Genomic DNA, 60,857 nt, shown 5'->3' with positions numbered 1-60,857 from the left:
CTGCGATAACCAACACCACCACTATGGTATCAAACCGAGAAGCTGGTGCACACATTTCTTGGTAGTAAATTCCTTATTTTTGCGAGTATCCTTAATAGTGCGAAAAGCAGGCTCGGCCCCAAGTTGTTCAAGAATAGTGTCGTTGAGTTTCTCGACTATTTGTCTTAGGATTAGTAAGTTCTATTTATCAATGTAACTCTGCGGTAGAGTGTCACCTTGAAGTGGTGGAAGCCATTAGTTCGAGCCTAATTATCCCTAAACCCAATGTGAGTTCTTAATTTTGATTTCCTACCCCACCGTGATGGAATGATAATGGATAAGAGGCTCATGAATTGACGTGCGGAGCAAGGATGGTTATATTTCTAGGAGCGAACTCCAGGAGAATATGAAGTGCATGATACAAGTTAGGCCTTGGAATGAAAGATAATTCCAAATATGCTTTGTCTACGAACAAGGAAGTTAATGGTTCCGTTTGCCATATTTTTTTTGTTTTTTTAGTGAAAATATACATTTTATTTTTCAATAGAAAAGTGGGGGTGGGGGGATTTGAGTCCGCTTATCTTCAACTCGTGAACTTAGCCGATACAAAGCAATAAGATAGCACCCAATTTTTCCGATTCGGCGATTCAATCTATGATTTATCATATATGGACGCTGATAAGATCCATCCATTTAGCAAGCTACAGGTCTTGTTTGCGCCTTTTCCATTTGGACCAACTTTATTCTTGCACAACCATTTCAAACCAGCTAAACTTTTTATCGGTTAAAGACTAACCAATTCCTAAGTCTCATTCTTTTCAATGGCCTTTAGTTCATCAACAATAGCCTCATGCCACTCTCTCATTATTGCAACTTCAATATAAGTAGTAGGATAGGCTATGTTAAGAGAAAATTGAAAAGTAGAATATTCATATCACGAAGAGATCTAACATTTTTGGCAACGATATGCACATTTGAAGTAATAGATAGACGTGATAATAGAGTAATTGGTAAATGATATTAGTGTTGTGTATTGTTCTTATCTTGTCTCTCCCACTTTGAATCTTCTTCAATCATGTAAACCTCATATCTTCTTGTTCCACTGGTCTCCGTGAATGACTAAATGGCTACGTAGGATCATTTGGCCATCCCATTGAACTATACTGGTCGACCTAATTAATAATTTAAGTTCGATAAGTTTCCTAACAATTAAATTAGCATGTAAATGGGTATATTTAATTTAATTATTTGTATTTAATTCAAGGTAAAAATGATTTTTGAAAGCAAGTTTCTTTTACTTCCCAGACTTTAAGAGACTTTGTCTTTGGCTAGAAGAGGTATCACGTTACCTTCTTCTCTTTGCTCGTCAGGTGGTTTATACCATGAACTGGCCGACCATTTTACTTATGAATTTTGGCATTGGTTCTGCGATGTGGTCCCAACTTATATTTTGTTGCAAGCTTCCTTTAACCTCCTTTACAACCCTTGGCAAATTCCTTCAACCGGCTACATCTCTATCATCATCTCCTAATAAATTGGATGGTGTTCACCATGCAATTCAACGGCCGGTCTCTCCTTGGTGTATATATATATATGGAGCACACAAGGCGATCTTATTCTAATGACACATATCAACCATAGAAAATGTTTTGGGCTATCTTTGGATCATCAACCATAGAAAATGAGGGTGGAATAAATGAGAGTGGGGTTTTCAACTTATCCACTTAGACTCTGTTTGCACATGTTTTGAAAAGAAAAACCTGAATCATGCATGAGTTGTCAGTTCTGCTAATCTCGAATAACAAAATTTTACACTTGAAAGATGACAACTTATATGGGGTTTTGGGTACCTTCCATATTTCCGGTGTATTATATATATATATATAGAGAGAGAGAGAGAGAGGATGAGTATCATTTAGGAGCTCATATTTTTATGAGAACTTTAAGAACCCATCTTAGCCATTAGATCACATAATCAATGGTTTATAGACATTATGGCACATTAGTAATAATCTGTAACTTCTAGGGTTAATCTTATTTGAACATAAGGGTAATTTAGGAACACCGTAAAACAAAAACTCAAAACCACCTCACCTAATTCCCTTCTTAATCGTTCCATGCTTCTGTATAAACCAATCAATTTGTTTCTTAAATATCAATATCAAAATTTCTCTCCATATCTCTCACCATAATTCTCTGACGTTGAGAATATCTTTTTTGGTTGTTGATTTCTTTTCCGGCGAGCATACAAGAACTAATGTAAAGTTCGTACTGTCGATACTCAAATCTTGCATTTTCCCCTTGAAAATTATGTTAGTTTTTGTATTACATTTATAACAAGTTATATGAATTTATGTTTATACTATTTCGATTATCTTTTAGAGAGGTTTAAGGTTTTTTTTATAATAATACGAACTAAGATACACATACGTAAACAGTTAATTTACACATATGCACATAGTTAACTTTTGCATATGTTAAACAGGGTTTCTGAACTAATTGCTCATTGTTTGAGTTTAATTTAAGGTTTTTTTTATTTTGATGTGTATTTGTATTCGTGATATTTTTGGTGATTGTTGTTTTAGGCTTTTGATCCATTTGAGTCACTCATATCACTTTCCAATTTACGATATTTTTGTGATTGTTGTTTCAGCATAAATCATATGGATTCGTAACCCGAAAGGCGTGTTAGTGTATTTATGCATGGACGTCACATTTCCAATTTATGCTATTTTTTTTAGTCTTCTGCAATTAAATACATGTGTTGTAGGGAAAATTTGTATTTGTTGAAACGAACAAAAATAAATTATCACCTCCTTAGGTGATTAATGAACCAACAGTTTAAGTATGATCGAAAAATTGAAGATTTCATATGTAAATCATTAAAATATGTGTAAATAAACCGTCATTGAAGATTTGCACATATGTAAGGGTAAATAGTACATATATGTAAATGTAAATAGTACACTTAAATGAACTTACATTTAAGTAAATACACAAAAATCGGGTTTTTAATTACAAACAGATGATTAAAATATAAGCATATATTATGTAGAAGATTTACATATGAAGACGATCATTTTTTTAAAATATATGATTAATATGAAGATTTACATGTATGTAAATAAGAAAAAAGACACATGATTAATATGAAGATTTAATTTGTGTAAACACACGTATGTAAATCTGTAAATAATAGAATGAGAAATAAATGATTAATATGAATATGGAAATCCGTAAGTATTAGAAAGACTAGAAGGAAAATATGATACAAAATAATAGTTAAATTAACAATAGAGAGAAATTATTGGTAGTTACAATTATACCCTTCCATTTTATTATTAAAGTTTAAAGCCTAAATAAAAATGAGTGGTTAATATTGGTTCTTAAAGTTCTTAGTAAAATTAGAGTTCTCAAAGGAAACCAACCATATATATATATATATATATATATATATATATATATATATATATAACGTACGTAATGTACGATAACAGATTATTGTATTGGATCACACACACACATATATATATATATATATATATATGTGATCCAATACAATAATCTGTTATCGTACATTACGTACGTGACACCCTTAACCCTTGATTTCAAAAACACGTTAACCATAAAATGACAATTACGCGATCTGTTTGTCGTCCACCACCTTTGCCATCCCGTCAAAGTCCACTGTCCGTCGTCGCGACCATCGTCTACTGTTGTGAGCGTCATCTGCTTCCGTCACGACTCACGACCATCAATCGGTTTTCACAGGTCAGTTGATCAAATTAACCAATTGAATTTGAAATTGTTGAACCTAATTGATCAATTAACATTGAAATTGATCCAATTAATCATAAATTTGAAGTTTCAATCGATCAATTTTTAACTTTGAGTGATGGGTTATAACCTTGAAAGTACAAGGATTTAAGCCTAAACGTTTTAGGTTTTAAGCCTAAACATTTTAAGGTTAAGCATTTGGCTTGAATGTTTTTGGTTTTTTAACCTTGAACTTATTTCGTGTTCCTAATGTACGTTAAGTAGTTATTGTACGTTAACGCACCCCTAATATATCTAAACAATAAAAATATTGTATTCATCATTATTTTTTAAAAATAAAAAAATTATTGGAGTTTGTTATATTATTTAAATTTATTTTTATATTACTTTATTTTTTTAATAAATTTACTTGAACTAAGAACTTTTAATTTTACTTGAACGTATGAACTTGAAACAAAATGTAAACTTTTTTAAAATTTGATACATATTTTTAAATTTATTTTTATAAATAAAAAAATATGCTTTTAGTAAACTTGTTTAAAAATTGTTACATATTTTCAAATAATATTTTTATAAGTTAAGCATATTATATTACTTTTACATATTTAAAAATTGTAAACATGGTTGGTAACACAATTAAGATACAATTGTTGTACTTTAGAATTAAAGTAAACCATCACATATTTGGTTAAAGAAGAAATTTTTAAAGTTAAGTAATTTTAATAGTAGTCAACTATAAGTTTTGTATTTATTAGATTTAGTAACAAATTAAAACGTTTTATTCTATATAAACTATAACAATTATTTGGAGATCGATGTCAGTAATAGTATTTATAATAATGTCCATATTCGGTCCACCGTCCACTGGACAAAATGGCAGGCAGAGTTCTTGTCATTTTTTGAGAGTATATATTCAAGTTTTGTCATGTATCTTTTTTTAAATATTTAGCCAAGTCAATGACAATATGACAAGAGTAATATATGCATGGAAAAAGGATGGTGGGTTAAGAATATAAAAAGACGTAGATGCCATTTTGCATTAAAAACATTTTAGTAGGTGGATGTATACATGTATACAGTCTACACACATATTAAAGTCTAATTGTTCAACTTGAGTTGACTGTTATCAATGGAGGACCAATCCACACATATATTCTACGTTATTGCTTTGATATTGCTTCTTTCAGATTGCACTGCACTAGATACCATATATGCAAATCAAGAAATCAAAGATGGTAAAGCCACTCTTGTTTCTCAAGATGAAATGTTCGAGTTGGGATTTTTTAGTCCCGGGAAGTCCAAGAACCGATACTTGGGGATATGGTACAAGAAGATATCATACGGTACTGTTGTATGGGTTGCCAACAGGGAGACACCGATTAAAGGTAGATCAGGTATGCTCAAACTCAGCGGACAGGGAAACCTGGTGATTCGCAGTGGCGGTAACACCACGGTCTGGTCATCCAGTTCAACCGTAACTTTGCCAAGTAATAATCCAGTGATGCAGCTTCTAGATACTGGAAATCTTGTTGTGTGGAATAAAAATAATATAATTTGGCAAAGTTTTGACTATCCTAGTGACACATTTCTACCAGGAATGAAGTTCGGGAAAGATCTGGTAACAGGGTTACAAAGGTTCTTCATATCTTGGAAGAGTCCCGATGACCCTTCTCCAGGTGGGTATAGTATTATACACGACACGAATGGATATCCGCAAATATTAGTGTGGCAGGGTGATGATATAGTAGCAAGACTTGGACCGTGGAATGGTCTCAGCTTTAGTGGCTTTCCTATTGAAATAGAAAATCTGATTTACTCCACTGAGTTTGTCATGAATGAGAAGGAAATCTATCATAGATATGCACTTATAAGTTCAGTTGTACAAAGGATAACTTTGACATGGGATGGCAAGACATAGATTTTGCAATGGGTTGAGCGAATCAAAGACTGGATTGTGTATGCAAACACAGAAGTAGATAGTTGTGATCGGTTTTCACTCTGCGGTCCTTATGGAATTTGTAGCATCAACAAGCATCCACCTTGTACTTGTATGCAAGGTTTTGAACCAAGAGATCCAGAAGCGTGGAAGGCATCTGATTGGGTGAGTGGGTGTATTGATGGTCGGGCAAAAGTCGTGTATATTATTATAGTTTTTGTTTACTTTTAGTTTAAATATTATGTGAACTTTGGTACTTCAAGCGTGTTTATGTGTTTCAGGATACTTGACGTTAAGGACGCTTATCGGGATGAATTACGGGCTTGGAACGAAGATATAGAAGACTCATGATGATTGGCACGCTTTCCTATGCAAAATAAATGAAGAAAATAAAGAAAATTCTGTCAAACGCCTTTAGCGCGGTGCTAAAAGGTCCTGATGGTGATGTCAGCGTATCTCTAAGATCATCAGAATTTTGAGTTTTTAGCGCGGCGCGAAAATCACACCCCTGGGATGTTAGAGACGCGCTAAGATCCTCCTGACTGGAAAAATAACCCTAACTTTGATATAATCAGTTTTTCAGCCCCCATTCGACCTATCCTTCATTCCTTCAACCAAGTACAAGCCCTGGGACGATTTTCCACCATCCCGAAGCCTCTGGTTCGTCCGTTCATCGCATGCTTTCATCCTCTCATCAGATAAGCGAATCCTTCGTGATGCCGATGTCAGGCTAAACCATTGTATTCACTTTAGGCTAGGGTTTTGTGTAAACTAACTTTGATCAGATTCTATGTTTTGAATGAGTATGAACTTGATTGATTGTTTTTATCTTGTTTTACATTACGAATTGATTGTTTAAACAGTTTATGATTTTGATTGTCAAACTTTGCATCACTTTTCTGGTTGTGTTCATCACATGTAGGGTTAGCTCTTATGTCATTGAACCAATAATCGTTAGTCATTGCTTATAACTGATTTTCATATTTTAAACTGGTAATTGGGTAAACCGGAGTTCAGTTGTGTCAACAATTCGGTTAGGGTATCGTTTGTCCTCACAACCCAACTGTTAGGTTTAGTAATTACTGGGCAATTAATCTTAAAGAATCTGTAATTAGTCGGTTATCACTTTACCTAAACCTGAAGTGAATCTTTCTCTCATAATTGTTTACAAACTTTTCCAAGTAATCGTGTGTTCTTATAATCATCTTTATAAACCGCTTGACATCGTCTGTCCACCTTAGAATAATATTTAATGATAATGAACTTTACTTGCACTTTCCACTGATTCCCTGTGGAGACGACCTTACTTACCCGTACTAGTTATAGGTATTTAAGCATCATAAATACTTGTTTTTGATTAGAGCACGACATCTACATCATGTATACACAAAAAGCCTTTGCATTGCGGAAATGGGAGTGGAGACGAAGATGGTTTTTGGAAAATTGCGGGAGTGAAGGTACCAGACACACGACGGTCATGGTATAATGTAACCATGACCCTCCAAGAATGTGAGATGACTTGCAAAAGGAACTGCTCTTGTACAGGTTATGCAAGTTTAGATATCAGAAATGGAGGAAGTGGATGTTTGCTATGGCTTGATGAGCTTTTGGACACTAGAGAATTTGATACATATCAAGATATTTACATAAGAATGGCAGCCTCTGAGTTAGAAGGTACACAAGTTTCTTATGAAAATGCACTAAATTTGAATTTTAGCTTATGTGCTAAACTGTTATAATTTCTCAATGAAAGGTCTTCTGGACTCTCAGTATCATTTCAACAAACAGAAAAGAATACTTTTAGTGATGCTTTTAACTTCATCAGTTGTGCCCCTTCTCTTTGCGGTAGTGTATGCTTATAGAAAGAAAAATAAAACGACTGACATGAAAAAACGAGGTAACAGAAAGGAGCTAGCTTGTAATGTTGACACTTTCGCATATTAAAAGGATAAGAAATCTTATTAAACCATGCCACGATATCATTTTGTAGGAAAGCGGAATGTGCATGATGAAAAGAATACAAATCTGCAGATGGAAGAGCTTGATGATTTACCATTCTTTAGCTTATATGAAGTAGCCAGGGCCACAGATAACTTCAGCGATTCCAATAAGATTGGAGAAGGAGGCTTTGGTCCTGTTTTCAAGGTAACCTTTTTATGCATCTGAATTAGAATGCACCACTTATTCCTATCATAAATTGAAAGTTAAAAATATACAGACTCATAAGTCATCATAAGGTCTTAATAATCATAGCCATAACCGTAATCTTTTAGGGTGTGTTGGGAGATGGGAGAGAAATAGCTGTGAAGCGGTTCTCAGAAACATCCCAACAAGGGCCTGATGAATTCAAGAATGAGGTCATTTGTATTGCAAAACTTCAGCATCGGAATCTTGTGAAGCTTCTTGGATATTGTGTTCATCATAATGAATTGATTTTGATTTATGAATACATGACTAACAGAAGCTTGGACTGGTTTCTTTTTGGTTCGCTCACTCTATGATTTCACTTAGTATCTTACTTCAAAACTTTATATATAACACATGACATATTAGTCGCTTTTTGGCAGATGAAACAAGAAGCATCTTGCTTAACTGGCCTCACCTATTCAATATAATATGTGGGATAGCTCGAGGTATTCTTTATCTTCATCAAGATTCGTGCCTTTAGATCATCCATAGAGATCTAAAGACAGGGAATATTCTGCTGGATGGAGACATGAATCCAAAAATATCTGACTTTGGCCTTGCTAGAAAGTTTGTAGGAAATGATACGACTGCTATGACAAAGAAAGTGGTAGGAACATAGTAAGAATCGACCTTTACTTTTATTCCTTTTCTGCATAAAAGAAGGAAGATGAGATGACAAATTTTTAACCATAACCCGTAAAACTATTATCTTAACATGTTTGTAGCGGTTACATTTCTCCGGAGTATGCTGTACACTGGCGTTTCTCTATAAAATCTGATGTGTTTAGTTTTGGTGTTCTCGTGTTAGAGATAATTTGTGGGAAGAAGAATAGAGAGTTCTCTCATGAAGACCAAAGTGACAACCTTCTTGGACATGTAAGTCAAGTTGTAAGGCCAAATCCCAATATCTTGACCAGAAACTAGTTTTTTTATATATGTTTTTTGGTTTGATGTAGGCTTGGAGACTCTATAAAGAAGGAAGGCCCATTGAACTAATGAGTGGATCTTTACATGCCTCATGTGTGGTCTCTGAAGTATTAAGATCAATACATGTTGCACTGTTTTGTGTGCAACACAATGCAGAAGATAGACCAACTATGTTGTCGGTGGTTTTGATGCTGGTTAGTGATGGAGCATTGCCTGAACCTAAACAGCCAGCTTTTTTCAATATAGAGAGCAGCCATAAACATGACTCTCTTCTATCAGCTGATGAGTTCACGATAACACTACTGAATGCTCGATAGAAAGTACATGTAATGCCTGGAAGATTTTCAAATACCTGTAATATCTTCATCATTTTCTCCATTCGATTGTTTGTGGTTAAGGAATCACCCTTCACTAACCATGTATATCTTTTGGCGTTAAACTGAAGGCTAGGACCTGCTGCTTCTCGGAAGTGAACTACTTCCGTTTATTAATATCATGTATATATTTTGGCGTTAAACTTGTAAAAGAAATAATATATATGTCAAAAATGCGTACCAAGTGTCGTGTGATATATTTTTGCGGAAGACTTATCTGATTGTTTTAAGTTTCTCGTTAAGAAAATTTCTTGCTGTATATGACAGACTCTTTTGTACTTCTGTTGCTAATCTAATCAAACTCAGATCCAGATATACTGATATATAATCACAAAAATAATCATTGTTAATTTAACACAGCTTAGGATACAGCTTGTTACAATTAGATCAAAAGGAATAATTTCAAAAAGATGGAAATTAAAAAAAAAAAAAAAGAGAAGTTAATGAGTTTTCATGGTAATACATAGATATAATATGACCAGAAACTAGAAACTAGCGATATGTTTAATTTTAAAATCAATTGCAAAGTTGAGATGCAACCCTTCGGTTGACTTTTTCACCATGTATATTTTTGTTGGTGTTAAACTAACACCGTACCAGCTTTACAGAAATCTCGTTGACCAGACTTGTATACGAGTTACTATACGACTTGTTTAGTTGTTTATACAAGTAATATGGAGTCATATGAGGGTAATTATTTGATACGTACTGACATTTTCACAGATTCACGCGGTAGAAATTATTTGACAAGATATAAGATTCCGTAAATTATTTGACACGAAACAACATTCTATGGCTAATTATTTGACATGATATAATATTCTAACGAAGCAAATACATATATAGGACTATAAATTTGTTTATTTTATTCATAAAATTGTATTTTCTCTGGTTAACTAAAGTATTTATAGCATTAAATTAAAATTTAATAAAAAAAATGCGAGTTACAAATGTCGCTCTTTGACGATGACTACCACAACTGTGTTGGTGAAATGGATCTCGTATGGACCCATACTACCAGTATATATGACCTAATCTCTTGAAAAAACAAATTCAGTGGCCCAATATACTACCAGTATCGACTCGGCTCATATAATTTAAATAAATCCCGTATGGCCCAATACTACTCGAACTAGATCGAGTCGTATAGCGAATGTTGTACCTAATACAACTTTTCACAAGCTATTATCTATACGAGTTGTATGAACCTATACTAGTCGTATAATCGTATAAGGCAAAGCCTAACGAAAACAGAACTCCTCTTTCCTCTTGAGCATTACCTATTCTTTACATCATACAAATACAAATCCGAATTGAGTTTTCGAGAGAATTGGGGGACGGTGAATGTGACCTAGTCTTCATCTTTAGCTCGATTACCTGTTTTGCAACGTTGGTTGTTAATTTTGCCATCATTATAATTTCGGTTCGCAAGTCATTTGAAAATTTTGCCACCTTTTTATTTCGGTCGCAATCGCATAGTTTTCTAGTATGTTCAGTTCACCTAACTTCAGATGGATACCTGACTCTAGATTGTCAATAAGTAGTAATAACGAGCTTTGTTTTTCAAAAAAGGTGTTCTGGAGGCATTTTAGAGTCACATACGTAAAGAAGACCTCATTCAGTTGACTTGACTTTTGATGGCTGAAAATATTAAACCATTTGATGACTAAAAAAAATATTTGCCATTAATCCTTTGATGATTTTAGATCATCAATGGAGAACCATACATTATTATTTATTGCTATTGCATTCGTCTTGCTAGCATCAGATTGTGTTGCACTAGATACCATGCCTGCAAACCAAGAGATCAAAGATGGTAAAGACACTCTTGTTTCTGAAGGAGAAATGTTCGAGTTGGGCTTCTTTAGTCCCGGGAAGTCCAAGAACCGGTACGTGGGAATATGGTACAAGAAGATATCATATTGTACTGTTGTATGGGTTGCTAACAGGGAGACGCCAATTACAGATAAGTCCGGTATGCTCAAACTTACCAGACAGGGAAACCTCGTGATTCGCAGTGGCAGAAATCGCATGGTTTGGTCATCAAATTCAACGGTTTCAGTGAGGAGTAATAATCCGGTGGTAGGGCTGCAGCTTCTAGATACAGGAAATCTTGTTGTGTGGAATAATAATAATAATATAATTTGGCAAAGTTTTGACTATCCTGGTGACACATTTCTACCAGGAATGAAATTCGGGAAGGATCTGGTAACAGGGTTACAAAGGTCCTTCGTATCTTGGAAGAGTCCCGATGATCCTTCTATAGGTGAGTATAGTTTTGTACACGACACGAATGGATATCCACAAAGTTTCAGGTTGCAGGGTGATGTTTTAGTAGGAAGACTTGGACCATGGAATGGTCTCAGATTTAGCGGTTTTTCTATTGAAAAGGAAAATCAGATTTACTCTACTGAAGCTGTCATCAATGAGAAGGAAATATATCTAACACATGCACTTCAGGTTCAGTTGTTCAACGGGTGGTTTTGACATGGGATGGCATGACACTGATTTTGCAATGGATTGAGCGAATCAAAGACTGGATTGTGTATGCAAATACAGAAGTAGATAGTTGTGATCGGTTTTCACTCTGCGGTCCTTATGGAATCTGTAGCATTAACAGGCATCCACCTTACTTGTATGAAAGGTTTTGAACCAAGAAATCCAGAAGAATGGGAGACCTCTGATTGGGTGAGCGGGTGTATACACAAAAAGCCTATGCATTGTGGGAATGGGGATGGCTTTTTGAAAGTTGAAGGAGTGAAGGTACCAGACACACGACGGTCATGGTATAATGTAAGCATGACCCTCGGAGAATGTGAGATGACCTGCAAACGGAACTTCTCTTGTACAGGTTATGCAAGTTTAGATATCAGAAATGGAGGGAGTGGATGTTTGCTATGGCTTGATGAGCTTTTGGACACTAGAGAATTTGATGTAAATCAAGATATTTACATAAGAATGGCAGCCTCTGAGTTAGAAGATACACAAGTTTCTTCTAAAAATACAATAATGTTGTTTATAGCTTAATTATGTGCTAAACTGCTAAACGGTTATTATTAATGAAAGGTCTTCTAGACTCACAGTCTCATTTCAACAAAATGAAAAGAATACTTTCAGTGGTGCTTTTAACTTCACCAGTTGTTCCCCTTCTCTTTGCGTTAGTGTATGCATGTAGAAAGAAAAACAAAACGAAAACACCTCACATGAAAAAACGAGGTAATAGAAAGGAGCTAGCTAGTAATGTTGACACTTTTGCATGTTTGAAGGATATGCAATCTAATAAAACCATGTTGTGATATCATTTTGTAGGAAAGTGGAATGCGCATGCTGAAAAGAATACAAATCTGCAAATGGAACAGCTTGATGATTTACAATTCTTCACCCTATATGAAGTAGCCACGGCTACAGGTAACTTTAGTGGCTCCAATAAGATTGGAGAAGGCGGCTTTGGTCCCGTTTACAAGGTAACCTTTTTATGCTTCTTCAAAAGAATGCATTCCTTATTCCTGTCATGAATCGAAAGATTTATAAGTCATCATCATAATCATAACCTTTTAGGGTGTGTTGGGAGATGGAAGAGAAATAGCTGTGAAGAGGCTCTCAGAAACATCACAACAAGGGCTTGATGAGTTCAAGAATGAGGTCATTTGTATTGCAAAACTTCAGCATCGGAATCTTGTGAAGCTTCTTGGATGTTGTGTTCATCAAAATGAATTGATTTTGATTTATGAATACATGACTAACAAAAGCTTGGACTGGTTTCTCTTCGGTTTGCTCACTCTCCATGATTTCACTTAGTTTCTTACTTTAAAACTTTATTTTGTAACACATGGCATTGTATTGCTTTTTTTGTCAGATGAAACAAGAAGTTTGTTGCTTAACTGGCCTCACTGATTCAATATAATACGTGGGATAGCTCGAGGTATACTCTATCTTCATCAAGATTCCCGCCTTCAGATCATCCATAGAGATCTAAAGGCAGGGAATATTCTGCTGGATGGAGACATGAATCCAAAAATATCTGACTTCGGCCTTGCTAGAAAGTTTGTAGGACATGATACGACTGCTAAGACAAAGAAAGTGGTAGGAACATAGTAAGAATCGACCTTTACTTTTATTCCTTTTCTGAATATATAAAAGAAGGAAGATGAGATGACAAACTCTTAACACTAATTTGTAAAAAAAATTACCATGTCTAGTGGTTACATTTCTCCGGAGTATGCTGTACACGGGCGTTTCTCTATAAAATCTGATGTATTTAGTTTTGGTGTTCTCGTGTTGGAGATAATTTGTGGGAAGAAAATCAGAGAGGTCTCTCAGGAAGACCACAGTGACAACCTTCTTGGACATGTAAGTTAAGTTGTGAGACCAAATCTCAATATGTTTGACCAAAAACAACTTATATGTTTGCGTATGTTTTTTGATTTGATGTAGGCATGGAGACTCTATAAAGAAGGAAGGTCCATCGAACTAATGAGTGGATCTTTACACGCCTCATGTGTTGTCTCTGAAGTACTAAGATCAATACATGTTGAACTGTTATGTGTGCAGCATAATGCAGAAGATAGACCAACTATGTTGTCAGTGGTTTTGATGCTGGTTAGTGAGGGAGCATTGCCTGAACCTAAACAGCCAGCCTTTTTCAATGGAGACAACAGCCATGAACATGAATCTCTTCCATCAGTTGATGAATGCACGATAACACTGCCATATGCTCGGTAGAAAGCACATGGTTATTCCACAGATATATCTTAATATATACCTGAAGAGGTATGTACCCGCCGCAACACCGAGCAAGGCGGGTCAACCCACAAGATAAAGACATTATGAAGGCACAAAGCCAAAACCTATGCGCATGGCGCATACAAAACATGCTCAGGCATCATATGCCCAGGCACACATATGCTCGCGCATCGCATATGCGCGCGGCGCATATCACATGCCCGTGCATATCACATCTGCCCAGGCACACATATGCTCGCGCATCACATATGCGCGCAACGCATCAGCGCGCGGCGCATATCACATGCTCGTGCATATCACATCTGCGCATGAAATATCTGCGCGTGAGAATATAGAGAAGACCTCGCGCATCCTCAGGGTGGGCGCATATCATACGTGCACATAATCAACCTCGTCCTTATCCAAATCAGGATTAGGGCAACCTTGATTGTGCACATCAGACAACCTTCCAGAAGGCATCTTTTTAAGGAGAAAGAATATGCTGATGTTGACAGCTGCCAAATGAAAGGTCGACAACTCAGCATGACACATGTGTTACCACGTGATTACAACCAACGAGAAAGCGCCAGGTGTCCCAGGGGACACGTGGCGCAGTGCGATTGGAGGAGGCCAACGAGGTTGAGCCCAATCAGTGGAAACCCTAGCATTATAAATACAGCATCAACTCCACTTTGATGACACATTCATACTCAATCATTGACAGTTACAAGCAGTGATATCACATTCAATCATATTGAATTACATTCACTCACAATCAGTTACATACAAACACACAGTCTCACAATCAGAGGGTATTGAGCTATTCAGCAATACTCTTGAGATTCTTTGACACTCATTATCATCTTCTCCACAATATACTGATTCTCACGCCGGAGGGTTACCCCAAAGAGGACCCCTCTGTCCCTTTCTGAGGGGTAAGTAACGGCGCTGTTCATTTTGTAGGTGGAAGAACACAGACCCAGAAGAACCATCGGTGAAATAGTATAATCACACCCGAGGAAAGTAGATCTGCTACCAGTGAGTAGATCCACGTTTCTTCATTGGCGCCATCCGCTATTACAACAAACGGCAATCAGATCTCATCAGATCTATAAAAAAATCAATCACCATGGTTTCTGGCGTTCGTAACGTTGATCAAGCTCTGGAGGATATTGAACGTGAGGGTGTTAACGACGGACAGCAGGTTCTGAGGGTTCCGCGTGATTCTACGCGCACCACCAGCAATCGTCCCTTCGTCACAACCCCTCACGGCCAGACTGAAACTCCTCCAGACGATCTCACATTACAAAATATGGCCGGCGCGAAACTGAAAGGACCATTGCCGTAGTATCTTCAAATCTTCATCATTTTCTCCTTTCGACGATTTTGTGTTTAAGTAATCACCCTTTAGTAATTATCAAATAGTTTGTCAAATTGAGATGCAACCCTTTAGTTGGTTAAACCATGTATATCTTATGGCTTTAAACTGGTAAAAGAAATAATATATATAGCAGAAATGCATACCAAGTGTTGTGTGATAAAATTTTACAGAAGACTTCTCTGATTGTTTTAAGTTACTCTTTTAAGATAACTCCTTGCTGTGTATAGACAGAGACTGTTCTGTTTGCTAATCTAGCTGGTCAAAACTTAGGTCCAGATATATAATCACAAAAATAATCTATCATTAGAGGTGGCAATGGGAGTGGGTTGGGTTGGGTTGGATTTGGGTGATGGGTCAGGATGGATATGGGGTTATGATGGATTTTTAAAATAAAGGGTTAGGATGGATATGGGTCAAGATAGGTAAAACTAACCCATTTTGACCCAAGTGAAGGTTGACATACAAAGGGTTTTAAAAACCCCTCAAAAAAATATTCAAAAACACTATTTAAAAAATAATAACTCAAAGGGTTCTATTTCGGTTCAGTTTCGTTTTGTTTTTTTTTGTTTTGTTTCGGTCGATTCGGTGTTTTTGTTTCGTTTTGGTCTGTTCGGTGTTTTTGTTTTGGTTCGCTTTTCAGTTGCATTTCGCTTTTTTTTGTTGCGTTTTGGTCAACTTTTCGGTTTCATATTGGTTTTTTTTGTTTCGTTTTGGTCGTTTTTCTATTTCGATTCAGTTTTGTTTTGGTTTGGTCGATTCAGTGTTTTTGTTTAGTTTTGGTTAGCTTTTCGGTTGCATTTCGCTTTTTTGTTTCGTTTTGGTCAATTTTTCGGTTTCATTCCCGTTTTTTTTGTTTCATTTTGGTCGTTTTTCTATTTCGGTTTTTGTTTCATTTTGATCGTTTTTTTGGGTTTCGGATGAGTTTTGTTTCGCACGTGATAGTTGGGGTATTTTGAATTAGATAAATTTTGGATAACTTGGGTATTTTGTTTTGACCCATTTTAATCTATAAATAAAACTCACTTATATATTTTCAACCCCCTGACCCACTTAAAGAATTTTTATGATTCATCCTAACCCATTTAACTTTTAAAGTTTATCCATCTTGACCCAAAACAATCAATTTAAGTTGAGTTTGCCACCCTTAATCATTGTAAATTTAACAGAGCTAGGAATATAGCCTCCCAACTTGGAAGATCGATAAAAAGACATAATTTAAAAAAAGAGAGAAATTATTTAAAAAATATATAAATTAATGGTTTTTTTTTTTGGTAATACATGGATATCAATATGACCATTTTGGTTCTATAATATTTTAAATTTCACATGAAAAGTCCTAAATTTAGATATAAGTTTGATCCTCTATTAAAAAAGTCAAAGAGTATTTTGGTCATTTTATCAAAAGTTAACGGAAGATAGTCTTGGGCCCCATTCATGCTTCAATATTTAAACCGCAAATCTCAAACTCGAAACTTTTAAACATTAAACCCTTGAAGTGTTACTTTGCCCAAATCACATGGACCATCACATGTAATTAACTTAATCAATGAAATTTCTTGTTAATATACCTTCATTATTAAACTAGTTAATGTAAATGCACTTTCAGCCAAATAATTACCTGAATGTCTGATTAATTTGCGATTACGAAAAAGGATAAAAGCATATCCTTTTAAAAAGGGTTATTCAATTATGAAAGGTCCTGCTAATAAGACGCTCTCTTCAAATTTTCAGACACTCTTTATGCTACTCATATAGCATGTACTAGTTGTATATGTATTCCGCACACGGACACCGTATCATCTTTTCATAACTCTCGTTGACCAGACTTGTATACGAGTAATATAGTACGAGTTTTTTACACGAGTAGTATGCAGTCATACGACTCATACAGACATGGCAACTATTTGATCTGTACCGATATTTCATGGGTTCACGTGGCGGAAATTATTTGACACGATACAATATTCCGTCAGTTAGTTGATACGATATAAGATTAGTAAATTATTTGACACAAAAGAAAATTTCGTCTCTAATTATGTGACACGATAAATTATTATAACGAAACATATATATGTAGGACTATAGTTAATTCATTTTATTCATTAACTAAAGTATTTATAGCGTTAAATTGAAACTTAATAATAATGATTAAAAAAAGTACTAGTTAGAGATGATTTTTATGATGACAACCATCAAGAATGTGTTTGTGAAATAGATCTCGTATGAACCCATACAACTAGGATGACCTAATCTCTTAAAAAACAAATTTAAATAGATATCAAATGACCTAATATTATCAGTATCAACCCGACTCGTATAACTTACGAATAGATCTTGTATTGCCCAATACCACTAATATGGGCCCGACTCGTATAATTTAAATAGATCTCGTATGACCAATACTACTCGTATTGGGCCGAGTCGTATAGTACGAGTAGTATGAACCTATACAAGTTGTATGATCTTAAAAAAAACACACACAACTCATGTTTCCTCTGGAACATTACCTACTCTTTACATCATACAAATATAATTATAATTGGGCCCACTCCATATTCTAGAGACACACAGACAGACAGCTAGTCCACTTTATTAATACCTTTTTCTGTGTCACCATCTTCCGTTACGCAGCTGATCATCTCAACAGTTACTTAAATCTCTCTAGTAACACATTACAATTAAAACACTGAATTTAATGGCGATTGAGGTCTGTGCCAAAGCTGCTACTGGTGCCCCTGATGTTCTTGGCGACTGTAATACACCAAAGCTTCCACCTTTATCAAGATTCACCTTTTTTCTTTAACATTTCTTGATTTTTTTTAATAATTTTTAGGGCTTTTGTTTGATTTCAGGTCCATTTTCACAAAGGATTCTTTTGACTCTGGAAGAGAAGAAGATTCCTTACAAAACCCATCTTATTAATCTGGACAGCAAACCAGAATGGTGAGTTTTATTATTATTATTGATCAAGAATCTTGAATTTACATGTGTATAAACATTTATGTGTTTTTTTGGGTTTTTTTTATTAAAGTTTGGATTTTTATGTTTGTTTAGGTTTCTTGAAGTGAACCCAGAAGGGAAAGTGCCTTCTATTAAGTTTGATGATAAATGGGTTTCTGATTCTGATGTTATTGTGGGTATTATTGAAGACAAGTACCCTGACCCTTCACTTACTACTCCCCCTGAATTTGCCTCTGTGTATGCTCTCTGTCTATATATATATACATCTGCATATCTATAGTTCTGTACACACACATGCTCTGTCTCTATATGAATATTGGGGTGTGCATTTTTGACATGAAAATGTGACATGGATCTAATATGAAATTGGTGTGTTTGAGACTTGAGTTTAAGTTTATATGGTTGGGTTAGTTTTGGTTTAAATACACGAACACGTTTAGCTAAAAGGGTCGTGTTTGGATTGTTATGTATGTTCTTGAGTTTGCCCGTTTAGCTATTTTATTTTTATGATTTTTTTTAAAATCTGTTTTATGTAATAACTGATTGTGTATTTTATGCCAAAATTTGACAGATTAAAGAAAAATGAACACACGCATATAGTTTAAATTTGATTATTTTATCTATATTTTTTTATTGTAATTTGTAATTGCGCTGCCCACACAAATTCATGATACGGATGACAGATTTTAAATGGACCTGGGTCAGTTTCAGGTCAGAGGCACGGGCACGTTTAGCTGAACGGGTCGTGTTTGGATTATTATGTCTGTTCACGGGTTGATCCATTTAATTCTTAAATTTCATGATTTTTTAAAAAAAAATCATGTATGCTTTATTTTGTAACTGATCATGTATTTTATTACAAAATTTGACAGATAAAAGAAAAATGAACACAGGCTTATAGTTTAACTTTGATTATTTTATCTATCTATATATATATATGGTTCTAAATTTGTAATTCCGCTGCCAACACAAAATCATGTTACATTTCTCACATGAAATTTGTGAGTTTGAGACTGAGTTTAAGTTTAAATGGGCCTGGTTTAGTTTCAGGTCAGACCTGTGAACACGTTTAGCCAAACGGGCCATGTTTGGGTCGTATGTTAGTTCAATGGTTGACCTGTTTAACTTGTTTGTTTTTATAAATTGTTAAAAAATATGTATTATTTTGTTTTATGTCATAACAGATCAGGTGTTTTATGCCAAAGTGTTAGAGATGAAAGAAATATGAATATACGTTTATAGTTTAAACGTAATTATTTTATCTGTATTTGTATGTTGGGTTGCAATTTTTAATTCCAGGTAGTAGTGTGCAAAAATATAAAATAAACAAAATCAGAAGTTTAGATTTTTCCAACTTGCTGATTTCATTTGATAGTTTCATTATATTTAATTGTGAAATTGCAGGGGGTCAAAGATTTTCCCAAAGTTTGTAGCATTTCTAAAGAGCAAGGATGCTAATGATGGGACCGAACAAGCTTTGCTTGATGAATTGAAGGCATTAGATGAACACCTCAAGAGTCATGTAAGCTTTTTGACTTTTATCAAAATGAATATTTTACGCTCTTTTTGAATAATATTAACTAATCTGTATGTTAACATATCAGGGGCCTTATGTTAATGGAGAAACGATTTCAGCCGTTGATTTGAGTTTGGCACCGAAGCTGTACCATGTTAAGGTGGCTCTTGGTCATTTTAAGAAGTGGACTGTTCCCGAAAGTCTGACTCATGTTCATAACTACATGAAGGTACTCTGCATTATTGTCCTTGGTTACTACAATTATAACATGTGTTTTAAGTTATTATAATATTTATTTTATGTCGACGCAGTTGCTTTTTTCAAGGGAGTCGTTTGAGAAAACCAAACCTGTGAAAGAAGAATATGTGATTGCTGGATGGGCGCCAAAGATTAACAATGCATGAATTCGTCCCAATCTATAATTTATCGTTATGACATGCCTCCATATGTTTTTAGAATGCTTAATAACTGGGGCTGCAGGTTGTTAAATAATATGTTATCGGTCTAGTGTGCATAAACATTGTGATGGTACAAATGTTTGAAGGATTGGGAGTCTTTTTGGTTGCTTTATTTTCTAGTCAAAACTTTATGACCATATTTTATTGGCACATGTTTCGTTTTAGTCGTGGTTTTAAGTTCTCTTCTCTAGAGACTAAACTTAAGGTCAAAGAAGACATGAGAAAAAGTTAGAGATAGAAGGTGGGTTCAGAATCATAACTTTGGATCGGATAAGAAATGAAGTTTTCCGTGTAAAGTTGTGGAGGGTGAGATGGTTTGGTCATGTGAAGAGAAACAAATGACAACTTAGACCAAGCATTTTGGATGGGGTGTTCATAACCGCCATGTCATTGTTGAAGGGGCATTAACTAAGTCATTAATGATTAAACACACGTAATGGTTTAGTTAACAACACAATTACTATTTATCGTTTTTATAATATATAAAAATAGGTGGGTTAATGTGATTGATTGGAAAACATGTGGCTCATCTCTCTATGCTCCTCCATCTAGCCATTGCACTGGCGCCCAAAGGGGTTGATGAACCTTTGGGGGCCTCCTTTTCAATAGGCGTGGTTTGGCGTGTAAATGACTAAAAGGTGATGATGTGTAGTGGGGCTACACCTATAGCACTCGGCCTGAGTAAGAATAGTATAGATCGTAATAGTGGTAGTTGGAGAGAGAGAGAGAGAAAGAAAAGATGTTCATAGATATGAGTTCTTAAAAACGTAGGATAAAAGTTATGAACTTTTAGTATAGTGCTTTTTTTTTTGGTTGTGTATTTGTCTTTATACCTTAGTTGCACCTTAGTTTGCCTTGAAATCTTAGTGTTACCTTACTTTGCATTCAAACCTTAGTTGCACCTAGCCAATAGCTTTAGCATTGCCTTAGCTTGGTATGACGTAAATCTTGAATGAGAGTGTATGACATCTTCAAGAGGTTTCGTGTTACTTTGCTAATTAGATTACAGCTTTTCTTTATTTATATAAGTTTTTTAATTTCTATCTTAAATTAACTTCTTCTATGATTTTTAATCGGTCATAACATTTTTATACATTAACCCGTCACATCATATCTTACTATTATATTAAAGCAAAATAATATAGACACCTCGCATATTTTTAAAGTGTCCACATAAGATGACACATAAGCTATTTTCAAAATTAAACATAATTTAAATCTATTAAATTAATTTGCTACATGTATTATTATTTTTAAAATTCCAAAATTAAATTTTCATTAACTCTCATTTAATGTGATTTCCAGAAATATAATAACGTTTAATGTTTATTTATTTATTACGTCTTTTAAGTTACTTTTTAAAATACTTTATTTCAAATTGTTATTATTATTATTATTATTATTATTATCCTTTTGATGTGCGTAAAACAACTAACATATGTCTAAGCTATTACAAGTCACTTTTCAAGAGTGTGTACATTTAAATAACCAGAATTTCCCTTATTTGAAAATTTAGTTAAACTTGGCTTGACTCCTGATTTACTTTATACCGTTTTAAAACCTTAAAGTTATGATTTCGTACCATTGAATAATTAATATGAGATATTTAAAGGTTTATGAATAATTTTTATAGTTAATCTTTTTTTCAAATTTATATATAATGTAATATTTAATTTCATATATGATAATTTTTTATACTTTCCTAAATTATACCACGTATCTATACTATATAATAAATAAAGGTTTTTAATGTCACATGGCATCACATAAGATGGTTTATTACAAAATTTTCCCACCTCCCTCTCTAATTAAATACATTTCCATTTTTATTAATAATTTTATATTTAACTTTTTTTTTCTTCTTAATCAATTACTTTCTCTTTTTAATAATTATTTTTTAGTTTAAAATTTTAATACAAACATATATATATTATTTAGTTTTATATAAATATGTTGCATTAGTTATTAATATTAAGCTTTTATAAGTAACGAGTTTTCACGTTGATTTAGATAAATAACTAATTTCAAATAAAGAAATTTTAACTTTATGTTTCTTTTGCAATAAAGATTAATAAAAGCTAAAGTCAATCACTATAGATGGTTTGATTTGTTTTCGAGACAACATGTTTTAACGCATGGTAAGTTATGTGTTTCATTATCTAAAGTTGAAATACAAAACAAAACAAAACAAAACAAAACGAAACTACTAATTTTGATATGTAGTTTAAAATTACAAATATTTTATACAATAAAATATTTAGAGATTTATAAATTTTCAACAACTTTTTATTTCTATATTGCGTAATATGTAATTCATTTTACCATATATTATATCTTTATATCATTTGAACATATTTGCATTGTGTTATTATCTAAACAAATCTATTTATTCTAACTCGTGTTCTACACGGGTCTTAATGCCATATGCCATTATACATGAGTGATCCTTACAAAATTTTCTCATTTCTCTCTTTTAAATATATATTTCTTTTTCTTATTAATAGTTTTATATTTTATTCTTTTTTTTCTTTTCAATATATTATTATTGAGTGAACAGCGGTTTTCGTCTCTATGGTTTGTCGAAATATACGGTTTTAGTCCAATGGTTTTCCTTCATCTCTCTCATATTAACTATGTTGATCCTTACAAAATTTTTCCTCACCTCTCATATTAACTACATTTCGCTTTTTAATATTTCATTTTCAATTTTTAATAATTCCATCATAATTTAAAAGAGTTAATACCATCATAAATATGTTTATTTGTTTAATATAAAATGCATTGAATTAGTTATTAATATTAGATTTTTATAAGTAACCAATACGAAACGAGTGGGTTTCTTTAATCGATTAATGTATCAAAGATTGTTCATGTCAAAACAGTTTAAGATTAGAATGACTTTTGGTCTACGAGTTGGTTTAAAAAAGTTGTCATTTACAACTAAGTTTTGATATAGAAAATAACAAAGAAATAATTATGATTTATGAATTTTCTAACAACTTTTTATTTCCAAATTGTGTAATGTGTAATTTTTTTACTGTAAATATATCTTTATATATGTGATACATTTTTTTGTATTTCACATTATGCTATTATTTAAAAACAATTATTATTCTAACCCGTGTGCTACACGGGTAACTAACCTAGTATAATAATATAAACATTTTTTTATTGATGTTATATATTTTATTCAGCCTGTGTATTACACGGGTTATTAACCTGGTAACTTATTATTGTTATTGTTATTAATTATATCTTGTACGTAGTTCTAAATATGGGGCAGATTTATTCAAATCAAAAGAATCTTTTCAAAATTTAAAAAATCTAGTGGATATATATATTTCAACATAAGTTTGTTCATACAAATCTTGATTCGAAACACACCAATGGCTGCTGACTCGAAGGTGACTTTAACTTTGAAACTCTTAATCGACAAAAAGGATAAGCATTTATTGTTTGCAGAAGCTGGTAAGGATTTCGTTGATTTTCCATTTAGTCTTCTGGTTTTACCTGTTGGCACTGTGATGGGAATCCTAGACAAACGAGAAACCATAGGTGGTTTGTCTAAGGTTTACAAAAGCATCTCAAATCTCAACAATGACTACTTACAGTCTAATGAGACTAAGGATGTCCTCTTGAAACCAAAATCTATGCTTCCATTGTTTTCTGATAAAGTCCCATTGCCTAATGAAGCATTTGAATCAGAATCGACGTACCCAACCGTTCTCTATACTTGTATAAACGGTTGCAATATTGGAAGAACTATGCATACTCATTCCATCGCCTCCGGTAAATGTACATACTGTAGGACTGAATTAAGCGCTACTAAGAATCCCTATGATTTGAAGCCTATAGTGAATGCAAATGGAGGAGGATTCGTGAAGGGACCGGTGACGTACATGGTGATGGATGATCTTGTTGTGTCACCTATGCCTACCACTACATTCGCTGGCATGAATTTGTTCAATAAGTTCAACATCAAGGATTTGGATTCGCTAGAGGAGAAAATTGTTCGTATAGGCCCGAATGAGGTATTTCTATTTTGTTATTGTTTCAAGCAGTATTGTAAAAATCGTGTCTAGTAGGAATTAATTGTTGCCCCCCCCCCCCCCTTTAGGACGATGGATTCTTGGCTAATCGGTCACATATCGTAGTCGGCCCAAAAATTTAACCAAATCGGATTCCTTTATTTTATTTTTTTAACTTTTCTGAACTTTTTAAAAATTTTAATTTTCAAAGGCAATTAAACCTTGGTTTATATATGTGAACACGATATATATATAATTTTGAAAAATTACATATGAAAATTCCAATTTGATTAACCCCTGTTAATTTTGATTAATCGCTAGTTCATACCCTACCGTTCGACTAAAGCCTAGCGAGTTTTACAACCATGGTTTCAAGTATATATTATGCACACATGATTAGTACACTCTTTTAATTTGATGTTGGTAATTAGTCTCCAGTTCTTGAATTTGTCCATCCTTGCGTGAACATATGGTTTCAAATTTATTTCTCTATTGATATCTTTAAGTAAACCCAAAATGTGTTGAGGGACGATTTATTAAAACACATATATGTAATTAATTACTCACTCTTATCAAAATATTGTTATTCTAGACGATTATAGCTTTTTCCTAAGTGTTTGAACCGTCTTTAAATGATGTAGGGCTTGGAAATATTGAATCATTCATTGAGTTCTAAGACAGTGCTGACAGATGTCTTTCTTCGTGGTGGTGTCGCTGATAGAAATGAGAATCCTACAAAAAGGTGTAAAACTGAATGTTAAGTGATCATGGTTGTGAACTTGTTTAAAACCATGTCGATCTTATGAGTTTTGGTTTTGGTTGTTATGAGACAAACATATCTTTGTCATCAATGTTTTCTTTAATTAAATCTCAACTTTGGTCATGAATAGGACTATATGAGTTTGTTTTTATCTGAATCAAAAATTTGTCGTGAGTTTATATTAGCCTTTGTGATGAACAAATGTCAACTTTATTAGATGACCACCTCTATTACGATCGAACTCACTTTTATTAATATACCATCATATCATTATAATTTGCTTATTTATGTGGTGTTTTTGGCCGACGTGGCTTGTGCCAGGCCGCTCGCAGCTGGGGTGGCGGGCCACAACGGATAGTCTAATATCATGCTATGTTGTTTAGTTATATGACAATTCATACGCAATTGGTGTGGGATCGTCTCGGTTTTTGTCTTCAAGATTAGAGATATTCTCAAAGAACATTTGAATATAAAAGACCAAGTCCGTAAGATACAATCTATTATTATCAATTTATCACTACATATTGGTGTTTGTGAAAGGAAAAAGATGGCTAGTAGTGTGCAAGAAACCAAAAAACTGATCCAAAACCGGAAAAACCAAAATATTCAAACCTAAAAAACCGAAACTAAACAAAAACTGACAGTTTGGTTTTATGTTTTTGTAAAAACCGAACTAACAGTTCGGTTTTGGTTTTGCATGTAACAAAAACCGAAACAACCGAACCGAAACAAAAGCCGACGGTTTGGTTTTATGTTTTTGTAAAAATGAACTAACGGTTTGGTTTTGGTTTTGCATGTAACAGAAACCGAAAAAACCAAACCGAACCAAAATTCTAGATTTTTATTTTTTTAGTTTTTGTTTTAAGTATTTTATAAGTATTTAATATATATGTAACTCAAATACTTTTGGCCAAATGTACAATAGACTATTAGTTAAAAATTAAAAAAAATATTTCTACCTAGATTCATTGTTTTCGATTTTCGGCATAAAATTTTCAAGGCTAAAACGGAAAAAACCGAAACCAAACCGAAACCCAACTGAAAAACCAAAACCGAAAAATCGAAACCTAATGGTTTTAAAATTTCAAAAACCAAAGTTTTGGTTTTTAATTCGGTTTTAGCCCAAAACCTCATCGAACCGTACCACGCAGATGACACTTAGTTCAATTAAATGTTTTATTTATTTTGTATTATTTTTTTAAAATATTAAAAAATTCAATTAAGCAGACTCCCGCTGCGAATCCATCGCTGATTATTAAATGCCCCAACTCATCCTTCAAACCCCTCACCAGAACTCCGTCGCGGAGCCGCCGTTGCTACCACCGCCTTCTCCGGCGTCTTCTCTCGTTAGCAATTGAGGCTAGCTGGTGAGCGGCTTTCATCTTATTAACTCTATTAACTTATTCGTACGGTTTCTTTTGAATAAAACTTGCAATTGAGGATACAAATCCATTTCTATTTAATTTAGTTGTATCAATTGAATTTTGCTAACATCAAACCATAGAAGTAGGGAACGAACCGAGCGAACACGAATAAGGCTTTGTTGTTTATGTTCGTTTGTTAAGGAAATAATGTAACACAACTAATATCGGTGAGACAAGAGATTGAGATCGATGCATTTATCAGTGTGAATAATGAGAAAGGAAATGAGAACAAAAAATTAAAAAATATTAAATGTTTAGATAAAATAATTAAATGTACAAAACAAAAAAACTTATTGTTCATGTTTGTTCATTTATTAAACGAACGAACATAAAAGAACTTCCTGCCATACGGTTCATGAACTGTTTGCTGAACGTTTGGTTCGTTTACAGCCCTATCTAGAAGACTTGATACTTGTTCGCCTTTGGTTTTACTTTTGTATTACTTCTAGGTTTCTGGTTACTGATTGCAAATTCACAAATAAAGTTTAAACAGGAAACTTAGTGATTTTGTTTTAGATTGTTTAATTAAATTATTAACCGCATGTATACTACCTGTTGATTCACTTAAATTAAATGAACATGAACAAAATATCTTGTTCATTTCATTTAATTAAACGAACGAACATGAACTCGTATATGTAATCAATGAGTAAATCAAAGACTTCCAACTTCTTATTGTGTAAAATTTAAGCTACTTTTGTTTCTTTCTTCTCAAAATCTTTAGATATGATCAGATCATGTATTCATGTATGCTTGTTTAACTTTATGGGCGTTTCATGTCCTTTTCGTTTATTTCTCATAGGAAGTGGCCCAGCCCTGTATATCCCAGATGTTATAATTCATCATATCATGATTGTGTTGTGTTATGTAAAATGTTAATACTATATATTGATCAGTTAGCAACTAATTAGCATGAATCTTGTTTTATTAAATGGCCCATTACCATTCCAACCTGACTATACCCAACCCGAACTACCCGAAACTCGACCAACCTGAACAACACCCCTACGTAATACATAAATAAGTCAAACATATATACAGCTTAAACACTAAAGCTATATGGCTTTAACAGTATAACTTATTATTGTTATTACATATTGTGGTCATAGATAGATATGTGGCATATTTAATCTGTTTATAATTGACAGTCATGTGTCTTCATATATGTTTAAAGTTTTATTATTTATTTGGATATATTATATTTCTAATAAGTTTGTTAACCGGTCTCTAGGATATTATACACCATATATTGTCTTCTCCACGTCTTTCCATCACTAAAATCCTGTTTATATATACAGTACTTCAATGGCTGATTCGAAGGTAAACATAAAAATGGCTGATTCGAAGGTAACTCTGAAACTTTTAATCCACAAAAAGGATCAACGATTGTTGTTTGCAGAAGCTGGTAAGGATTTCGTTGATTTTCTATTTAGTCTTCTGGTTTTACCTGAAGTTTGGTGACCAGGATCGATAAACACAATACGAAAGTTTTAGATCATAAGCTCGATCTTGTAACTCTCATTAGCTCGAAATTACAATACATAAACTCTTCTCACTTTTTGATATAACCCACAAGCTCGGGTATATATACTAGTTTAAACATGAAAACCTAATTAGACTAGAATACAATCTCCTTATCATACTCAAACACTAATTAGTAAAAACATATTTAAACAATTAATTAATAAATAAATTCCTTGTTGTCCAAGTCATTTGCTCGACTTGTTCACCAAGTAATTTATTCCATGTAAACCAAGTCACGCGCTCAACTTGATAAACAAGACACGAACTCATCATAGGCTCGATGAGTCGGCCCAGCCCGCCTCATTGACTCGAGGACGGAAATTAAGTCCAACATTACCTGTTGGCACTGTGATGGGAATCCTAGACAAACGAGAAACCATAAGTGGTTTGTCTCAGCTTTACAAAAGCATCTCAGATTTCAACAATGACTACTTACAGTCTATCTAATCAGGTTAAGAATATCGTCTTACAACCTAGATCTTTGCTTCCACGCTTCCCCCCTCAAGTCCCTATACTGCCTTCTGAAGCATTTGCATCCCCTACCACGCCTTACCCAACTGGTGATCTCTACAAGTGTAAGCGTTGCAAGCAGGACACTTTTTATACTCGTTCTGATGTTTGTAAATTTTTGTTGCGGTCCAACGCGGTTTGTGGAGAATCCCAATGCTTTGAATCCTTTAGTGAATGCAAATGGAGGAGGATTCGTAAAGGCACCTGCGACGTACATGGTGATGGATGGCCTTGCTGTGTCACCTATGCCTGCGTCTACAGTCGCTAACATGAATTTGTTCAACAAGTTCAACATCAAGGATATGGATTCGGTAGAGGAGAAAACTGTTCATATCGGCATGAATGAGGTATTTCTATTCATTAATATTGGTTCAAATATGTTATATATGCACACAATACTATTAGTACACTGTCCTGAATTTGTCCATCCTTATTACAACTGTGAGTGAAAATGGATAAGGTGTAACAAAAGGGCTTGTAGCATGACTGTATAAAAGTGTGTACATAGTGTTTAGAACTTTAGATTTAGAAGTATAATTAATGTATGATGATTGTTCTCAAGCATGACCTGCCCATTTAGAATAAATTTCCCCTGTTTGCGCGTTTTCTTATGCTTATGTGTGTTGATTGGATGGCAATTCGGGTTTAGGATTAAAATTACTTTTATCATTTTACGGTAGGTTAACAAACTGTATGTTCTGGTCTTGTGGCGCTGGCATTTTAGGTTACCTGCATGGGTAAGAAAATAAAATTTCTTTAATATACAGAAAAGGTAATAGTATACATAATCATAATAGTACATAAAGAATAAAGATATGTGACCAAAGAGAAGTTTATTTACTAAAACAGATCATATTTAAAACACGTAGGATAAAGATTCAAGACTGTGTAGAGTTATAAATTCTGTAATCTCTCTTATTATAGATGCACCATGTCTTAATTACTCTTATCCGAATGTTGTTATTTTAGATTATAACTTTCCTGAGTGTTTGAAATGATCTTCAAATGATGCAGGCCTTGGAAGTACTGAAGCATTCATTGAGTTCTAAGACCGTGTTGACAGATGTCTTCCTTCGTGGTGTGGTCGTTAAGAATGAGAATCCTACAAAAAGGTGTAAAAAATGAAGGTAAGTGATGGTTGTAAAGTTGTTCAAAACCAAGTCTTATGAGTTTTGCTTTTGGTTGTTATGAGACAAAAATATCTTCAGAATTTAACTTCTGTCATCAGTGGATTTTTTCTTGGTTTATCTGAATCTCGACTTTGGTCATGAATATGAGTTTGTTTTATTGAATCTCAAGATTTGTCATGGATGTGAGTTTGTATCATCTAAATCTTAGCTTTTGTGATGAACAAATCTCAACTTTATTGGATGACTGCCTTTACCAGGTTGTTAATTTGATTTGTTTGTTAAAAATGATGAGTTTGATCCGTTTAATTAAACAGAATAGTGTGACCCGTTTGCAACTATTGGAATATGAGAAAACATAGAAAGTCTGTCGAATTCATAACACATGTGGTAAATTAGAAACAACAGTGTAAGTTTGAAGATGATGAAAGCAAAGCACGTTGAGTTGCATCGAATAGAGGTGCACAAACCGGGTATTTTTAGGAACCGGAACCGGGTAAGTTATGGTCAACAGAAGTCAAAACCGGTTCGGGTAGGAACTGGTTCCGGGTATAGTAAGGTATTTGACTGGGTTTTCCGGGGTTTTTTTCGGGTTTTTGGTAGCTTCAGGTCGGGTTTTGACTGGGTAAATGTGGGCCTGGTTTCAGCGGGTCGGGTACATGTAGAACGGATTTCAGGTCAAGTCTGGAACCGGGTATTTTGTGCACCTCTACCATCGAAGGGGTAAATTTAATGAGTGCAGCATGGATAAATCCTCAAATCCTGCTAACTCTTTCCAGGTTAGTTAAATCAGTAAAGATCTAGGTTTAACTTTCATGATTGTGCTCGTCACTTTTCTCACCGCCACTACCTTGTCGGTTCTGCTAACCGGGTATTTTTGTTTGTTTTTTCTTATAACAACTTTTTTTAAAGGCGACCCGTTTTGATAGGACACCATTTGAACAAAACTGGTAGGTTTTTCAAAAACTGGTATCTAACATGTGATCAATTGGGGTCATCTACCATTTCACAGCTTAACCATTATATGCTTTCAAGAGGGGTATTAGAAGGGGAGTTTGAGACTTTGAGCCCCAAAGGCCAAAGAGCGTTGGTGTGTTAATGGGCTCAATGACTCTTTGTGGGCCAACCTATTTTTCAACCAGTCATCTAATCTGAATTCAATATTTTATATAAGAAAAAAGTAAATAATATAATAAAAATTATTAAACCATTATACGTCTTTTATGGAAAAGCTGTACTAGACCAAAACCAGATGATGTCAAATTAAAAAAAAAAAAAAAAAACTCCAAACGAAACAGGTACAATTGTTGATATGACCGATAAGCTTGAAAGAAATAAAGGAGACTTTTTGGGATGTAAGGAAAAGTGAATAATACAAGATCAAAGAGAGAAAATCAAGTCCATCACATTAATCAGTCAAAAATCGTTTTGAGTGATTGTCTCCCACTTTATAGGCTTGCATTGTAATTAATTGATTATTTTCTTATATTGTATCAGACCTCTTATCTCTAACGAGAAGCTCACTCCCACAACCATCATTTTTTTGACCAACACTTTTAAACATGTCTACTATTAGGAATAGCTTCTCCTCCTCCATTCCCACTTCAACATCTAGGTCCTTCTTTGGTAAATGTCAATATTGCTTTACCAAATGTCACCATTCTAATAATATCCCTTACAAAATCTCCTATCTTCTTTCTCCATTCCAGTAATATCCATTACTCCTTCAAATACCACCACAACAATCAATTTTCCAGTCATATTCTTCTAAAACAAATAAAAATAAAAATAAATCTCCACCTACATCATCATTACACATGGTTATTTTTTCAAACGCAACTACTTCTCCATCTATATCAATTCAATTTTGTAAAACCAACAATCTTATCATCGCTGCAAACTATCATTTTTTCGGCGAACTCTACGTTTTATATTTTATCATATGCTTCATTCACCCTCTAAAAAAACACAACATATATCTTCTTTTGCTTCATCTCCGTTTACATCTTCAAATTCGTCAACTTCTTCTCTTTCTTAAATACCGCAATCATCCACTTTTATCCGTGAATATTGGATTTTTCATATGGTCGTCTAAAGTAAAAGTGAATAATTCGAGATAATCAAAGAGAAAAAATCAAGCCCATCACATTAATCAGTCAAAATCATTTGAGTGATTGTCTCCCACGTTATAGGATTCCATATATTTGTAATTAAATGTATTTCTTATAATTAACTTCTGAGTTCTTGTATTGATATGTCTTCTTGTGAAAGAATAAGTGCGTGGTTGATCATTTCCTTATGGACGAACTAAGAATGGAGAGAGGTTGGAGCAATTACGACTAAGATTAGTAAATATAATTTTGTAACTTCGAGAGATAACTGGTTATGGTTGAGGTACACTGAACCGTGTGACAGTGTCGATGGAACAATTGTGCACCATTTAAAGTGAATTATATTGTTTGGCGAGCGGATATAGATAGGATTGCCTCAAAAGAAGCCCTTGCTAGCCGAGGAGTAATTCTGGCCGATCAGTTATGTGATGGTTGTGGGTATCTACATGAATCAGCAAATCATTTGCTGATATCTTGAATTTTGTGTTTGGTTAAAAATCCTTGTTCCCTCAATTTTTTATTTGGTTAGGCTATGGGTATACATTCACGCTCCTTAACTACACCTAGGTACCACATCATATACTTTACCCCATTTCACACCACGTCACCTTAAGGAAATTGTTTGAACCTTCCTTCACCTCTCTTTATTTAATTTAAATTGATTCTTAAACTATTGTGATAGAGGATTTTAAACTCTGTTAACATTTTAACTTACCTTGCATTTAACACCCCTTAACCCATGAAGGGAGTGGTATACCCACAGACCTTAGAAATCGGGATGGGATTTTTTTCTGAATACTTGTACATGTACATGTTCAGTACTCGTATGTGTCTATTGGGTACGGGTACGGATACCCAAATTTACTGATTATAGGTACGGGTACAAGTACAAGTATATTGCGTACTAGTACCCGCTTAGAATATGTAGGGGTTTTATTATGTTTCCAACAGTCATGACTTAACTTTCAAGCGGTATTTTCAAAACCTAATATATATTTGTTAAATAAGTTCCTTCTCGATCTATATGTGTATATTCATATGTTGCGTATACGTATATTTTTATTTCATGTATGTGTAATTGTGTATATCATTAAATAACATGTATTAACTTTCTCTCTTATTTTTCTATAGAAATTGAGAAAGCAATAAACAAAGAAAATGAAAAGAGAAAATGGAAATATGACTAGCGAAGATTAAACAAATATTGACTTTCTTTGCATAAGTTAATTTTGTTTTAAGCATTTTGATAATCTTTTTTGTCTACTTTGTATGTTTTGACATTCATTACTTTATTTTGAATGGATTGTATATTATGGTTGATTTGTTTCATTCTAGTTTTGGTTGCGGGATTACAGTTTTGGTTGTGGTATTACGGTTTTGGTATTATAGATAATTGATTAGCGGTACCGTACCGTTACCGATACCGATACCTAGTTTAGTGGAGCTTTTTTTAAAAAAGAACAAAAGGGCACCAAAACGAGTAATGTACCCAAAGTACATGTATCCGTACTCGTACCATAAAATTCAGGTATGGGTACCAAGATTTACTGAATTTAGGTACGATCCCGATCTCACCCCTACTTAGAAATGTATTGGAAACTGGGTCCGTTATGAAGGAAACAAAGACAAAAAAAAGAAGGTGATTACATATGGTATATGGAAATAATATGGAATCTATGCAAAACAAGAAATATTCGATCAATCGATTGACAAGTTTAATTTATCTACCAATATGGACTAGGATGTTGTAGGAAAATTGGTTCACTTTTAGTTAAAATAATAATAAAAATATAATAACGATACTCTCGTTAATCCTGGGAAATTCACTTGGTACAATACCGTTTACAAAAGTACATAAAAAGAATATAAAATGTAATTTTATATACCGAAATGAATCAATCAATATCTTACTAAGAGAGCTTCCAAAAGCTTTCTTCTAGCGTCCATGTCACAAGTCTTCATCACTTGAGTCTCCAACAAATGTTTATTCAAAACAACAATTCGTTTATTGAAATTGGGTAACGGTTTTGGTTGAGGATCGTGTTAGACACGGGCCCTTAAAACAGATTTCGTGCACTCTCAAGCGCGTCTGTTTCCCAGGGTACAAGAACCGGAACATTATGTGTACTGCCCGAGATGGCCACGAACCCGAGGAATTCACCGGCTATATTGGTGTTTATCAAGATGTAGGAAAATTTGTTGAAGTGTTTGATATAAGTATAGAGAGTGCTCCTCTCTAAATTTTGTCATGAGTGTGTGTTAGTGACTCCAAAATAATTTAAGTGTTTTTTTCACAACATGAACCAACAAGTTCATTATATACTTACACAAAATGAGAAATACTCAACCCAAATTAATATGTCATAAACAATAAAATTAATTTAGTCATAAACAAGATAATTAATCTTGTAATAAACTTGAAATTAATTATTGTAATTAAAATGGTTAAATACTTTTAATTAGATTTAAGTGGTGAATCAAAACCATCATATTTATTCATGACATGAGTTGAAACAAACTATTTGACCAGGTCCAAACAACTGTTCGCAGCAGTCCGTTATGCAGGCGCGACACTCATGCGCTCCTACGTGGGACACGATGTCAAAGATAAATCCAATTTTCTCTTCTTTGGTTATGCCAACCATACAACTTCGAGCATTGATATTCATTCATCTACGCTCCGTTTTGGACACTCAAATCAATATTTATACAACACATATATAAATATATTATTCATGTCCAAAGTTAGTGAAAAACCCATTTTCACTAATAAATTTTTCCAACGATCCCCCACATGAATGGAGATCAATTAAAACACACAAAATTTCCAATGAAAACCTCGACAGTTGAGTATTGCAGGATAGGTAGGTGTTACCCTTTGAACCTTCCTTTGTGAAGCATACTTAGCCTCCTAGCGGTTGTAGACGCGATGTCTTTGAACAGACCCCCATTAAAAAATCTAACATATACCCAATAAATACCCCGAAAAAGAAAACTCCAAAAAACCCAAAAATTTGGTTTTTTTCAATACCCGAAAATAGGGTATTCAAAAACCCGGTTTTAGAATGCTTGGTAGCTAGAGATCCATGAGCAATCATCACATCATATTAAACTATTAACATATGATGTTGGTCGAGAATGCATGAGGTAGCTAGAGATCCATGAGCAATCATATACAAGGAACATGCTAAACGAAAAGATCAAGAAGGAAACGACAATTATATCTAAAGATAATCCAACTTGCGTAACTCGGATAAAAGAAGGCTACACTAGACGTGACTGAAAAAAAGCACCTCAACAAAGTTTTTCTCAATATATGGCACATAAAAAAAGGTGATTAATGTTAAATAGATCAAGCAATAGAAAGTCTAGTATATATGTTCATAAAATCTCTAAGCATAAGTAGTTTCAAGCAATTGCCGTACACGATCGGATTTCTTAGACATAAAATAATTAGAGCGAGACAGAGACATTATATACGGTGTACTTTTATTTCATTGGCAAAGTTTGACCACTTAGTTTTATTAAGTCAAATAACTGATGTACTAATTTTTGTTAACAGTGTAAAATTATGTGATAATATGTTTTAGAATAAGTGTTGTAAAAAGAGTAGTATTATTGGAAACCAATTTCCTCCTTGACTCCCCATTGGTTTCGTTTGATTAACCATGCATCTCATTGCAATTTCAGTTTGACTTAATAATTCCTATATTTTGTGAACATCTTGAGGATGAAAAGATGCTTGAGTTTTTTAGCCTTCCGCCATCTTTTTTTAACAAACTTCTGATCTATACATCTTAATTTATCAGAGTAAACTACGGCTTTAGTTCAAATGATTTGAGTATAATAACATTTATAATCTAAGTTTTTTATTTTGCTTTTTAATCATTCTGATTTCATTGATGTTGTGTCAATTAACTCCATGTTTTACATTGTCCAGCGGTACTTTTTATAAGTATGTGAAAAGACTTAAATATCCTTACTTTTAGCAAAACAAATAAATAGCGTTAAAAAAGGTAGATTTATACAAAACGACAATGACACAATAGCAACCCCAAAAATAAATCAAATTACAACATTTTGACTAGAAGCTAGAGGTACTACCTTAGAACAAAAATTACACTTCATTCATTTTGTTATTATATTGTATTGATGTGTTGACTATGCTTAATTTGTATCAGAAATAGTAAATCAAAATCATATTACCAAATCATGACTGTTTATCAAAAAAACGATGTTACAAGAAAGCAAATAATACAAACAGAAACAAGACGGGACAACAAGAACGGGCTTTTGATACAGAAAATTATAACCAGAATTACCAAGAACAAAACTAATTATTGATCCAACGAAACCCTAACATAGATAAAGATGAAAGATCTCGCAAGTAGACAACCAAAGAAGAATCAAAATATGAAACAGAGCACCTGAAGATTGATAATGACAGGCGGGATAAAAATCATCTGATGTAGAGAAGTATCTTGATGAGCAGAGGAGGTGAAGACTAGATGTGCTACAACTCCATTAATGCACATAAAGAACCACACTTAATTGAGATGACAACGACGATATATGCTTTTCAAGTCATTGGCCTTGAGCTCAATATGTCTCCACTCTGACACAAGCATTTAACCCACAATCATACACATCTTCAACGATTAGAGAAGATATTACTCCCTCAGTCCCTTTGAAAGTGTCTACATTTCCATTTTAGTTTGTCTCATAATCCCATTACAAATGTTCACTTTCAAACTTTATTAATTAATTTACAAGTTTACCTTTAAAATACAATCATTCAAAGTTTATTAAATTTTTCTTTTTATATATGCCAGATGCATTATAGTCATTTGTTAAGAAAAAAAATACAACCATTCAAACTTTCTTAAATTTTTTGTTTTTCAAATCATAACACTTGTAGAGGGACAGGGAAAATATAATATATGTTTGATATTGAATTGAGATATATACATATATTTCAATTGTGATATTGTTTTACGTCTAAGACGGGCACAAAAGCTGCGGTCTACCCAGGGGCGTCTCCAAGGATTTAAATGCCTCGGTCGAGTCGAAATAAAAAGGCTCACATCCTTTACCAATAATAAAAGTTATAACAATAAGCATAAAAAATATATAGTATTAATGTAATACCCCAAAACCCAAAAATTTAATGCTTATACGATTTATTAATACAAAGTTTATGAGAATTAGTGTAGTTATGTTAGTGTAAACTTACTTTTTTTAAACTGTTTAAAGGATTTTGTATGTTGTTGAAATAAAAGTTATTAAGGGCGAAATATAACTAAAGCAAAACTAAAAGGGATGAGTATGTAAATATTAATTATATTTATTCATGACATAAAGATAAGGGACTAATTTTGTCACTTTCTGAAACTGGAGTCATCACCTCCAAAATGAATGCCGGAAGTTTAAGCTTGATTTCCGGCTTATGCTTTCCGGTGAAGTATTTTCCGACGAGGTTTAAAACATCAAAAATTCAAAATTAATGACCAAATTGACCACATGATGATGTCGTTTGACTCGGGATCTTTTACCAAAAAAATATATGTATATATATAAATGTTTTGGCCACGAAAATTACGTGCTCGGCCGAAGGTGCGGCTCGCACACCCTCATGGCCGGCCCTGTGTCTACCCCCATTGGTGGATTGTAGAATTTGGTCGACCCGTGTGAATATTTTAATTTAGAGTTATATATATGTTAAAATCCTGACCGACCTCTATAAAATTTAGACACCTACCCTTTTTCAATTACTGTGAATTTTTTTGGATCCGTCACGGTGTATCCCTACTTACAATTGCCAATCACTTTTTTTTTGTTTTTGGTTTTTTGATTTTTTAATGTCTAGTTAAATCATACCACACGCGTTTGTTAAATGAAGGGTTAGTTTAAGTCATTGTCTACTTGGCGTTGATGCAACACTTTAACTAGCTAGGCTTGTTGGTTAAAGTTTCATACCATAACAAATAGCCTAGTAGATAATTCCAACATCTTTCTTTAACTATTCACATTTTTGCATAAAAATTTTTAATATCTGTTTTTTTTTGTTCTACAAAATTATGGTAATAAAAGACATATTTTTATCTTCTAATATCAACATATATTTTTAACACAATACTCTTAGTTTAAGTATTTATAAAATAAGATAGAGATTCAAGACTAGGTAAAGAGACGATATTGTAATCTCTTTTAAAATGGATGCCCCAAATATATCTTACTTCTAGTTCTATCGTAATTCTAAATTACATGAATATTTGAAATGATTGTCAAATGATGTAGGGCTTGGAACTATTGAAGCATTCATTGTATTCCAAGACCGTGCTGACAGATGTCTTTCTTCATAATGCAGTTGTTAAAGACGATAATTTGAAAAAGGTCTAGAAGTTGCGGTAAGTGATGGTTGTGAACTTGTTTAAAACCACATCTTATGAGTTTTGCTTTTGGTTGTTATGTGACAGACTCAAGTACTTTTGTCATCAATGTTTATTTTCTTGTTTAAGTCTTAACTTTGCTCATGAATCTGAGTTTATTTTAAATGTATCTCAATTATCGTCATGAGTGTAAATCTGTCATATCTAAATCTTAGCTTTGGTGATGATTATTTTTTTAATTAGATGACAACACTTAGACCACCTTTACAGGTTATTTTCATTTCGAATATTACATTTAGAATGCTTAGCATCAAGATTGCCTCAAACTTTACTATTGAAAAATAACAGTTAGTGACAACACCTGCGGTCGCTATATTGGTTGTCAATAAAGGTGAAAAATGTTGTCTATGTTGCTGACCATTCTGTATGTCAAAATGTGTGTGATTATACCGATATACAATGTCGTCTTTAGCCCTTTACCACCCGCTATCACTTCACTCTTCATTGCCATCTTCGATCACCCAGATAATGAGAACAGAAAAAGTCAAATCGAACCGAACGTATGGATTTGTATGTTACATGTTAAGTAATTTATAATTATAATAATTTAATAAAGAGTGCAACTGAAATATTTATGCACAAATGTACCATAAACAATTAATCATAAATTATAAAATATTTAAACGTTAAATTTTAGACGCAGATTCATATATTTTGGTCAGATTTTGTTTGCCAAGCCCATGCGGTAAAACCAAAAAAAAAGAAAAAAAAACGAATCAAAGTCAAACGTTTGTTTAAAACTCAAAATCGTATTTTTGATACGAGCCAAAACCCGATCCATGCACACCCCTAGTCGCTTTCACCTCTATTGCCGTAACCATCCACCATAAAAATCATAAAAGTTGAACCAGTTTTGGTACAATTTTTTTTGTATAATACACATTTCGGCCCAACTTTATTTGGTCAGACGTCGCTCTGACTTTGACCTAATTGATGTTTTTTTCAACATGACCTCATTTAATCGTACTCACTCCGCTCAAAAACCGTATTAACTCGAATGTGCCAACCCAACCAGTTTGTCAGTCTTAGGTATACCCGTGAATTTGTTAAAAGTTACATGTTAGATATTCTCATATTGTTTTCACCATGGAACAACTAATGTGATGTATCATCAACCAAGCACCATGTGTAGAGATGCACAAAAAACCCGAACCCAGAACCGTTTTTTGTATACCTAGGTTTTTAATACCCGAACCTGTACTCGACCCTACCCGTAGGGTACGGACAAAGTATGCATTTCAGTATTAAAACCCATACCTGAACCGGACCTGATTTGTACCCGGTACACCGGTTCCATACCCGGAACCAGGTTTTTCCAATACCCGATCTATACCCGAAAAATACCCCTAAAAGTGCTACCCCTAAAAAATCTAACATATACCCAATAAATACCCGGAAAAAAAAAACCTGAAAAACCCCAAAAATATGATTTTATCAAAACCCGAAAATAGGGTGTTTAAAAACCCAGTTTTAGAATACTCGGTTTTATACCCGACCCGACCCCGATACATAGGGTATGGTTTAGGGTATAGTTTTTAGAGGCAATACCCGGACCTAAACCCGACTTGGGTATTACCAATATCCGATTTTCTAATACCTAATCATACTCGAATCCGGTTTCATACCCGGAACCGGGTATTTGAAAAACCCGATTTGTAGGGCTGTGCAAACGAGAAAACCCGGACCGACCCGGGTTAAACCCGACCCGAGACACACAAAAAATCCATAACCGAGGAGAGGACCTTTGTATAATTTCGGGCTTCGGGTATATTATGGTTCGGTTCTTCGGGTTTAACTGTTGGAACCGAGACCGACAAAAAAACTTAAAATAGTATGAAATTAACTTTGAAAGTGCATGGGTTACTATGGAGAAGAAGAAGAGAGTGATAAAAAGAGAAGAAGATGAAGAAACAACAATTGATTTTGCAATTCAAAACGGTTTAAATCTTTTTTCCAGCGAAAACCATGTCCTTTGAAAAAAATAAAGAGTAAATAACGATTGTCTTCTCTTATAAATATTGTGTGATTACCTGCAACTTTACAACAATTATTAGTTGAAGAGAAATTTAACATATAGATAGAGATGAGAGAGACAATGAATTGAGAAAAAAGTTCTCTGGCTATTTTAACCTTGTTGAATAACAAACGGGAGTTTGAAACTGATCCTCATGACATACAAGACATGGCTACAGAGACGAAGATGATTACGAAAGCTAAGCAAAGTGGATGGTTGTATGGATGACGAAGACTAACAAAGAGCTACTCGGGTCGGGTTTTAATACACTGGTAAAGACCGAAAACCAAATCTTGAACCGATGAGGACCGAAAAACATAAAACGGGTCGAGTTTAGGGTGTTTTCGGGTCGGGTTTAGGGTTTTTAACGGGAATTTGCGTGCATCTTTAATCATGTGGATCGGAAAGGTATTCAAGTACTACCATTTAGGCCCAGTGTTGGCCCATAATATTTGGCCCGTCGAAATAATACTTGGTCTGACCCATCTTATATGTATCCCAATATCATAACTCGAAACCCTAGTTCAACTCGTCCTCATTTTTACATTACAGGGTACGCTTTATTTCCGTCTTCATCCTCTTAATTAATAATTAATTAGGGTTTCAAATTACACAAACAATCTTCATATCGAAACGATTACTGTATAACTTCAGATCTTTACTTTCAATTGCTTACTAATCGAACATATTTTGTGATTTTCAGTTAATCGATTGGAGTAGGTTTGGTTATCAATGGCGCCTAAAGGTGAGCATTTTATGCTTATTCTAACAGCTTATTATTCATTTGTAACCTTTATTATGCTCAATTTATGATACAGTTATGTTCTTCCGCCATTAATTTGATATTGTTGAGCTAGAAAATATTTATTTATTATGTTTGGATAATATTAGTCTAGGTTAAAATTGTATATTTTGATATTGTTGGGTTAGTTTTCATATTATGAATGTTTTACTCTCATTTTGTTAGTAATAACTAGAAATTAAGTTTTTTTTTAAATTGAATTTGACATCATTAGTAGAGTGATTAGCATATAACTGTTTGTGTTTTAGATTTTAATTATATTTTTTGTTTGCTGCTTTTTGATTCTTGTTACACATGATTTTACATTCAGCTAGCACAGCTTTAGTTATCATCATAGCTGTCAATAGCGGTGATAGTGGGCGCTATAGCACGCTATGTAGCGATGCGGCTATAGGCCGCTTGATACCAAATATCGGTCATTTAGCGTGACTATAGCGGTATTTTTTATTTTTACTTTATTTTTTAATATAAAAAATTGCAGAAACCTATTTTGTGTTTATCGACCAAACAGTTGCACCTTCCGCAAGTTCCACCGTAAAAGCTTATTTTGTAAATATAAACTCTAATTATTTGCTTAGAATTCGCTACATAGCATATAGGTGACCCATCGCTATTTACCGCTATTCGCTATTGACAACTATGGTTATCATTAATCTGATGCTTTTTAGTTGCAAAATATCACTTTTTGTTGGATAATGAATGTTTTGCTCTTGTTTGCTAGATATGTATGTTTTTGTATTGAATTCGAGACTTAATTGTTTGTGTTTTATATGCTATGATTTTGTTTTAATTTATTGTTGGTGTTTTTGATTCTTGTTACAGCTGATGTGGCAAAGAAAGGTGATGCGAAAGCACATGCTTTGAAGACAGCAAAGGCTGTGAAAACCGGTTCAACTTTTAAAAAGAAGGCGAAGAAGATCCGCACCAAGGTTACCTTTCACCGCCCAAAGACATTGAAGACTGATAGAAACCCCAAGTACCCGCGTATCAGTGCTCCACCAAGAAACAAGCTTGACCATTATCAGATTCTTAAGTACCCGTTGACCACAGAATCTGCAATGAAGAAGATTGAAGATAATAATACTTTGGTTTTCATTGTTGACATCCGTGCTGACAAGAAGAAGATCAAGGCTGCTGTTAAGAAGATGTATGATATTCAGACCAAGAAGGTCAACACTTTGATCAGGTATTGTTGTCATATTAAGTTGACCCTTTTTTACAAGTTAATCTGTTAAAAGTCATTTGTTAAGTATTGATCTTGTTTTTGGTTGATGTTTTTGTTATGCAGACCTGATGGAACAAAGAAGGCTTATGTTCGGTTAACACCAGACTATGATGCTTTGGATGTTGCAAACAAGATTGGTATAATCTAAGGTAAAATGTTATTTTGTTTTAAAGTGGAGATGTATGCTCATTGTTGCAGTTTTGTTTTCATCGGTAGTACTTCAAGTTTCATGCCATTATTTTCAACTTGGATGTGTTTTTGTTACTTTGGGTGTTTTTACTCTATCCTTTCTAGTTTTAATTACATTGGTTATTTAGAGACAGTATACACATGTCGTAACCATCGTTGAATGCGATTTTCTGTTCACATGGTTTGTTGCTTGCAACTTTGACATCCATAACACAGGACAGTCACTAAGCGTTATGGTTTGCATAGTAATAAAAATTTTAAGTAGTTTTATACCTATATAAAATTAAAGTCTTTTAAAAGATTTGGGGTGCTATATGAGTCTGTGGAACGTTTTGTTTTCAAAAAATTAATAACAATGCTCTTACAAAAGTAAAACTATTAGTAGGGAAATTTTGAGGTATAAAGTATCATCAACTAATCAATATACATATGTATGTGAGATCTAGGGGAGAGGTCTATTTTGCCTATGTACTTAAAAACCTGTGAGACCTCAAAGCGATAGCAATGCGCTTTATTTTATGACAATGCGAGACAATTAAGGTGCGATATAATTCACTTGTGCTAAAACAGGACCAAAAGTGTTCATTCATCGAGTCGTGCTGTTCAAGAGACTCTTGATACAATAATGTTTGACTAAATTGATTATTGTTATAGCTCATAGAGCTGCTATAATTGGAAATGTTGAAACAATGTTTGTATACGACTCACATTCACTCAAACTAGCTCGTATTCGATAAGTTTGCTCGCTTTTCTCAGCAATGATGATTTCACATGCTTCTTTTAGTAATAATTTCACATAATTAATTAACAACAATAACGCATTATACACAAAGTAATACAATATATATTACGGAGTACTAAGCTACCCATGTATAAAGAAACAGATAACTTAATTTGTTACCAAACTAATTACTCAAGCCATATTATTATAAATTCTTTTTGACACAAAATCATATTAAAAAAAATGATGTCATCACTTATAGTAATAATTAAAAGCATTTTATATCACCATACACGGTTCTTAATTATTTGACCCCATTGAGCCGCTTGTTAACCGGACTTACTAATTTATCGGCCACCTGTAATACCGGTTCTTCTACCGTTATGTCTGCATTTATAAACAAACACACTACTACTCACTCACCTATATATCAAAACTTATTATTTCCCAACACCAAATTAACCTCCCAACAACATGCCTCTTTACCGAATCACCATCGGATCTCTGGCTGAGGCCAACCACCCCGATACACTCAAAGCCGGCTTAGCCGAATTCATTTCAACCCTCATTTTCGTATTCGCGGGTCAAGGCTCCGGCATGGCTTACAGTATGATATTACTCATTGATCTGTTTTTAACCTTTTCAATTTTTTATAATATTTTTTTTTTTTGGTTTTGGAATAAGGTAAACTTACGTATGGTGCACCAAACAATCCGACGGGACTGGTGGCGGCGGCAATAAGCCATGCGTTTGCGTTGTTTGTGGCGGTGTCGGTCAGTGCTAATGTTTCGGGTGGCCATGTAAACCCGGCTGTCACGTTTGCCTCGTTTGTAGGTGGCAATATATCGTTCTTTAGCGCCGTTGTGTATTGGATCGGTCAGTTAACCGGGTCCCTTGTTGCATGCTTGCTCCTCCAGTATGCCACTGGTGGGATGGTAAGATCTGTCAGACACACTACTAAATAAATAAGTATCACTGACGGTCATATGTATCAGTAAAAGTGGTTACTGACACAAAAAGTTGTTGGCGATACTCTTTTGTTTAGTAGTGACACAATAATAATAATAATTTCGCGCCTTTGAAAAAAGAGAAAAACTAATATAGAACAACGAATACGAATTGTAGGAAACAACGGCGTTTGGGTTATCGACTGATGTTACCATTGGAAACGCACTCATATTCGAGATTGTGATGACGTTCGGCCTAGTATACACCGTGTATGCCACCGCAGTGGATCCAAAGAAGGGTAATATCGGAATTCTTGCACCTTTGGCAATCGGTTTGATTGTGGGTGCCAACATTTTAGTTGGTGGTGCATTCGATGGTGCGTCAATGAACCCAGCGGTCTGCTTTGGTCCAGCCGCGGTGAGCGGTACATGGGACCATCATTGGGTCTATTGGATCGGTCCGTTTCTCGGAGCCACCATTGCAGCCCTTATATATGACAATATCTTCATAGGTGAAACCGATACGATTCCTGTGACGGATTATTGATCCATTTGTTTTCATGTTTTATTTCTGATTATGAAGAACATGTAGTGAAATTGATTTTTGCTGTTTTTGGAGATTAGATTAAGGTTTTTTTTAATTGGCTATAGAGGATTAAATAAGATATCTTGTTTGTTTTGTTAATAATTTGTAGTGTGAACTTTGCTAATCATGTTTCATTAACTTGAGTTGTTTCAAAATAATTACGTAAGAAATTAAAATAAAAATTAACTAACCATGCACTAGGTATAACGCATTTTGAGTAAGGGGATGTTTGCCTCTTAATGGTCATTAATTTAGAGACGACCTATTAATGGTTCATATTCACTTAATTAAGGGTGGCAAACCCAACCTAAATGGGTTGTTTTTGGTCAAGATGGATAAATTTTAAAAGTAAAATGGGTTAGGATGGATCATAAAAATTCTACAAGTGGGTCAGGATGAGTTGAAAATATACAAGTGAGTTTCATTAATATGTTAAAATGGGTCAAAACAAAATATCCAAGTTATCCAAAATTTATCTATTTCAAAATGCCAAAACTATCATATGCAAAACAAAACTCATCCGAAACCCAAAAAACGATCAAAACGAAACAAAAACCCCGAACTGACTAAAACGAAACAAAAACGAGCTGAACCGAAATAGAAAAACGACCAAAACGAAAAAAAACTAAATGAAACCGAAAAACTGACCAAATTAAAACAAAAAAAGCAAAATGCAACCGAAAAGCTAACCAAAACTAAACAAAAACACTGAATCGACCAAACCGAAACAAAACTGAATCGAAATAGAAAACCGACCAAAACGAAACAAAAAACCGATATGAAACCGAAAATTTGACCAAAACGAAACAAAAAAAAAACGAAATGCAACTGAAACCTGACCAAAACAAAACAAAAACACTGAACCGACCAAAACGTAACAAAAACACCGAATCGACCGAAACAAAACAAAAAAACCAAAACGAAACTGAACCAAAATAGAAAAATGACTAAAACGAAACAAAAAAAAAGCGAAATGCAACTGAAACCTGACCAAAACAAAACAAAACAAAAACACTGAACTGACCAAAGCGAAACAAACAAACCGAAACGAAACTGAACAAGAATAGAAAAACGACCGAAACGAAACAAAAAATGCGAAATGCAATATAAAAACTTACCAAAACGAAACCAAAAAACTGAAACATAGCTTACCAAAATAAAACAAATGAATCGAAACGAAACAAAAAAAACGAAATGAAACCGAAAAAACTGACTAAAACAAAACAACACTGAAACCGAAAAAACCGAGAAAATCGAAACCGAAATCATTGAAACCGAGCAGATACCGAAACCTACCGAAATAAAAATAAACAAAACCGAACCGAAAAAAACCCCGAAAAACTTGAAATTGAACCGAAACAAAAAGTTTGAGGAAGATGGGGGAAACATTTTAGTTATTTGACATTTTGCGTTTTCTATTTATATTTTGAGTTATTATTTTTTAATTGTTTTTTTGAATATTTTTTTGAGGGGTTTTTAAAACCCTTTATATGTCAACATTTACTTGGATCAAGATGGGTTAGTTTTATCCATCTTGACCCATATCCATCCTAACCCTCTATTTTAAAAATCCATCCTGACCCATACCCATCATGACCCATCACCCAAATCCAACCCAACCCACTCCTATTGCCACCTCTACACTTAATGGTTAATAATATGTAACTTTTTCGTAGCCTTTTAGTGGCCATTAAGAGGATATCTCTCAATGGTTTATAATCTTAATGGTTAAGATAGTGTCTTAAGTCTGATTGAGTAAGAGGTAACCATTAAGTGGTAGTCTCTTGACCCTTCAGACTTAAGGCTACCTCTTAACCATTAAGAAATTATAAACCATTAAGAGACTACTAAACAACCCTTAACCTCTTAACCATTTAGACTTAATGTTACCTTTTAACAATTAAAATGTTATGAACTATTAAGAGGTAGCCTCTTAATGACCATTAAGAGGCTATCAAACAGCCCCTAAGTGTCTGATTTTTCTAAAACAAAACTCGGTATTAAGACGGATTCTTATGGCATATGAGGATGTATTAAGAATCAATAAACTCAAATACTCAAATTAATCTTAACAATGTTCATAGTTACATTTACAAATTTAATCAAATATAACATGTAAAAGAAGGATTCTTATGGCATATGAGGATGCTTAGAACATAAACCTGTGTTATCTTCAACTTCTTCCACAAACTTATAGCAAAACTTAAACTTATTTGTTTGTGTGTTTTTATTAATAGCTTGGCGTTTGGGGAATCTAAACAAATACCTGCCTTGCATCCCCTTTCTAACCTCTACGATTCGAGGTTCAACTTTAAAAACTTGCATCAAGTGCTCCTTGAACCAGATGATGTCTTCTTCCTTCTCAAATCCTTCCATTTTCACCACTTTGAGGTGGCGCAATCGCCCTTTTTGGACCTTGGCGGAGCTCAAATGTTCAGATGGACTCGAGTAGCTTCGCTTGTCAATCTGCATATACATAGTTCAAATATATACATGAGAAAGTTAACATACAAATTAAATTAGTGTGCTAACTGCGAGAATCAAGTAGTTTAATATACAAGTACTGTAATTATGTGATTACACTGTCGATGTTGTAATTAAACTACACTATAATTACACTATGTTGGATACATAATTACATTACTTGATTATCACAGTTAACACGTTGATTAATTTGTATTTGATCAAAACTCTATATGTATACACACAAAGTTAAAAGAAGCAAGTGCAAATGAGAATAAAAGGAATGAAACTTACACTAATGAACAACCTCTTAAGAGAAGTGCAAAAGTTTAAGAAACCAAATAAACAATTAATGTTATCATCTTCCATACAACTATCAATCCACCACAAATCCTCAAGCTGGCTAAAATTGAAATCTTGTTTTGATGACAACAATGGTGCAAAGATGTCCTACAAGAAAAATATTAAGCACATTGAATTGGTTTTAACAATTTACAAGTCTATGTTAAGCTTGGAATCCTTAATAATTTTACCTTAACCATCCATCCATGAAGTGTAAGCACGCTAACATCTCGAATGGCACGCAACAACGGATTATAGAGCGTATGGCTCAAGTGGTAATCGTTATTAATCCCTGGACCCTTGATATCCAACTTGACATCTCTCAAGTGCATTGTATTTTCCAAACAAAACCGACATAAAGGTCCGCTATACCAAAGAGAATCGAGCTCCCACGCTTTCAAAAACACTAACTCAATATCATCACAATCTAGAACTCTTAAACTCTTAAGCTTAGCAAGACCTTCAACTGACAAAGCCCACGGTCCCTCGCATTTCTCAATGATCAAGCTCTCAACGTACCGAAACTTGCTGATCAAAGAAGAAACAAAGTCGCAACTTAGATAGTTTACCGAAGTTAATTTAAGGGTCTTGACAGTTCGATAGTTTACCGAAGTTAATTTAAGGGTCTTGACAGACAATGAATATGACAAAGAAAGAGCGAAATCCATGGTGTTCAACAAAATATCCAACCAAAATGGTGTTGGTATTTCCTCCTGATCATGACCTTTGGAAAAATCAAGATGCAACTTTTGGTTCAACCCAAGTGACGCGGTCATGATCAAATCATCAGTGAGATGAAATTCAAAGTTTGTGGGATTTTTCATAGGTTTTTTTTCATCAAACTTAACAAGAATGTCACCAATCACAGATTCAATATAGTCGGTTTTGACTGTTATTATCGATGTTTCTTTCAATAACCTTCTAAGGAGAGCTACAGCTTTTGATCCGGAATTCAAAGGGTGAATCGAAAGAATTTGCCTAAGAACATCATTTGGTAATTTACTTATGTGGTCTTCATTAATCTCTTACCTGCAAATATAATTGTTACCAAATCAGGATCAAAAACCTAAAGCGGTTTCTTAGTGACCACTAAATAGGGGTGTTCTTCGAGTTCTTTTTTCGGGTTTCAGGTTTTTTGGATTCAAAGTTTTAAATCTTAACCCGAAACCCAACCCAAATCTCTCATGGGTAATTCGGGTTCGGGTTTTTTCGGGTTGGGTTAATCAGGTTTCAAGTATACTAGAAAACAAAAATAATTAAAAAACTTCAATGCTAAATTAAAACAACATATTATTCTTTGCTCGTAACGCAAATAATCAAATAATAAACCAATATAACTTGATAAAACAATTCAAAAGAAAAATAAAACTAAGCAACTAACTCGAACCATAATCTTCTCCAATCGCACGTGATTTGATTGTTCGATTACGGTTGCTATTAGTAATAAACTATGAACGGAAATTACCAATAAACAATCGATCCATAATAGTTGGAATGACAACAATCGATTAAGGTCAGATTCTGATAACTTTAATGGCTAAGACTAAACCTATTACACCTAAAAATATATTTGATTTCAAAACTAAAAATTTATTCAGGTTTTTCGGGTTGACCCGAAACTTATAAATCAAACCCGAAAACCAACCCGAATTGCTTCGGTCCGGGTTCGGGTTAGTATTTCCTCGGGTTCGGATACGGGTTTTTTCGGGTTGGGTTTTGGATAAAAGTGACAGCCCTACCACTAAAAAATTGGCAGCCTAGGGGCCTTTTTTTGTTTTTTGAACAACCAACACTCTGAATCATGTAAGGGCTGAGTTACTGGCAAAACTTGCAACCCGGGCCCTAATTACCACAAACTACCATTGAATTTCTAAGCGAAAAAGAAAAGCATACCTTATGATATTATCAGTGATACCAGCGGATTCTTGTTCCATGTCTTGGTTGAGGATTTTGAATAATGACATGATATTCGTGTTCATTAAGACAAGCTAAATGAGTTTCTTGGGATACAAATATACAATAAACCTTGGTGAACAAGAGTCCTACCAGGTTGTTTGTGTGTCTTGTTTAATAAGTTTCTAAATACTTTTATTTAAAATTCAAACCTTATTCTTTCCGACTTGCATGGAACTAGATTACCACAAATTTATAATCTTTGGCAACATATATTAAAATATATATATATATATATACACTAGTTTTTATCCCCTGTATTACGGGGGTGTTTTATATTGTTTGTTCTAATATTTATTTATTTTTTTAATTTATATTTTTATATTGTATTAAAGTTAATAATATACTTATTGTTTGATAATAAATTGTTTCAGAAATAAATGAGATGTTATAACCCGGTTTAAAAGCTATATGGTTTTGATAAGACCCAAGACCCGTTTATTTTTTTTTACTATGAAATTGGTTTTTTAATTATAAATAATATTTATGAAAGTTAATAATATACTTATGGTTTGATGAGACCCAAGACCCGTTTATTTTTTTTTACTATCAAATTGGTTTTTTAATTTAAATAATATATATATATTTTTTAAAATAAATAAGATATTATTTTTTATTATATTCTATTTTATAGGATTTTTACATAAACAATTTGGTGAGAATAATTTTTAATTTAACGAGATGTTATAACCCGTTTAAGGAATATCTGGGTTTGGTAAGACCCATACCCATGAATGCGGGTCAAATGCATAAGAGCCTCCATTTAAAAATCAAGCAAATCTGATGACTCCAAAAAAAGAGGGAACGACCACATCACGACACGTAGGATTTTTATGTCTTTATTTATATACTAGTTTTTAACCCCCGTATTACGGGGGTTGTTTTATATTGTTTGTTCTAATATTTATTTATTTTTTGAGTTTATATTTTTTTATTGTATGAAAGTTAATAATATACTTATGGTTTGATAATAAATTGTTTCAGAAATAAATGAAATGTTATAACCCGGTTTAAAAGGTATATGGTTTTTATGAGACCCAAGACCCGTTTATATTTTTTACTATAAAATTGGTTTTTTTAATTATATATAATATCTATGAAAGTTAATAATATACGTATGGTTTGATGAGACCCAAAACCTGTTTATTTTTTTTACTATCAAATTGGTTTTTTAATTTAAATAATATATATATCTTTTTTAAAATAAATCATATATTAATTTTTATTATATCCTATTTTATAGGATTTTTACATCAATAATTTGATGAGAATAATTTTTAATTTAATGAGATGTTATAACCCGTTTAAGGAATATCTGGGTTTGGTAAGACCCATACCCATGAATTTTGGTCAAATGCATGAGAAGCCTCCATTTAAAAATCAAGCAAATCTGGTGACTCCAAAAAAAGGGGGCGACCACATCGCGACACGTAGGATTTTTATATCTTCGTTTATATATATTACTAGTTTTTATCCCCCGTATTACGGGGTTGTTTAATATTGTTTGTTCTAATATTTATTTATTTTTTGAATTTATATTTTTCTATTGTATGAAAGGTAATAATATACTTATGGTTTGATGATAAATTGTATCACAAATAAATGAAATTTTATAACTCGGTTTAAAAGCTATATGGTTTTGATGAGACTCAAGACTCGTTCATTTTTTTAACTATAAAATTGGTTTTTAATTATAATAATATTTATGAAAGTTACTAATATACTTATGATTTGATGAGATCCAATACCCATTTATTTATTTTTTGCTATAAAATTGGTTTTTTAATTTAAATAATATATATATCTTTTTAAAATAAATAAGATATTAATTTTAGTATATCCTATTTTATAGGATTTTTACATCAATAATTTGATGAGAATAATTTTTAATTTAATGAGATGTTATAACCCGTTTAAGGAATATCTAGGTTTGGTAAGACCCATACCCATGAATTCGGGTCAAATGCATGAGAAACCTCCGTTTGAAAATCAAGCAAATCTGGTGACTCCAAAAGAAGAGGGAGCGACCACATCGCGACACGTAGGATTTTTATGTCTTCGTTTGATAGATATTATATATATAGATATAGATATAAATGTTTGATAAGATTCTTCGTACTATGTTACACGTACAAACTATTAAAAAACAAAAAATTAAAGAGCTAATATATATAACGTTATTATTTATGTACATTGAATTAAATAAATACATGGTATTTTATATGTAGTTATTATATAAAGAGAGAACGTAAAACTTATGGACAAAAATAGTTTAAATAAAATTTTAAAATACTCCGCTTTTAAACAAGACATACAAAATTTGGGCAAATTGAATCTTAATAATATCTAACTAAATTTCACTGACCAATAATATTCATAATTGAGTTTATTCTCATGGTGGTCTCAAATTTTTTAAAAAATCTACTCTCACTGGTTATCCGTCAAAAAAAACTTAACAACGTTAAATTTTTTCCGAATTTTAAATTAATGTTTAAGGGTTTTTGATCGGAAAAGGATACGAGTCATTGATGTAAAATTTATCTCGAAACTATTAAACCTTTTTTTTTCTTTTCTGATTAATTGGTTTAGTTTGAATTCATAAAAATGAAATAAAATACTGTATTAAACTAGTTTCGCATTGTGTAATTAAATTTTTGAGTCAGGTCTAATTTCAAAATGTACAATAATAAAAGAAGTAAGTTGTCATTTTCGTCCTTATGGTTTGACAAATAATGCGAATTTAATACAAAAGGTTTATTGTTTACATATGGACCCTCCACGTTTTACAGTTCTTGCCAATTACATCCAAATCACTAACTTCGTTAAATTTAATCATTAAGTCAGGGGTAGACATGTCTTTTCATTATTTCTTTATTATAATACTTATTTTAGTGAACTGCGGTTTTCGTCCTAGTGGTTTGTCCAAATCTGCGGTTTTATTCTAATAATTTCAAGTTTACAATTTTCGTATTTGTTTCATTTCACTTGCAATCAAACCCGAACTTATTAACCTCGTTAATTTGGTCATTAATCCATCTGTGTGCCCCTCACGTGACGACCAGTTTTGTCGTTTCTCTCCCTAAATAAAATTTAGTCCTAATTTGCAAGCCCCCTTACGTGAGGGGCTGAGGAGTATTTGGGGAAAAAGGAAAAAAAAAAACAAGGAACAAAACTGCTCCTCACATGAAGGGCACGCTGATGGGTTTATCGACCAGACTTAAAGATATTAGGGAATTCGGGTTTAATTGCAAGTGAAATGAAACCATAGGGAAGAAAATTGCAAATTTAAAACTACTGTACTAAAACTGCAGATTTGGACAAACTAGAGGGACGAAATCTGCAGTTCACTAAAATAAGTATTATAATAAAGAAATGATGAAAAGACATGTCTACCCCTGACTTAACGATTAAACTTAACGGGGTTAGTAATTTGGATGTAATTGGAAAGAACTGGGAAACGTGGAGGGTCCATATGCAAAAGATAATTTGTTTGGACTAAATTCGCATTATTACTCTAATGAAAAATAATGAAGTATAGTTTCAAAATAATTATCATGTATATCGACTTAGTTTTGCTATTAAAAAATGACTAACGGCGCACTTAGTTTTCCGTTTACCTTCCATTTCAATTTTTTTGTTATCGTAAAAAGAAAAGGTTACGTATATACGGAATTGATATAATACTAAGAGCATTCACAGCTCGTCCCCCATTCTCATATCTATAATTATACTACAAAACACTACATTTCTCTTTTCTATTTAATAAAATAATAATTTTTATACTTTTATCATTACAATTTTTTCTTTCCTCTACTCACAACCAATTCAATAAATATTAAAAAATAAATATGGGCAAACTTTGTTTTACCAAATTTGCAAAAAATCACCATATTTCTCTCTGCATTCTATAATTTACACTCACAACCATTCAAAACTTCACCCTATAACTTACCAATTCTTCTCACATAATTATGAGAGATGTGCTCTAATATACTTGTTCTTTGTTGGTACATTTAACAGTGCTCTTAATTTGAACCAGTAATTATATTGATTTTTTAAGCTACTTTGATAATTACAACGGAGTGAATCAATTAAATTACAAATATGAAACCATTTTTATTATATAATTGACGACGTACATAACGTGCGTTATTTAATAACTTCAGCTTAAGGGCGATTTTTTTTAGGTTTTATTATTGTTTATATTAAATATAACACAAACCGAGCTACATCTGGATAATGATATAATTATTAAAAACTTCAAATCAAAAGGCAGTAATTGTAAACTAAATTGAATTATATGTTAATTTCTAGATTAACGATCACACGCTTCATCATGATATTTGACTTATATTTTCCAGTAGTAGTAACTAGTAAGACCCGATTCAATAGTCTATATATGTACTATTATGGATACACCAGTCACACTGTCACACTTGTTTGTTTTGTTAACAATTTGTTGTGTGAACTTTAATAATCATGTTTCATTAACCTGAGTTGTTTCAAAATAATCATTTTTTTTAATCTCATATATTCAAATCTTGTAATTGATGTTTTCGAAAATAAAATCCAACAATGATGATCATGGAATTTGGTTTAATTTTTCAAATAAAATGAGTTATATGTTGTATGCCTCTTAGAGAAGATGACATAGGCTCAAATCTGGCTTTAAAAGTATGGAATGTATTGTTGGTGTGAAATAGGTTAGGAGTTTAGGCGTGTAACATTTGCCTAATGTAACAATAATGTAACAATTATGTATTATGTATTAGTGGATTTGTGCATCTAAATTATACACGCAATCTCTATATCTTTCTAAAAAATAGAAAAAAGTACATATAACTTGAATTTGGATATTCGGGTCATATATACTGAAAATCAACAAATTTGAATTTGGTTCTAAAACTGAATTCATAATTAAGATGATATGCTAGCCCTATTCGAAATTTCGATAGACAAATTGAGATTTGGTTTGAATTTTGAGTTTCCAAGTCATGTTCGAATATTAGACGCCCCGTTTGTCACTAAGACCATGCCAACATGAAAGACACTAATTTAAAAACTAATTAATTTCAAATTTACTAAATCCAACGTTAAGTTTACAGAACTAGTCAAAGTATAACATGTAAAAGAAGGAATTTTATGGCATATGAGGATGTTTGCTTCAACTTCTTCCACAAATTTGTAAGTAAACTTCAACTTTTCTGATTCCGATGTTGCTTTACCATGAGGGTGGTGTTTGCGGATTTTTAACAAGCACCTGTCTTGCATCCCCTTCCTCTTCACTACAAATCGAGTTTCAACTTTGAAAACATCCATCAAATGCTCGATGAACAATATGATGTCTACGTCGTTGTCAAAACCTTCGATTTTCACCATTTGAGCTTTTGTGGTTGCACTTTCCGGACCTTGATGGTGCTCTCGAGTTCACCAACATAGGGCTTTGAGTAGTGTCGAATGTCAATCTGTTAATATATATAGTAGTTTGTTATATATCTTTCTAAAAGAATCAAGTGTTAAGATGTGTGTGTTTTGTAAATGAGATTAGATAATTTAGATGGTATACTTTCATATTAATTTAAAATAAGAAAATCACGGAGAGAAAGTATAAGGAGGGTGTGTTTCAGAGGAAAATAGACGGTGAAAGCCGAAAATAGAGCGTGTGACAGAGAACATACAACCTGTTACACAGACGAGTTCAGAATGTAGAAAAATCTCTTTCTTCCGGACGTATAACTTTATAATCAAATTCCTCAATAATCCTAAATTACGTCATGATATTTAAATTCTTATGTAATTAAGTTAGAGAAATAATTTTAATATTTATGGACTAAAGGTACCATTAACCAACCACATTGCATAACAAAAGAAGGCTTATAATTGATTTGATATATAGAGGGAACTTACACTTATGAACAACCTCTCAAGAGAAGGGCAAAATCTCAAAAAATTACCAAACAATGAATTGATGTCATGCTCTTCCATACTATTATCAATCCACCAAAAATCCTGAAGCTGACTAAATTTGAAATATTGCTTTGATGACAACAATGGTCCAAAGTTTTCCTACAAGAACATAGAAACACCGAATCGATCTACATGTTACAAGTGTACAACAATATACAAGTCTAGATTAATATTGAAAAGAAAAAACAAAGTTTACCTTAAACATCCATCCATGAAATGTAAGTGTTTTAACACCTTGAATGTTTCGCAAGAGTGGATCATAGAGCGAATGGTTCAACTGGTTGAACCATGGACCCTTGAAATCCAACTTGACATCTTTCAAGCACTTCACATTTACCAAATAAAACGAGCATAATGGCCCGCTATATCGAAGAGATTTGAGCTCAAACGCTTTCACACACACCGACTCAAGATCAACACAATTTGAAACACTTAAGCTCTTAAGCTTAGCACAACATTCAATTTTCAAAGAACATAACCCATGACATTCCTCAATTATCAAGCTCTCGACATACCGGAAATTTTTTATCAAAGAAGAAACTAATTTACAACTTAAAAAGTTAAGTGAAGTTAGTTTAAGGGTCTTGACAAACATAGGACATGAGCAACAATGTGTCATCGGCATGGTATCGGTATTTATCACAATCTTCCATCCGAATTGCGTTGGAAATTCTTGATTTCCTTTGGAAAAATCAAGAGTCAGATTCTTGTACGACGGAGTAGATGCGCTTACGATCAAATCTTTACTGATCAGATGATATTCAATTTTTCTGGGTGCTTTGATTAAAGGATAATCTTTGCAGTAATAATATAAATAAAAATCAATAATTTCATTAACAATCTCTTGACTTTTGACTGTTTTTACCCATGGTCTGTCAGCTAATCCTGTAACAAGAGCTGCAGCTTTTGATCCAGGATCCAAAGGGTTAATTAAAAGAATTTTTCGAAGTACATCATCTGGTAATTTACTTATGTAGTCTTCATCAGTCTCAGTCTCTGACCTGCATAATTATTGTTACCCACAACAGGTCAACCTTTTTTTTTCTTTTGCGCCTAAAGCGGTTTCAACATAAAAGACGAGCCTCATTTGATTTCACGTTATCAAACGGCCATTCTAACCCAAAAAAAGTCGAACTTTAAACATTATCGTAATAGTCTTTTGAACAATATCCTAACGATGTTCTGACCATAAGGGGGGGGGGACTTTGAAAATTATTAGTCAGAACAACATCAATATCCGGACGGCCACTCTGACCATGGACCATAAAACTTTTAGATTTTTTTTTTGTTAAAATGACTCTTTTAGTATACGGATCACCGTTCCTACCATAAACGTTAAAACTTTAATAACTATTAGATGTAACATATTGTGTGTGTAGCTAGCCTAAACAAAAAATCATAGAGAATAGTGATCACCAAAAAAAAACTCGAAGCCCCTAGGCACTAGGCAGGAGAACCCGTACAAAATTTTGTTTTAGTGTTATATATTGATGACTTTTGACATTGAACCAGTAAAATATCCAAATCTAAGTGATAAACAATCGGTCGTCCGTTCCTCGAAATTTTCCGAACCCATAGGAAAAGATCTTTGGCTACTTCACCGCCCACAAATCACAAGAAAAAGAAAGTTTACCTTATTGGTTCTTCTTCCGTGTCTTGGTTTAGGATTTCGAATGATGACATGAGATTTCTTTGTTCATAAACCTTGGTGGTGGACAAGACTACAAGAGTCACACCATGTTGTTCGTGTATTTTGCTTCTTAAATTTCTAGAAACATCAAAGTAAAAGCTTAATCCTTAAAACTTTCCGATTTACATGGAATTAGATTACTGTAATCCATAATCATATATATACTATGATTACTGATTAGGTAACATAAATCAATTAATATAAATAGCGGTTCAAAAAAGAAAAGTTAATTAATATATATAAAAAGATATCACAAGATTCTTCATTCTTCATACTATTTAACCACTTTTGGTTTCAACCTTTTGGTTTATTCAGTTTTACTAGTTTGGTCCAACAATTTTAGTTAGCTCATAACGTGATTCTAGCCTTTGTTTGTGCCTGTGGTAGAGTCTCTTAAAGAGAAGACCATGGTTCAAATGCTGACATTGGATATATTATTGGTGTAATTTAGGAGTAGAAGTAGGTAAGTTAGTGTAGTTAGGGTATATTTGAAATTATAATGATTATTTTGGTGAATATTATTGTTCTTTATATTTTTCGTGCCATTATTTTTCCTTTTTAATTGCACGGTTAAACTCATTTTCTAAAAAAAAACGAATCTAAATAATATACTTGTTAGGAACGCATTTATCAACTAGTTAGTATGAAAAAAGATATGAAATGCATCCATCATATCAGTGTTATGGGTTCCTTGTTAGGAGCGCTTGGGTTTGGAGGTCTTGTGTTCAAGTTCCACTAATGACACGAATAAAGAAATTCGACATTCTAACGAAAAGTTATCTGCTTTCCCTTTCTTTCCTTACTTCCTGACACAAACTCGGTAACACCATTATGTTGTAAAGAATCAATAAACTCGTATACTTGAGTTAATCACTATTTATTTACAAGGACCATTGTCTTATTTATAAATTTAATCAAATATAAAATATAACATGAAAAAGATCAATTTTTAAAGAATGCTACTTATGGCATATGAGGATGCTTAGAACATAAACCTGTGTTATCTTCAACTTCTTCCACAAACTTATAGCAAAACTTCAACTTATTTGATTTTGTTGTTTTACCAATAGCTTGGCGTTTGGGGATTCTTAACAAACACCTGCCTTGCATCCCCTTCTTAACCTCTACAATTCGAGGTTCAACATCGAAAATTTCCATCAAATGCTCCTTGAACCACATGATGTCTGCTTCCTTCTCAAATCCTTCCATTTTCACCACTTTGAGCTTCCACAATCGCCCCTTTTGGACCTTGGAGGAGCCTTCGTGTTCACATGGTTTCGAGTAGCTTCGCGTGTCAATCTGTGAACACATAGTAGTACCTCAAAAAATCCTTCTTAAAAGAATCAAGAGATACATGTTGTTTCGCAAACTTGTGTTAAATGATTTTGAAATGTAGTATCTAAATCATTCAGCATACATGTTTTTGAAACTTGTCCAGGCTCCACGAGCCATTAAGAGGTGTTTTTTTTTATTAAATACATTTGACCTTTGATCGATTCAGAGGTAGCCTCTTAATGGAATGATTATGAGGATGTCAAACAACCCCTTAATGATACTTTATGAATAAGATTAAAAGAAATGAAACTTACACTTATGAACAGCCTTTCAGAGAAGTGCAAAACTTTAAGAAACCAAATAATAAGTTAATGTTATGACATTGCATACAACTATCAATCCACCACAAATCCTCAAGTTTGCTAAATCTGAAATGTTCCTCATTTTGCTTTGATGACAACAATGGCCCAAAGACTTCCTACGAGAAAATATAAACACACGATTTAACAACTTACAAGTCTATACCGAGCCCTATATCAAGAAGAAATTTACCTTAAAACATCCATCCATGAAGCGTAAGCACGCTAACATCTCGAATGGCGCGCAAGAGTGAATTATAAAGTCCAGGGTTCAACCACTTGAACCCGGGACTTTGGAAATCCAACTTGACATCTTTCAAGTACATCACATTTTTCAAAGAAAGCCAACACAAAGACCCGCTGTATCGAATAGATTTAAGCTCCAAAGCCTCTACATACACCGACTTTAGATCAACACAATCAAAAACACTTAACTCGTAAGCTTAGCAAGGCCTTCAACTCTCAAAGACCTCAATCACTTGCATTTCTCAATTATCAAACTCTCAGCATATCGAAACTTGTTGATCAAAGAAGAAACCAGTTCACAACTTCAAAATAGTTAACCGAAGTTAACTTAAGGGTTTTGACGGCAAACTGATATGGAGTTGAATGCGCCAAATCCATGGTGTTCAACACAATTTCCCACCCGAATTGTCTTGGGAATTCTTGATTTCCTTTGGAAAAATCAAGACTCAATTTTTTGTTCAATCCAAGTGATGCCGTAATTATAAAACCTTTACCGAAATGAAATTCAAGTTTTCTTGGCTTTTTTAGAGGATTGTGTTCATCAAAATTAACCAGAAAATGACTTAACACAGATTCAAAATCATGAGTCTTGGCTGTTGGTCCTCCATGTTTGATGCAAGGTCTGTTTAATAACCCTGTAAAGATGGCTACCGCTTTTGATCCGGTATCCAAAGGGTGAATTGAGAGAATATGTGCAAGGAGTTCATCCGGTAATTTGCTTATGTAGTCTACATCAATCTCTAACCTGAAAATTCTCCATTGTTATGTGAATAAACACTTAGAGCATCCACAATGGTGGATGAGTAAAAAACAACTAAACACGTCCATCCAGTTTTGTGGATATGCTCTAAACTGAACATCACCTCCATTGTGCATTTATCCAGTTCAGAAATATGAACAATGTTACGTCAGAACTAAACATCACATTGGAGATGCTCTTAATGTATTGAGAAAAGAAAAACTTACCTTTTGGATTGATCGATGACACAGTTTGATTTTTGATTCATTTCTGGGTTGAAATTTTAAAAAGTTCTGTTGATGAATAATAGTTTAAGAATATTTTGAGATACAAAACAAAACTTGATGAGCAAGAGTCTGACCAAGTTTGTTCGTGTGTTTTGTTTCTTAGATTTCTTAACGTAGTTTAGAATATAAACTTAAACCTTGATCTGTGGGACTTTATATTAACCTTGGACGTTAACCTTTGTTGTAATTTCTGGTAAATTTCAAGTAAGTTTTACCAAGGATAAGATATATACGTGGAAAGAAGTATGAAGATGTTCGGAATTTTCAAAGCTATTTCATATGTAATTTTTTGTTTTGTACTATTTTTGTCTGGTTATTGTTTAAGAGAAGCTTTTAATGTTTTATACAATACAAAATCAATTAATTTGGAGAAAATTGTGAAAATCACGTAACATCATTATTTTAGGTGGTATTTTGAATGTGATACATAACATTTGTTTTCACTTTTTATCTTCCAGTATTCATGTACACGGACGGACCAGTCAATAGGCACCCGTTCGGACGTGACCAAAAGTTTTAAACATTTTCTTAATATATATATATATATAGAGAGAGAGAGAGAGAGAGAGAGAGAAATGATCAAATAAGAAGTTTGGTTTTCCTAAGAAGGCTAGGAAGGAGGGTATTTTAGTCTACTACCTTAATATTGAAACCCACTTAATTTAATTTCAAAAACCCACTTAATTAAAACACACTTAATTAAAACCCACTTAAATTTTCACTCATCTCCTACAACTGCCACCGCCACCACCTTGCCGGAAAAATCTTTGGAAATTTTGCCGGAAAATAAAACACTATGAAAAACACAATGAAAAAGACACAATGTAAAAAACACAATGGAAAAAACACTATGAAAATAAAAACACAATGACAAAAACACAATTAAATAACACAATGTAAA

The 60,857-nt window shown here is 33.4% G+C and overlaps 4 protein-coding genes and 5 pseudogenes across 8 annotated transcripts; 6 read left to right on the top strand and 3 right to left on the bottom strand.

The window, feature by feature from the left end:
• The first annotated feature begins 4,885 nt into the window (after positions 1–4,885).
• LOC143637615 (G-type lectin S-receptor-like serine/threonine-protein kinase At4g27290) lies at positions 4,886–9,215 on the top strand (annotated as a pseudogene). Its single transcript, XR_013154462.1, has 8 exons — positions 4,886–5,857; positions 7,054–7,366; positions 7,446–7,589; positions 7,683–7,837; positions 7,966–8,176; positions 8,260–8,497; positions 8,605–8,755; positions 8,836–9,215. The product of XR_013154462.1 is annotated as a G-type lectin S-receptor-like serine/threonine-protein kinase At4g27290 (transcript).
• A 1,407-nt stretch (positions 9,216–10,622) lies between these two features.
• LOC143637613 (G-type lectin S-receptor-like serine/threonine-protein kinase At4g27290) lies at positions 10,623–13,912 on the top strand (annotated as a pseudogene). Its single transcript, XR_013154461.1, has 7 exons — positions 10,623–12,157; positions 12,244–12,396; positions 12,490–12,644; positions 12,739–12,949; positions 13,037–13,274; positions 13,380–13,530; positions 13,615–13,912. The product of XR_013154461.1 is annotated as a G-type lectin S-receptor-like serine/threonine-protein kinase At4g27290 (transcript).
• A 3,955-nt stretch (positions 13,913–17,867) lies between these two features.
• LOC143637552 (glutathione S-transferase DHAR2-like) lies at positions 17,868–20,362 on the top strand. The gene is made up of 6 exons (XM_077104920.1): positions 17,868–18,036; positions 18,136–18,226; positions 18,338–18,481; positions 19,649–19,766; positions 19,849–19,989; positions 20,072–20,362. Exons 1-6 carry the CDS (start codon positions 17,979–17,981, stop codon positions 20,162–20,164), a joined length of 645 nt encoding a protein of 214 aa, XP_076961035.1. The 5' UTR covers positions 17,868–17,978; the 3' UTR covers positions 20,165–20,362.
• A 3,242-nt stretch (positions 20,363–23,604) lies between these two features.
• On the top strand, positions 23,605–25,007 carry LOC143637582 (uncharacterized). Its single transcript, XM_077104938.1, has 2 exons — positions 23,605–24,249; positions 24,888–25,007. Exons 1-2 carry the CDS (start codon positions 23,605–23,607, stop codon positions 25,005–25,007), a joined length of 765 nt encoding a protein of 254 aa, XP_076961053.1.
• Positions 25,008–40,698: 15,691 nt separating this feature from the next.
• LOC143637551 (large ribosomal subunit protein uL23-like) lies at positions 40,699–42,397 on the top strand. Its single transcript, XM_077104919.1, has 4 exons — positions 40,699–40,718; positions 40,869–40,910; positions 41,790–42,153; positions 42,256–42,397. Exons 2-4 carry the CDS (start codon positions 40,898–40,900, stop codon positions 42,338–42,340), a joined length of 462 nt encoding a protein of 153 aa, XP_076961034.1. The 5' UTR covers positions 40,699–40,718; positions 40,869–40,897; the 3' UTR covers positions 42,341–42,397.
• Positions 42,398–43,576: 1,179 nt separating this feature from the next.
• Positions 43,577–44,596, top strand: LOC143637581 (aquaporin TIP1-2 pseudogene; annotated as a pseudogene).
• Positions 44,597–47,314: 2,718 nt separating this feature from the next.
• LOC143637580 (F-box protein At2g39490-like) lies at positions 47,315–49,374 on the bottom strand. The gene is made up of 2 exons (XM_077104937.1): positions 49,356–49,374; positions 47,315–48,464 (listed from the first exon to the last, which is right to left on the bottom strand). The coding sequence occupies exons 1-2, from the start codon at positions 49,372–49,374 to the stop codon at positions 47,599–47,601; spliced, it is 885 nt and encodes a 294-aa protein (XP_076961052.1). The 3' UTR covers positions 47,315–47,598.
• Positions 49,375–54,533: 5,159 nt separating this feature from the next.
• Positions 54,534–57,043, bottom strand: LOC143637579 (F-box protein At2g39490-like; annotated as a pseudogene). The gene is made up of 4 exons (XR_013154455.1): positions 56,994–57,043; positions 55,557–56,361; positions 55,301–55,459; positions 54,534–54,858 (listed from the first exon to the last, which is right to left on the bottom strand). The product of XR_013154455.1 is annotated as an F-box protein At2g39490-like (transcript).
• A 933-nt stretch (positions 57,044–57,976) lies between these two features.
• Positions 57,977–59,692, bottom strand: LOC143637578 (F-box protein At2g39490-like; annotated as a pseudogene). The gene is made up of 3 exons (XR_013154454.1): positions 58,878–59,692; positions 58,640–58,799; positions 57,977–58,349 (listed from the first exon to the last, which is right to left on the bottom strand). The product of XR_013154454.1 is annotated as an F-box protein At2g39490-like (transcript).
• Positions 59,693–60,857: the final 1,165 nt, after the last annotated feature.

This window comes from Bidens hawaiensis, unplaced genomic scaffold (assembly GCF_021521415.1).
Source record: "Bidens hawaiensis isolate Kalapana, Puna unplaced genomic scaffold, B.hawaiensis_p1.1 tig00008374_1, whole genome shotgun sequence".
NCBI classification, from domain to species: Eukaryota; Viridiplantae; Streptophyta; class Magnoliopsida; order Asterales; family Asteraceae; genus Bidens; species Bidens hawaiensis.
Note: the sequence above shows the minus strand (reverse complement) of the source record. Positions and strands in the feature narration are given on the sequence as shown.

Bases quoted from the DNA above. Each gene is read 5' to 3' on its own strand.
- LOC143637552 (XM_077104920.1), top strand. From the start codon at position 17,979: ATGGCGATTGAGGTCTGTGCCAAAGCTGCTACTGGTGCCCCTGATGTT. The intron at 18,037-18,135 runs GTAATACACCAA...GTTTGATTTCAG, and splicing joins CCCTGATGTTCTTGGCGACT to GTCCATTTTCACAAAGGATT. The intron at 18,482-19,648 runs GTATGCTCTCTG...GTGAAATTGCAG, and splicing joins CCCCCTGAATTTGCCTCTGT to GGGGTCAAAGATTTTCCCAA.
- LOC143637582 (XM_077104938.1), top strand. From the start codon at position 23,605: ATGGCTGCTGACTCGAAGGTGACTTTAACTTTGAAACTCTTAATCGAC. The intron at 24,250-24,887 runs GTATTTCTATTT...TAAATGATGTAG, and splicing joins TTCGTATAGGCCCGAATGAG to GGCTTGGAAATATTGAATCA.
- LOC143637551 (XM_077104919.1), top strand. The intron at 42,154-42,255 runs GTATTGTTGTCA...TTTGTTATGCAG, and splicing joins AAGGTCAACACTTTGATCAG to ACCTGATGGAACAAAGAAGG.